Source organism: Dromiciops gliroides, chromosome 2, assembly GCF_019393635.1.
Source record: "Dromiciops gliroides isolate mDroGli1 chromosome 2, mDroGli1.pri, whole genome shotgun sequence".
Lineage (NCBI taxonomy): Eukaryota > Metazoa > Chordata > Mammalia > Microbiotheria > Microbiotheriidae > Dromiciops > Dromiciops gliroides.
The window spans coordinates 224,186,319-224,258,407 of record NC_057862.1 but is presented as its reverse complement, the minus strand read 5'-3'; the positions used below and the strand labels follow the sequence as shown (position 1 = coordinate 224,258,407).

The following is a 72,089-nucleotide window of genomic DNA, read 5'->3' as shown; positions in this document are numbered from 1 at the left end:
CAGCTGAAAACACAAAAGCTCTGAAGCCCTGGCTTGATTAAAAATCCAATTTTCATCTACAGTACAAAATTAAATCCTAATGAATTATGTCCTCTCTGGGCAAAGTGAAACAAAATAATTCCAAATCAAAAGCTAAGATGCATTGGCTTAGTGATCTACATGGTTCTTTCCTTCTGCTTGAAAGGTATAGAATTCTGTGCCATGACTTGACCAACTGGCCATCAAACCACCTCAGCTCTCTGATTAAATATATACATATATACACACACATGCATATATATACACACACATACATACATGTGCATGTGTATATATACATATAAATACATAGATATATACATATATGTGTGTGTATATACATACACACATATACACACATAGATATATACATACATATACATATACTTATATATACATATACATATATATATGTAATTGGGATAAAGGGGGTTCGTCATGAAATAACCAAAGTTATCAAGACTGACAAGCTTCATCTATTTCTTCCCTCCTTGTTTTCTGACCTTTGTCACCTATTTTGTTTACGTTTACACTATGGATTTCAGCATTGAACAGGACCTTAGCCATCATCTATTGACACCTCCTCATTATAAAGATGTGCCAGAGTGTTGAAAGGAATTTAACATATTTATACAGGAAGAAAATAGGAGAATTAGGGTTCAAATCTAGGCCTTTTGGTTCTAATCTGGATATCTTTTCACCTAAATATTTAGAACTCATATTCTTTGGTTTTAGGTTATATTTGGATTTCTAATGCAATATTATGTGTTCTTGATTCATTTTTTTCTATTATTAGATCTCGTGTAGAGAAAACTAAGAATAAGTTCCTTTAGAGCTCAGGCTTTAAGATAACTGTAATGATAAAGCAGTCATTCAAGAAGCATAGATGCCCTTTACAATCTGTGAAGGCAGTTCATTGTGCATTTTTGTTTTGTACAATTCAATTCAACATGAATTTATTAAATGCAAAATATATGCAAGTGTATTAGACACTGATTATGGAGGAAGAGTTTGTGGGGTAGGAGAAGGGGCAATACCCAAAGTAGAGAATACCTGCATTCATGCCCATAGTTGAACAAATCATGCACTTGAGCTTAGGTTTTTATGAATCTACAGCAAAGCAATTTGGCCTCCAAGCCCATCATTCAGTTGACATTCCTTGCACCAAGGTTACTAATTAGATCTTATCTGCTAAGTACAATGGGATTTTCCTTGCTAGTTGCCTTCTCTGCAGATTTTGACACTATGAGCCATTCCCTATTTTGACTTGACTATCCAATTGGTTGCCAAATTTTGTTGATTATAATTCAAAATATCTTTCATCTCTCCCTTTCTCTTTATTCAAAAGGACATTGCCCTAGTTGTTTTTCATCCTTCATTCTCAAAGAGGATTAAAGACATCATGAAGGTTATGTCTTGACTTGTGAGTGAATTCAATATGGTGGGACACAGCTGCACAAGTTGTCAACCTCAGTCTCACCTCTAGTCATCAAATTCTAGTGGCAAGACAGAGGTTAAGATGACTGGCCATTGCCCTAGTAGTGCTCAAATTCAATAACTTAGAATGCTACCTTTCTTATTGGACTTGTATAAGATAGATCCCAAAACTATCATTTCATTGATGTAGAAAATACTGTCCATCAAGGAAGGTTGGACTATTTTCTATAATTTATGAATTTAGAAAGTTGTGTAAATTCCTGAGAAGTTAAGTTAAATGTCCATGGTGCCAGTTGATATAAGAAGAGAGATTTAAGCCCAGGTCTTACTGGTCTTAAAACGCAGTTCTTCAGGTTCTACTTCAGGTTTTCTACAATATCAAATAAACTTCTCTTCCATGGAAGTTCACTCCAGCCTTGGACTTTACATACGAACAGCATCTTCTACCCCTACAGCTCTTCCCTCCAGTTGACTAGCTCTCCCCAGAACCTCTATTTTAAGGAAGACTGTGCCATCAAAGCAAAACTTGGGCATGTCCTACCAAGCTTGGAAGATTTGGCCTAAATGTTGACTCTATGCCTTCTGTCTGAGTACCAGTCTCATCATGTTCAAAGAGGCCACCTGAGGTTTATTTTAAGCACAGCATGATGATAAGAAGTACAGGAATTAATGTTTTCCTATTCTTCTCTAGGCTGCTTCTGCAACTCTCCTTCAGGACTTTTAAATAATAAGGATTTGGTAGAGCTGAGAAATATTTTTGGACAATAAGGAAAAAGCAATAGAAAATTAAAAAAAATGATACATGAATTAGAAAGAGGGAATTAAGGAGGTAGAAGGTTTTGAGTCATGGGATAGGTTAAGTTGCTCAAGGCATCTACCCATCACAGTCCCAAGATGAGAAAGGATAGGGACAATTGGTTTTCTTTCCAAATACTGTGGAGCAGAGAGTGCATAGAGGGCAGCAAAGAGAATGTATAAGATAAATACCCAGTGATTGGTTCCATGAGGGCCTGATTGAAGTCTCACACCTGCTGCTTTATCTAAAGATGACAGAAAATGACGTGAAACCAGAAGATATCATGTTCTTAGCGGGTGACCAAGACTTGGTAGAATTATCCTGAAAGGCACCCAGGGAGTAAGAAGTCTGAAGAAGGCTTGAAGTTTGGTTGTGTTTTCTTTTTCCCCAGAGGGAACAGAGAAGTAAGGATCAGATTATTATGCCTACCTGATATTAGTAATAAGGTGAAAAGTCTTCTAAACCCAATCCATAAAGAGAAAGGGATAGAAACCCCACCTTCCCAGGCACATACATCACAAAAGTAGAACTAGGCACTGGAACACATGCCTTGTTCCCTTGGTGTTAACACCAGCCAAGTAATTTTCTAGGAATTGATTAATATAATGATTCTAAGGAAGAATCCAAAGAAGGCTAAAGTCAAAGTGGCAATATTTTGGGTTTTTCATCCCATTGATGACAATATGATTCAATGATCTGTAATTTTTATACTATTTGTGATAGGATAAATATAGGAAGATAGAACATTTATTTTATTTTATTTAGTTTTTATATTTTGTTGTTTTTATTCAATACAAAATTTAATATGCATTTACTATGTGCTGGCATTCTGCCAAGTACTGGATATATAAATACAAACAAAGATGTCTCTACTTTCAAGATTGTACATTCTAATAGAAGACAACATATAAAGAGAATTTGAAACTGGTTGTGTATGTGTTTCTGGAAAGGTGGTTGTGAATAATGGTTCAAGGCTATGGATGAGGAGATAGAGAGTTCAAGAGAAAGAGTTGAGCTAGGAGTGAAGTGAGCATAGTTAGAGCACCTTGAGAAATTCAAGTCCTGGACAGAAACTCACCAATCAGAAGAGTAGACCCCTTGGTAAAATTATAAGACTGGGGTCAAGGATGCTGGAGAGGAGGAAATGAAGCTCATGACTTCTCTACAGTTTAGTGACTAGCCTTTAAAAAACTTCTGGGGTCAAAGAAATGAAATTATGGTTAACATAATTGTTGCTTTTTTGAATTTGGTTATGATGGTCTTCAGACAGATGACGTATATTCAGAGTCCAGGCCAGTACTTGAAATCCTTCAAGTTTGGTAAAGACATACCTAAGTTTGTATCTGATGGAACAGGCTTCAAGAACACAGAGTCACCTACATGCCATGTGGAAGCATCACAGTAGGGCCCATCAGTGGTGTACTTGAATTAATAGATCATTTTTTATGGTATGGGTTTCACTGAGAGATTAACTACATCTATGTTGCTAGTTCATTTAACTGGATGGATATTAATATAAGATATGTAAGTCCAGAAACAGGGTTTAAAAATCATAGAAGGGGGCAGCTAGGTGGCACAGTGGATAAAGCACCAGCACTGGATTCAAGAGGACCTGAGTTCAAATCCGACCTCAGACACTTGACACTTACTAGCTGTGTGACTTTGGGCAAGTCACTTAACCCTCATTGTACCCCCCTAAAAAACAATCATAGAATCATAGAGGATTGGATTTAATTTGAAATATTTTCCCCAATCACAAATACTTTGATAATAAATTTAAATTAAATTATTTAGTTGCCCATTTTTCATAAATTACACAGAAGAAAAATAGTATCATAGCTCTTTGACATTAGGGGAAAGTGAGATAAAAAGAGGCTGAATGACTAACAATTTAGTTCTAGTGAAAGAACAATGCAATTCAAAATTAATTAAGGCAATACAGTGTAGAGGTGACTTTGGCATCAGGACAACCTGGGTTTAAATCTTACTTCTGATGCCTACTGGCTAAGTGACCTTGGGAAGTCACTTAACCTCTCAGTATCCCCAGGCAACACTGCACTAAAATAAATTACAAACTCAGTGCTGATTAGTATTAATAGAAATAATATCCTCATTGAAAGTTCCCTATGCCCCATGGTCTGTTGGTAAATGTTTAACAACCAGCTTTTGAGGGGTGGGGGTGGGGTAGCAGGAAGAAAAAATATATCCACAACACACTTTTTTGGTTTAGTCTGTATTATTAACATTTTCTCCAAGATTTTCTTCAGTCTAGCCAATCAACAGAACAATAAATCAAGCCTTTATTTTCAGTGTTTGCTGATTTCTCAAGTGTAAATGATCTCATAGAAAATTTAGCAATTAGTTCTTCCCTGGTAAAAGGTGAATGGAACACCCTCCTGCCTATGCCAATGAAATCACAGGTCTGGCCCCAAATTAAACACAAAACAAAACAAAAAACAGCATGGTCTGGCACTTGTTAGACTATTTTTTGAGATGACTTCCAATATAGATTTTATGATTCACTTAGGGGAGCAAGAAAGAAAATACTTTTCTTCTGTCCAAGTACTTTTTCCCTGGATGATGGTGGCTCAAATGACTTGTTTTGTTCCTTTTCTACTTCCTTAAAACTACTTTTTGACTACTTCTGAGGAGGTTTAAAGGTCAGGTAATTCCATCCTTTAATCCTTTCTTTCAGATGAGTTCTTAGGAGTAAGACACATCTGAGAAAATGGTGCGGGGAACTCTGCTATTTCTAAAAAGGCCAGGTATATGGTATCCTGGATCAGTAATTAGTCTTGCCAGCATTATAGAGTAAAGCTCCCCAACAAGGTTACCCTTTGTTACATCTGTGTCCAGAAAAGAGATGTTTTCATCTCAAGGAATTTTGATTTACTCAAGCTTGTTTCTTGTTCTCTGGAGTACATCTTCACTGAACTCACATTCCTACTGGTATTTTAAATCCATCAGATGCTAGATTAGATTTGTCAAATAATCCAAGAAACCTTGAGTTGTTTTCCTGTAATATTGTTTATTTTTATTAATATATTATGTAGCAAACATTTGTTGAATATGTACTATGTACCAGACACTGTGTTAGGGAAAGGGAAAAGTGATAGGGAAAGAACATTTATTAAGTGCCTAGAAAGAGCCAGTAATTATTGTTGGTCAGTCATTTTCAGTTAGGTTAGACTCTTCATGGCTGCGTTAGGGGTTTTCTTGGATGAGAACTGGAGGTATTTGCCATTTCTTTCTCCAAGTCATTTTACAGATAAGATATCTGAGGAAAACAAGGTTAAGTGACTTGCCCAGGGTCACACAGGTAGTAAGTGTCTGAGGTCACATTTGAACTCAGGAAGGTGAGTCTTTCTGACTCCACGACTAGTAGTCTATTCACACTGTCCCCTACCTGCTGGTAGGAGCTAGACACTGTGTTAAACACTTTCCAAATATCTCAGCAGATCCTCACAAGTCTTGGAGTCAAATGGAATTATTATCCCCATTTTACCCTTGAGGCAACTGAGGCAGACAGAGGTTAAGTGACTTGTCTAGGGTTACAAAGCTATTAAGTATCTGAAGTTACATTTGAACTCAGAACTTCCTGACATCATTGCTGAAACTAACTAACTAAGGAGACAAAAACAAAAGTAAAGGAGTCTCTATCTCAAGGAGTTTATGTTATAGTGGAGGAGACAATGTGTATGTAAGTATTTATATGTTTGTATATATTTATATATGTATGTGTATATATGTATTTATATATGGGTGTATATATGCGTGTGAAGGAAACAGAGACAGAAAGACAGACAGACAGTTATGATAATATGGGGGGGGAGGCATCAGGAGATGGGGATATCACCAAAGGCCACATACAGATTGTAGCAGTTGACCTGAGTCTTGAAGGAAACCAGAGATTTTAAGAGGAAGAGATAAGGAGGAAGTGCATAGGAAACATAGGCATAGGAAACAGCCAGTATAAACACAGGGATATGGAAGATGGAGTGTTAGGTATGATTAAAAGTAAGATAGCTTAGTTTGAATGAGCTATAGTTCACATGAAGGGAAAGAATGTGAAACAAGTCTGGAAATGTAACTTGAGTCAAATTATGAAATGCTTTAAATACTAGTGTTTATATTTGATCCTAGAGATACTAGGGATTCACTGAATTTTATTGAGTAGGAGAGTGACATAATCAGACCTTCACAGAGTACCCAGAAATAATGACTAAGCTACTAGTTCCTTTCTCTGGCTCTCAAAGATATAGTTGTCTCTGCTCCTTTGTAGGGACCTCTTCTAGGTTGGTGATTCCATTACTGGATCATGCTGGTGGGTTCTCACCTGTTCTCTCTCTCTTTCATCATTCCTTTCCAGGTTGTATTCTTTACTCTCTGCATGCCCCAGGTTTCTCTTGACCCAGAAGCTAAATTCAGTTCAGACTCCACACATTAGAAGTATCCTCTGCCCCTGCGGCTTTCCCTCTGAATGGATGATTCTTCCCAGAACCTTTGTCATAAGGAGACCCAGTCTTCTCGACTTTGTCTATAATGTACATTTATTTCTTCCATGTCACCCCCTTTTAGCTCCCTTTTCTGTATTGTTTGCCCATTAGACTACAAGTTATTTGAACGTGGAGCTTTTTTTCTGCTTATATTTGTATTCCCAGCACTTAGCACAATATCTGTTGCATAACAGGTTATTAATAAATGCCTCTTGACTTGACAGGTCCCTTCCATGGTCTCCAGCTCTCTCACATATGTGCATCATTGTCCCTGTAGTACCCACTAGAATCTAAGGGAGTTTCTCCAAGAGATGAAAACAACCTGGCTATCACTTTTACCAAGGCTGCGGTAACCCCCTACAAGTGGACTGTAATCACTCACTCCCACTGCCCACATTCTAACTGGTTCCTTCTTTTAAAAAAAAATATTTATAATCTCAAATCCAAAGTTTATCCTTCTCCTTCCCCCTCCCTGAGGCATTAAGCAAATATGAATTATACATGTGAAATTGTGTAAAACATTACCATATTAATCACTTTGAACAAAACTACTTGAATAAAAGAAAAAAATGAAAGTTAAAAAATAGCATGGGGGCAGCTAGGTGGTGCAGTGGATAGAGCACCGACGCTGGAGTCAGGAGTACCTGAGTTCAAATCCAGCCTCAGACATTTAACACTTACTAGCTGTGTGACCCTGGGCAAGTCACTTAACCCCAATTGCCTCACTAAAAAAACAAAAACAAAACAAAACAAAATAGCATGTTTCAGTCTCTGTTTGATCAATAACGTTTTTTTCTTTAATTGTTATTGATATAGTATGCTTCATCATTATATTATTATTATATTATGCTTCATCATTAGTGCTTTGGGATTGTCTTAGATCATTGTATTGTTGAAAATAGTTGTTATTCACAGTTCTTCATCAAGAAATACTGCTGTCTCTGTGCATAACATTCTCTTGGTTCTTCTCTTCACTATACATCAGTTCATCCAAGTCTTTCCAGGCCTTTCTGAAATCGTCCTGCTTGTCATTCCTTATAGCACAATAATATTCTATCACATCCTATACCACAGCTTGTTTATCCATTCCTCAATTGATGAACATTCTTTTGACTTTCAATTCTTAGCCACAACAAAAGGAGCTGCTAGAAATATATTTATACAGATCGTTTTTGTTGTTGTTGGTGGTGGTTTTTTTAATCTTTCTGTGTGTGAGTTGGGGGGGGTGTCTTTGGGATATAAACCTAGCAGTGGTATTGCTGGAACAAAGGGTATACACAATTTTATAGCCTTTTGGGCATAATTCCAAATTGCTCTTCAGAATGGTTGGATCTTTTCACAACTTCACCAACAGTGTATTAGCATCCTAGTTTTCCCACATCCCCTATAACATCCAATATTTTCCTTTTCTTAACTGGTTACTTCTTAAATCATACTATCTATAACTTCTTTTTTAAAATTTTTAAAATATTTATTTATTTTGGGTGAGGCAATGAGGGTTAAGTGACTTGCCCAGTGTCACACAGCTAGTAAGTATCAAGTATCTGAGGTCAGATTTGAACTCAGGTCCTCCTGAATCCAGGGCCAGTGCTTTATCCACTGTGCCACCTAGCTGCCCTTTTTAATTTAATTTAATTTAATTTTTTTGTATCTATAACGTCTTCAATGGCTGTCACTTAATTCTCTGATGGTTCTTACCCCTTGAAGCTTTATGTGAATATGACAATGACATCACATTGCAATATTCATTGATAATCATCTACAAGTGAGCAGATGGATAGTATTTCCAATAACATAGATGGATTACTACTTTTAGTGACTTGCCATGTATTTGTTGACACACTCTTCTTCATTTGATATCAATTAAAGGAAATGGGAATATTTAATCAGAAGTCAAGATTCAGGAAGAGTAAGAGGAGAGTAATATCCATCTTCAAGTATTTGAAGACCCATCACATGGAGGAAGGGTTAAACATATTCGGTTCTGTTTGGCCCTAAAGGGCAGAATTGGGAGTAAGGGGTGGGATATACAAAAATACCTATTTTAGACTTTATGTTAACTGGAGTGTAGGGAGGAAACACTTAACAATTGAAACCATCCAAAAGTGAAATGAACTATAGAGAAGATGGGCGCCACTTCATTGGAAATCTTCAAGGAGAGGATATATGGACACTCTTGAGGATTCCTGCATGGATGGGCTAAACTAAATTATATGGTCACTGAACTCCAGTCCAGCTCTTAAATTTTGTCATTCTGTAATATCACGAGAAAAAGCCTTGCTGTATTTCAGTACTTACCATAATCTTCCTTCCTTGACAGTCTGATGATATTTGGATTTTCAAAGTAAATTCTTCAAATTCTCTTAAGATAAAACTTTAAATTCTCCTCCTTTTTCACCAGATGCAATGTCATTACTTTCATTATGCTATATTTAAGGATACAACATCTCCTCATACATTTCACATATAGATCTTTAGATTCCCTTCCTCCAATCCCTAACCAGTTCCATTAGTTAAACCTAAAGAATGTTTTCTCAGCCAGGCTAAGATATCAGCATAGTAAAGATGGGTCTGTTGAAGGCATTATCATCTTGTGGTATTTATCCCCATGATGGCCACATTATGCACAGGTGTTCTCTGGCCTGCTTTCCCTTTTAAAAATATATTCCACAGGAAGAAGCACATATTTATCACCTCAGAGGGAAAAGAAGTAGAATAACACCTTGCATACTTAACTTGCATAAGGCAGACAGAATTCTGAGCACTCAGGTGGAAAAGAAAATGCAATCCATTTTAACAAAGAAACCAAGAAATTGAGAAGACTGAGCTATACAAACCAAAGTCACAGACCAGAAATTTCTTACTGGGAGAGATCTTAGAGGTCAATTAGTGCAGCGCCCTCATTTTGGATGAGAAATAGGACCAGAGAGGCAAAGTGTTTCACCTTGGGTTGTATAGCTAATGAGCAGTAAGAGTGGGAGATATAGTATAAAGTTGGAAGAATAGTGATTTTTGCTAAGGTGAAGTAATCATTTCTCTGTGTTGCCAAGCCCTAAAATGTGCTTAAATCCCTAAAGTAAAATATGGCTGGTCTGACCATCTTGCCCAAATTTAGGAAATAGGTAGTTCTTCATTTGCTAAGGTTTCACAAGAGCTTGCTTTCTGGAAGCCTGCAATGTCCCTTGTTCCAAAGAAAGGGAAACATAGTGAAGAAGACAGATGACGAACCAAGAGAATTAGAAAATTAGAAGCTGCTTCATTGATTCCATGCCATATAAAAGGAAAAGGGGCTACGTAGTCAGCCTGGCATAAGAGATTTAATTTAAAACAGTTGATCTTTCTACAAATCACAACCACTTTGAAGGGTAAGGATTTCTGGGAATGTAAATATTTTGGGGCATAAGAAAAACTAAAATAAACCGTCCCTCACTCTATTCATTGTATCCACTCACAGATATTGAGGCAAAACACTTACTTTGAGCCTTCTATCTTGGCCCTGGGCAGTCCCATATCTGTTATTCTTCTGGTTAAGGATCCACTTTCCACTGCCCTTTTCCACCATGGCAGTGAGTTGTAAGTCATCACTCTTAAATTGTCACATGACATATTGTCAAGACACAAGGCACTGAATTGCTGAGTCTATAGGATGAAACTACTTCCAAGAATAAGCACAATGATTATGATCAATCAATTAATAAGTTTTACTTAAGTATCTCTATATGTTCCTGGCACTGTGCTCTGCCTAGGAGATGCCAAGACAAACATAAACCACTTAATGCCTACAAGAAGTTTATATTCTGTTGGAGGAAATACACTATGCATAATTTAATTATAAACAATATAATTTCAAGGAGAGATATTAGCAGCATGGAAACTAATAATAATGAAATTATAGCTTATTGTCACTTTTTCTCCTAATTCCTTTCCTTATAACAACTTTCTGAGGTAGGTGGTCCAATGCTTTTATCATTCTCATTTTATCAATGAGAATTTTGAGCACAGGGAAAAGAACTCAATTAAATTGTCCATGTTCTCCCAGCAAAGAAATGGTGGTGTGAGTATAAGAATCCAAGTTTTGTAACTTTGGAACTGCTATTCTTTTCATTACATCATGTTGCCTCTTGAGATTAGGGATTCATGCATCAAAGTAATAAAAAAGTGACCCAACAGACTTTTTTTTTCAGAAGGGAAGGGATGAAGTTGACATAATGTGAAGCCCATATTTTCATGTGTTATAGTTCAGGACTTAATCAATCATTAACTAACCAGGCTCTATTAGGTAGTAACATATATCAAGTATTGTGCTAAGGAATGGGATACAAAGGTACAATAACTAAATTAGTCTCCGCCTGCCAAGGAGTTTTTGCTCTATCACATAGAAACAACAACATAAACATTGTGGTGTTGCCAAAAGAATATTGCATTGGAGATGAGGTCTAATTTTGACTCTGCCACTAATTAATTGTGTAACTTTGAAAAAGTCACCTTAATCTATTAGGTTTCATTTGTTCTGCTGCAACTGGAGGAGAATGGATTAGATCCAGTTCTCTAAGGTCTCTTTCATCTCTGAAAGTCTATTATTCTATCATTTTAAACCACATTCTAGCTTTAACATTCTATGATTCAGGTCTCTTCTGGCTCTAAAATGTTATTATGTAGTGGCAGTGGGAAAAAATAATAACTCACATTTATAGAGCACCTTAAGGTTTGTAAGAACTTTCCTCACAACAACCCTGTGGGGCTGGAAGTATAAGTATTATTTCATTTTTACAAATGGGAAAACTGAGATTGAGAGCCTCTAAGTGGCATTAAATTTAGTGGGCCCTGTGGTTAAATCTATTTCCTAGCTAATAAGTTCCAGAATCAGGATCTGAACCCAGGCATCCTTAGGTGATCAAGGTACAGTGGACAAAGTATTTAGCTTTGGAGTCAAAGGACACAGATTCAAATTCCCTCTCTGATACTTATAACTTTATAACCTTGGTCAAGTCACAAATTTCTCAACTTTAAAATGAGAGATTTGTTTATGTGACCTGGAAAGGCTTTTTCAGTTCTAAATCTATGATCCTATGCCCTGAGAAGTTGTGTTTTTGTTTTATTTTTGGTTTGGTTTGGTTTGGTTTCCATGATTCCATCATACCTTTAAGAAGATAAGTGGAATATAATTATATTAAGTATTTAATATCAATAGTATATCATAATTACAGTTTGAAAAAAATCTCATCAACTACTTGAACACAGTAACCTATTTACAATACCTTGAGTGTCTTTAATAGCTGATTTTAAGGCACTTCTCCTAAAGTATCTCATTGAATCATTAAAACAACCCTGTGAAGAAGAGGCAGCTATTGTTCTCCTTTTACTGATGAAGAAACTTAGCATCAAATAAGTTGTGATTTATCCAGGATCATGAATAATTGTCTCATTATCTTGTCTCCTGACCAAAAGTCCAGAATTTCACAGGATCAAGGAACAGGAAAAGAAGAACTTATGTTTCAATTATTTTCTGTGAATCATTCTGCCCAACATAACCTCACCAGAAAAGAGGATCCATTGTTATTTCCTTGTCCCAAATCCTCTGATTTCAGCAGAATCACCAATATGCTGTATCAATACTAAATTCAAAGAAAGACTATGGAGTGTGGGACTTTTCAATAAGCTGCAATAAAGCTTTGTCAAACAATATGTACTCATGCTCACAGCACACTTTCATTTGGATGACTCTCCTGAGGCTGCTACTTCTGTTGTGAGCTTACTGCAGACTTCTGGCTCCCAAATGAACCAAAGTCCATTCTCCTTTATGACACCCAATTCCATACTATAGAGTATATAACCCAGCCAAGTCCTCAACCCCCCACACAGGCCCTGAAAGGGAAGAATAAGAACACTGCTGTAACACCAACCTAGTACACAAGGAAAAGTCATGATTGAAACCGGCATTCCCATGCTGCTAATAACATGGTCTTTACAAGACCTGTAACCATATGCAATGTGCCTATGGGGATGAGACAAGAATCAACTGGGAAAACAACAAGGGGCCAAATGAAAAGATGATGCTTTCTGCATAAATTTTGCATAAGGCAAAGGAATCAAGTCCTGTTTTGGAGCAGGGAATCCTTTCACTAGCACATAAAATTACCACACATGTTACTGCCTTGAAGTAGAACAATGATGCTATTCAATTACTTTGATACCAAGGCTTTTGTAGAAACCAAACCAGTGGCCACAAAATTTAATTATAGCAGAGGGAGAAATAAGTAAGGGAAGCTGGGATCTGGTCAGGATGGTAAGACTAGTAAAACATAGTGTGATGTGTGTCATAGACAAACAATTGATGGGAAGGAAAAACAGACTGATTGAATGATTGAATGAAAACAATTGCTGTGGTTTATGTGGCCTGACTGCAGAAGAACAATCTGAGAATAATACAACTGGAAAAAGACCTTGGAGGTCAACTAGATCTCATTTTATAGATGAAGAAACTGAGTTCCAGAGGGAGAGTGTCTTGCCTATGATCATACCTGTAAGTAAATGAGAGATCTAGAGTTTGAACTTGTTATTTTTATGATTACAAATCAATTGCTCTTATCATTGCACCACCTTGAGCATAGCAAGAATCCCCTCCTTGCCCTTTTCTAATTTATGTGAGGTTAGGAATGAGAGTGGGTTTGTAACTATTGAAGAAAAGTAACAAAGCTGTGTTGCTCCAGAAAACGCTACATACTGAATCATGATCATTTTACTGTACTCCATAGTAAAGGTCATTCTATCCTGTTTTCAGAAAGTCCTAATGATCCACGGGGATCAAAAATTGAGTTCATTAAAAACATCAGCTAGGTGGTGCAGTGGATAAGACACTGGCCTTGGATTCAGGAGTACCTGAGTTCCAATCTGGCTTCAGACACTTAACACTTACTAGCTGTGTGACGCTGGGCAGGTCACTTAGCCCCCATTGCCCTGCAAAAAAAATAAAAAAATAAAAAAAAACCCAACATCTAATCAAATACAAGACTCTAATTCATTTAAATTTCTTTATTATTTACTTATGTCCTCAATTTATACTATGGTATCTATGTAAGCATACACAAAGTCATACTTCAGTGCCTCATCATAGTATATAAGAGATATTATTATTTTATTTTATTTTTTTAGTGAGGCAATATTGGAGTTAAGTGACTTGCCCGGGGTCACACAGCTAGTAAGTGTTAAGTGTCTGAGGCCAGATTTGAACTCAGGTACTCTTGACTTCAGGGCTGGTGCTCTATCCACTGTGCCACCTAGCTGCCCCGAGATATTATTTTCTTGAAGGCCTTGACAGTGAAACACAAGCACTAGTAGTTTAATCATGCTGGAAATTCTTCACATATGAGTCTTGCAGAAATCTGCTAGATCCCCAATGGCCAGAATATCTAAATCCAAAAGGCTAGCCATTGGGTGATGAAATTGTTGACCATGGAAACCTAAACAATAAAGAAAAAAACACAATGACACAGTTGATTTAATGGCTTTTGGTTTCTGCACCGATGAAAACAGAAAGGTTAAAAAAATGATAATAGGAAATGCTAAGGAATCACACATTTTAGATAATTCATAGAATTGAACTAATGGATGGTACTCTAAATGTGATATCTTCCCTTCTCCATGCCCATTTTCATGCAAGATCATTAAAGACAAAGAATCGTTTTTCTTCTTCTTCTTCTTCTTCTTCTTCTTCTTCTTCTTCTTCTTCTTCTTCTTCTTCTTTTTCTTCTTCTTCTTCTTCTTTTTCTTCTTCTTCTTCTTCTTCTTTTTCTTCTTCTTCTTCTTCTTCTTCTTCTTCTTCTTCTTCTTCTTCTTCTTCTTCTTCTCTTTCTTCTCCTTCTTTTCCTCCTCCTCCTCCTCCTCCTCCTCCTCCTCTCTCTCTCTCTCTCTCTCTCTCTCTCTCTTCTCTGTTCTCAAGATATAGCAGATACATTGCTCAGAGCAATACAAGTCTTGAATCTATGAAATTGGTAGTTTGAATTAAATTGACTAAACGTAAAAATTCTTAATGGCTTCAAAATGGCACTCACAAATATATTGATAAAAAGGAATTATCATAAACATTAACTTCTTCGTTTTTATTTCTTGCTAATGAAAATCAATGGAAATATACTTTGGAAACTGTGAACATTGGAAAAGTTACTTAAAATCTACTTTAAAGTATTCTATTTAAGGGTTTCGTGTAGCATCACCCTATCATTTTATATTTTAATATGTTTTCAGAGATATTTTTTAAAATCCATATGAGGACAACTTTAGATACATACCACAAATTATGGTATATTTTTTTCATTTTTATCATCATTTTCAATACAATTGTTTATTAAGATTTCTCTTCAAACAACTCATTCAGTATGTCAGTACTTATTCTCTCTTTACAAATGTGTTTTCTGTGCATATTCCCTTTATAATTTTTTTAAATTATTAAATTTTATTTGTGATATATAATTATATTTTATAGGTATATCAAACAGATAAAATATACACACATATGTGACAAATAAAATGTAAATTTTCTACATTATTACATTTAAACATATCTAAATATATTCTAATACATATAACAGTATTTTAATTCCTTAAATAACTGCTTTATAAATAACAAATACATATCAATTTATATAAATAATTTATATGAAAATTTTATTTAAATATAATTACTATATAAATACCTAAATAACTCATAAATGTACCACATATATATATATACATACATATACACACTGTATATATGTGTGCATGTGTATAAATTCATATATATCTCCTGTACACTTCTCATCACACCCTCCCCCACCTTTCCAGATTAAACATTTTTATTTATATTTTTCTATTCCAATCTCTATCCCTCCCTTGCCCCCTTACCTTCCTCCTCCTCAAGGTGTTAAATAATCTGACATGTGTTATACATATATGATTCTAGAAAACATCACCATATTTGCCACTTAATGAAAGAATGTGAAAAATAGCATGCCATAATCTGTTACATCAATATTAGTTCTTTCTGTGGAGTTGGATAGTATGTTTCATCAATATTCCTTTGGTATTACTTGGATCATTGCATTGCTGATAATAGTCAAGTCATTCACAGTTCTTCATCAAACAATTTTTCTGTCTCTGTATAAAATATTCTCTGGCTGAATTCCCTTATAAATTGTGATTTATTGAATTATGGTCTCTAAAGAAAATGTTTATTGTTTATACTTTTTAGTATTTGCTTAAGATTCTTAAATGCTCTGGCATAATATCATTATTCTTAAAGACATCACATACATGAGAAATATGTGTAGTATCAAATATCTTCATTCAGAAGTCATCATAAACAGATAAAGTCTATTTTTTCCAACACCCTGTCTTGTTTCAAACTGTCTTTAAAAAAAATTTCTTCCTCATTGGATTTATTCAGTTCTGAGAAGTGGATTATTAAAGCCTTTCATATTGTATTTTTTTGCATCCATTTAACTTGTTTTAACCTTAAGAATAATTCATTTAGTACTTAAATTTAATAATGATTTGGGGGTTATATATGGTGACTTTTAGCTTAAATTTTCTCTGTCTCTGATGTGAGATCATGATGGTAATTCTTGTCCTATTTTTTTATAATTATTTATTCATTTTTCCACATATTTATCTATTTGTTAATTAATTCATTTACTTTATCTTTCCTTTCTCAAATCAAATAAGAGTTTGATAACCAATAACTATAACATCATTGATTATCTCTTTTTCAGTTATTTTAATTTGCTATGTCTCTTTTCGAGAAATATTTTCATTTCACTAAGTTTTCTTTTCTTTTTTATTTTCTTCCCCTGCTCTTTCTAGGCTAAATAAAAAAATTTATTTAGTGGTAAAAATAAACAGGTTGAACAGGGTTCTTCAAAATGGTTATCAATGCCAGTGGAAATGCTCTGTAATCTGAACCTATTCCTAACTTGTCCTTTATCTTTACATTTGTCAATGTTATGGCATATTCCCTTTGAGTTTCAACTGTCTCTGAATAATATCCACACCAATACCCACCCCACCCACCTGTACCCCCTGGCAGAATTCCAGCCACTTTCTAAAGCTCCTTGGTACTATGTCCTATCAAGAAGCTTACACATAAAATGTACAATATTTCTCCCTAGCAAATTTAATTGCAGTACTCTCTGACTTGTCCACTCCGTCCTCTGTGAAATTGCTTTGGTTTGAGAGGAGAGGTAATGAAACTTACTTCTCACACAATAGCAGAAAAGGAGAATACTATAAGGTCAGAATGCAATGTACATTGTCACACATGGTCACAATACAGAAAAGGTTCTTATGCTTTAGGGCATCATGGGCTTCTCTGGCTTTTCTGGTTTTTAAATAATTGAAAATTGATGGTAATACTAAATGTCAGAGAGGTTAGTGAAAATAAAAATGCATTTTTTCTTCTCTATCTAAATATATAGCCTCACTCAAATCTATCCGTGGAGGACATGGGGGAAGAGTAGAGGGAAGACATTATTTTCCCCCACTCACAATCACAGAATTAACTATGATACTCTTGGTGGAGTTGTGAACTGATCCAACTATTCTGGAGAGCAATTTAAAACTATGCCTGAAGAGCTATAAAATTGTGTATATCTATTGATCCAATAGTACCACAGTACCACTAGGACTGTATGCCAAAGAGATAAATTAAAAAAAGGGAAGCAGGGGAGGCAGGTTCTATTTGTACAAAAATATTTATAGGAGCTCTTTTTGTGGTGGCAAAGAATTGGAAATTAAGGGGGTATCCATCAATTGGGGAATGGCCCAACAAGTTGTGGTAAATAATTGTGATGGAATAATATTTTGCTATAAGAAATGATGAGAAGGATGATTTCAGAAAAAAACTTGGAAAAATGTACATGACTGAAAAGAACCAGGAAAACATTTTACACAACAGCAATATTGTACAATGATTAACTGTGAATGAGAGCTATTCTTGGCAATACGATTATCTAAGACAATTCCAAAGGATTCATTATGAAAAATGATATCCACTTCCAGAGAAAAAATTGATGGAATCTAAATGCAGATGGAAGCATACTATTTTTCACTTAATTTTTTTTTCTTTGTCTTCTTTCACAACATAACCAATATGGAAATGTGTTTTGCAAGATTGCACATGCATAACCTATATCAAACTGCTTATCATCTCAAGGAGGGGATGGAAAGAGGGAAAGAGAGAATTTGAAACTCCATATTTCTTAAAGGAATGTTAAAAATGTTATTTCCATTTAATTGTGAGAAAAATAAAATATTATAAAAAATAATTTACTATGATATAAAGATAAAATGCATCAATAAAATTGAATTCTTTAAAAGAACAAGTTCTTATCAAAAGGCCAGACAAGGGGCAGCTAGGTGGCTCAGTGGATAGAGCACCAGCCCTGGAGTCAGGAGTACTTGAGTTCAAATCCAGCCTCAGACACTTAATACTTACTAGCTGTGTGACCCTGGGCAAGTTACCTAAACCCAATTGCCTCACCAAAAAAAAAAAAAAAAAAGCCAGACAAAAAGCATTTAATAAAGGCTTACAATGCACCAGATATTATGCTATGAATATGATATCCTAATAAGGCAGACACATGGAGTGATTTTAGTGATCTTATAACGTCTATTGATGTAGTTGTGTATATTGGTATGTTGGTATTCTTCTGCATTTGTTCATATAAATCATCCTAGATTTCTCTGAATTTCCTGTAAGTTATCTCTTATTACATAATAACAGTAACTGTACTCACATTGCAATGTCATTTTTATCCATTTCTTAATTGATGTGTATTTATTTTCAGTTCTTTTCTACAACAAATAATACAACTATAAATATTTTAGTTTTGTCTTTTACTTCCTTGATTTAAAAGCCCACTGCTGGAGTTTCTGGGACAATGGGTATGAGAAATTTAGTAATTTTTTTTTCACAATTCCAAAGTGTTATACTGATTATCATAACAGACCTCAGTTCCTTTAAAGTATGTCTACCTTCATGTAGTCTTTCAACAGTGACTCTTGATTTTTTGTTGTCTTTCCCAAGTGGTATTGTTCTAAGATATTTAATGTTTAATTTTCTTAACATGGAGCATATTATCCCATGGACCTTTGGAGAGTTTGTAATTATTTTTTGAAAATTCTTCACAACCTTTGACTATGTTCTAATGAATGAATCTTTGGGCGGTATATTTTTATCAAGTCACTAAATATCCTGAATATCAGACTGTATTAGTAAAAAAAAAAAAGATGCATTTTCTCACTCTCTACTATCTATTCTTGTTCTGTCATCATTAATTTATTTCTTAACAAACATGATCATAGTCTTAACTCTTATGATAAACAAATCAGTAGAAAGTAAGGAAGACCCTTATTATGTTGGGTGGATCTCTTGTGGAAAATTAGGAGAAAGCCACAGGTAAAAGAAACCACAGAAGGATGGAAATGGATGGGTTATTAGGGAATACAAACATCATTAAGATCATAGATGTATTTGCATATTTTCATTACCAAGTGAGGATTCTCAGAGAAATACAGCATTTAGAAAAGTGAGTTTTAGCTACATCAAGAAAAGGCGGGGGTGGACTCAAGAGTAGAATCTGTTTTTGTAATATTTGTGGTATAATAAAATTGCTTAATATCACCTTTATAGTTTTCTTAAAGTTTGTTGAAATTCAATATTGTTAAAAATGATTTGAAGTATAGATTTAAATAATTTAAATATTTAATTTAATTTAAACCTTCATTTTAAAGGTATAAGAACTATGCTGCCACCCCCCCCCCCATGCCTAATGGTAACTGTGGAGTGATTCCCATCCTCAAACCCACTTATTTCATAGCATCAGGTTTTCACATCTTTAGGGATTATGGTAAGAAATGCAAATACACAGTCACAAAGCCCACAACCCCTTCAAGCTCCCAGAGAGCAAATTAATCCATATTCTGGTTCCAACTAAAGAGAGAGCAGAGCTGGCTTATGCGTTTACCAATTTAAAAATGTGCTAGAGGTTCATAGTAACAAAAGCTGAATGCGGTATTTTAGACTGTGAGAGAGATCGAGAGCAAGCTCTATTTCCAATTATAAGTATAATAGGTAAACTCACCATGAGGACAACAACCTACTTAATCTAGTCTAGGTAATAACAGCCAATTAAGTTTGCATTAAGAAATGATTTCCAGTATTGAGGATGGGAGGACTTTTAATTATGAATTGTTTAAAAATATTAAAGAAAGATGTTGAATCAAAGCCTTCAAGTATTAGCTTTCATGTGTGCTAACTGGTTCTGATCTTTCAAATACCATCTCCTATTCTTAAATATCAAATCAATGAGACATGGACTCAAATTGTTGTGTTAATTTGGATCTTGGAGATTAGCATTATGTGCTTATATTATTTCTTCCCAGAGCTGGTTCATTATTTCTGATTAATTTTAATTAAGCCAACAAATGGCCTTTTATCTCTACTTTTCCAGTAGCTATTCTAAGCTGTCTAACATTTGTTTGAATTTAGTTTTAATAAATACCTCATGCTTAACCCCTACAGCAGCAGCTTGAACCAGTGTGTTTGTAATGAAGATGTAGTGTAGAAATGAAGGGGGAACTAGGACATTGGATAAAGCATCTTAAGTTTGTAATGTCTAAAGGTGCCTGCTTGAAATTTAGAATTCCAAAGGCATCTCCAGTGAAAAGATGAATAAACAACAGGCAATTTTAATAATGAAGATCACAGGCAAAGTTCCTCAAATTAGTCACTGGATTCCAATTGTCACTAATTTTACAGTAACATGTCTTGGTATGGCCATTTTCAAATATCCATATCAGATTTTAATAGTTGATTATTCATTTTCTGAGGTCACATCTTCATTCATCCAGACAGTCATTCAATAAGCAGTAATAACTTACTATATGCTAAGAATTGTGATAAGCAGCTATCTGGCTCAGTGTATAGATTGCTGGACCTGGACTCTGGAAGATATGAGTTTAAATCTGTCCTCGCGTACTAGCTATGAGAACCTGGGCAAGTCATGTAACCTCTATCTGCCTCAGTTCCTCAACTGTAAAATGGGGGTAATGGCAGTACCTACCTCACAAGGTTGTTGTGATGATCAACTAAAATATTTTTTAAAAAATGCTTAGCACATGACACATTAAGGTGCCACATGAATGCTCATTCTCCTTATAGCCTTGGGAATACAAATATAAGCAGAAAAAATAACTTCTTTCAACAAGCTTACCTGCTTTTTTGTCATTGTTTTTAGTTTTTTTTTCTTTTACTTTCCAATTACATATAAAGATTGTTTTCAATATTCATTTTTGTAATATTTTGAGTTCCAAATTTTTCCCCTTCTCTTTCTTCCCTCCTTGCTCCCCAAGACTGCTAGCAATCAGATATAGGTTATTTGTATACAATTATGCTATACATATTTCTATATTAATTATGAACAAGCTTATATACTAGTTGGGGAAAATAACACATAAAAGGAAGCTAAAAGGAGGAGAGGTGAAAAGATGATGATAGAAAAAGTCTTGGAGAATGTCAGGATTGCATCCTTGATAGGAACAAATCTATGACTGGCCTAGGAGAACCCTAAAATGGAAGGTCTGAAAGGAAACATTCAATCAGAGGGAGAGAGACTCCAAGGGTTGAAGGTACTTCTAATATCATCAAGGATGTTTTGTTCTTGAACCCCAGAAAGTTGGTCCCTTCATAATCTTAATGTTATACCACATATTGTTTTAAACAGGGCTTCTTAAACTTCTTAAACTTTTCCCACTTGCCACCCCTTTTCCCTCAAGAAATTTTTATACAACCCAGGGTAAATAGGTATATAAATCAAATGTTTTCTGTCAAATTTTTTGTGACCCCCCACATCCAGGTATGTAACCCCATATGGGTTCACAACCTACAGTTTAAGAAACTTTGATTTAAAAGAACCCTTGAAAAGGCAGGAAATTTTCCAATCTAATTTAAACATTTATTAAGCACTTACTAGATGCTGGTTGTACTAAGACAAACTAAAAACACAGCCTCCCCTCAAGTTTACATTTTGAAGTTGTGCAAAGTATGTATGCCCTTGTTCCCAATGCAGAGTTAGACTGATTCATTAGTTTTTGAGTGTTGGATTTCTTCCTGGATTTTCTGTGCAATAGTTATGATTGCTCACTTCTTTCAATTTAATAATTAATTAATCAGCTAAGAAAGACAGATGAGTTTTGCAATAATCCCAGGTATGATGATAGTTATATTGAGGGCAAGGGTGAGGGGAGAGGAAGCAGATGGAAAATATGTTGTAGAAGTAGATTTTAGGTATTTGGGAGTGAGGGGAGGAGTCAGTGACTACTCTAAGTTGGTAAACCTGAGTTTAAACCCCTCAAATAAGGTTGTCTGAGTATTCCAGTCCTCCTCATAATTCCATTGCCCTCATAATCTGGATGAAATAATTTTTGGATTTAGTTCTGTTCTATCTTGTAAATTGTTCCTCCATAATTGTAATAGTCATGACTCTAACTAGACAGCACCTTGAGAGTGAAAGCTATGTCTTATGCCTTTCCTTTATAACATCCAACATCATACATTGCCTTCTGATTAATTACATAAAGACTATGTGTTCCAATCTAATATCCAATAAAATTTGATAAGTGCCTATTATGTGTACAGGCACTGTGCTAAATGTTGGGAATATAATTAATAAAAAGGACAGTCCCTGCCCTCAAGGAGCTTGCAATCTAATGGGAGGAGAAACACAAAAATTAGGCAGGAGGTGTCAAGAGGAGAGGGAGCAAAATTTAGATTATTGATTGATCAATAATTAAGAGTAGTCAAGCATTGGAAACAGTAATTACAAATTAGATTTAGATTTAATTGTATAGGTCTTAGTAGTAGATTTTGTAAGAGTTTAACTTCTATATTCCTCTGGGCTACATCCTAGACTCAATCTGTCTCACTCAGAAAGGAGAGGTGGGGAGTTGGTGGTAGAGGTGAGTCGACCTAGTTATGAGATGTTTTGTCTAACACCAGGACACTCTGGTATAGGGAGCTGCCTGACGTGGGACTTTGCAGGGGAAGTTGTTCAACTCTGGGTTTTCCCCATTACCATGGTTCCTGGAGATCCCCTTTACTGAGTTGGTAGAAATGTAAGCCTGCCCTTCACCTCTGACTCTAGATCAACTAGAGTCTTAGTTTAGTTTTCATCACAGAAATATTTTTGGCACTTCATATAATCTATCTTTTCACTGAATAAAACAAAGTTGCTCTGGCTGTTAGAGATATCCTTGACTACTGGGAAATTGAATCTCAATTTATTGATAATTGATAATTTTGCAAATAAATTGATTTTTCCTCAGTTCCTCTTTATCACAGATCAACTACACCAGGGAGTATCTTTTTCTTTCGAAATGAAGCCAGATAGAACAGCAAATACAAAGTGGAATGGGCTGAGAGTTCAGTTTCTGCCCTGTCTGAAGGAAGGCATTGGGAGAAGTTTGGTATTCTGCCCTCCATCCCACCAAAATCAGTGAGGGGAGGAGTTGAGGAAGCTTTGAGTAGCAGCAAAGCAATGAGATTAGAAGTGATGAATTTATTTTGGGAAAGGCATCTTTGTTCTTTGAAGTTGAAACCAGGCAGACTAGCAGATGAAAAGTGAAGTTTGCCAGATTGAGAATACCTCAAAATTCCTGGTTTTGAGATTCAGAATAGGAAAGATGAAGAAGCTCACTGAGAATGATCTCCAGAGTGTATGGAAGTAGACGTGAACAATAAAGCCAAGTATTAAAATTGCTACTATGGAGAATGCAAAGAAGAGCCAATTAGGAAAGAATGAAAGGTTTTCCTTCAGGTAGTGGGGACCCATTTGAGATTAGATGTCAAATTAGACCTGAACCAAATCCTTGTGTGACACTCCTATTCTTCTTTAAGTCCTATATTCACTCACCCTTGTCCTTTGTAATGAAACTGCCCCTAAATTTTGACATCAATACCTCATCACTGCTTGGCAGTGAAATTGGGGTCTCAACATTTATTCAAGGAGAAGAAAATTTTGGGTAGGTTCTGCAAAAGCTAAAAATAATGTGAACAAAGTGGTAGTAAAGGGCACTATATCTTTATTTGAGGCACTAACTACATTAGTGAGTTCATCAGTAGAAAGGTGTCTATCTGCTAATTGAGTCGGTTTTTTGGGTTTGTTTTCTTTTGCTGTTTTTTAATCCATAGAAAACTTTCTTCATGGTGCGTAGGGTACTATTTACATCAAAGGAGGAAATACACACATTGATCTAATCATGGCTCCTTGAAGTACTCACATATAATTTTACTATTAAAAAAATAGTATAGCTGTATTGCCAAAAAGATCAATTTATAATCAATATTTTTAACTTATATTTGAATATGCTGGTGGAAAGAGGAAGAGGGTCTGGGATAGAGATGAAGAATACATATCAAGACTTAAGATCTGAGAGTATTATTTGAATAATTTATACAGATTTTAGATGAGTGTCACTATTATTAAGAAGCCTTATTTAATTAATACAGCACAATACAATTTTGAGTTTGTTGGGTTTAAACTCCAAAAATATGAAAGAGCATACTTAGTTAGAGGGGAAACAAAAACAAAAAACAAATATTTTGATAGCTTTCTTTTAGCAAAGCCAGTAGAATATGCCCCTTCCTTAGTACAGAACAATTGAATAGAATACAAATATCTTCTATCTATTATTCTTCCTCAATAACTCCATCCCATTCTTTCACCACCTTTATATACAACTAATTCTGGCTACATGTAATTAATATTTATAAAATCCATAAAAAATGTACCTAAAACTTTTGGCAGTTAATTAGCAGAATGAATTGACTACTGGAGTCCTTAATCATTTCTAGGTGGGTTCCTCATCTGTCTGTTTAGCTTGTGACTCCATGCAGCTATGCTCCCACACTTCTTATGTCATGTCAAGTCTTGTCTGGTTCTTTAAAAGAGGACATTAGAATGTCCATGGTCATGATTCAAATGAATAAATATGCTTTCCCATATAATAAATTTGGGTCATGAACTCTGAAGTGATGTACATGCTGTCAGAATCTCTAGTTCTTAATGGATATAAAACGATTAAATGTTAGGCCATTTATTTTTCTATCTCATCTATGCTGCTGAATAGTAAGTAATATATTCCTTATCTTTTAACATTTCTTGCAGGCAACTTTTACAATTCATACACATTTAACAGCCTACTAAACTATTATTCACAGTACCCTTGAATGTAGTTCAAGTTTCCCAGTCTGCCTGCCCAGCAACTATTCATTTTCTTGAACATGTCTGAGCTTGTTTGGATTTCTGCAGATAATTTCCATGGAAGTTAAAGTGAGTTCTTTTTAAGATCCAATATAGATAATCATACAATATTTTATGGGAAATTAATTTCTCATTTAATGTGTTTGATGGAACCTGATGGCACATTGTGGGCATTGTACCAAGGCCGATAATACACAGCAATCAGACTCAAAGACTGGCACTCAAGAACCTCAGATTCCTGGATTGGTATAGTTTGTGAGTGATTAGTGTTAATGTGAAAAATCTCATGTGGGGGCAGAGATATATGGATGTAAATGGCCAAATCCTTCTCAATTACCCATCTTATATTTATTCTGCCCAAACATGTTGCATTACAAACTGTATAAGCTTAAGATCAAACCATAAGAAATATCAAGTTTGTTTCATTATTCATGTTATTGTATTTCTTTTTCCATACAGAATATGATAATTACACTAGCATCATTTTCTGGATCTTGGTCCAGTCAGCCTGAGGAAAATCAAGATTTAACAATGCTAGGAATTTTCTATATGTGTGAGTGTAAGAGAAGAAAGTCAATTCAAGTTCTTGATATTTTGCTCAGAAAAAAACATAAAATATTTCTTTTACTTTTCTATATTTTCTCTAGTAGTTGTTTTTATTAATAATTATAATTGCTACAATGAATAAATCAGAGTTTATAGGAGAAAGATATTGAGCATCATAAAGGAGGAGGAGTTTGAGCTAGGCCTTAAAAAAGGAACATTTGGGAGTAGTAACAAAAATGTAGTATTTGATGTGGTGTCATTATGGAGAAAATAGTTTCTTGTCTATAAAATACATTTTTGGTTCGTTTTTAATATGACACAAAGACCTGTGCATCTAGTCTTCTATTAAAAACAATTCATCTTTCTGATTCTGATTCAGATGCAGATTTCTCTAAATAATATTTTGGAATTTAAAAATCTCTAAAAAAATTTTGGAACAAATTTAATTGACAATTAAAGATCTATTTTCTACTTATATAAGAACTTTTGAAGTTAAGTTGATATTCTAGATTGGGCTACTTTTGCTTTACACTCCTCAACTAACATGCAATTAACCAATAATAATAACCAATTCCACCAAAAAATCATTTGGACCATTTAAAAAAAATTAAAATACTTTATTTACAGATTTGAGTTCCAGGTTTTATCCCTCCTTCCCTATCTTACCCCCTTGCTGATGTGGTAGGTAATGATATATAGATTATACATGTGCAATTATGTAAAATATTACCATATTAGTCATTTTGTATAAGAAAACTTGAACAAAAAAAATGAAAGTGAAAAAAGAAAGAATTATATTTGCCCTACAGGTCATCACCAACAAGATCAAAGACTAGATTTTTTTTTAATCCTTATCACCTCTCAAATCTCTCTCAACAATAGGAATTATGCACCAGAGGTAAAACTGCTTCCATAGTCTAGGGACACCAAAACCCTAATGAGGTAATGCCCCAATGAAATAACAGCAGAGAACATTTATGATTTCTAATCACTATGTCATTCACTCAGCACTCTTTCCCTCAATATCTACCACATATTGATGGCTGCACAAGCCAACTTTATTCTGCTTCTACCCTCCTATTGCCTTGGAAAACCAAAAGTTAGAAGCTTGTCCTAGATGAGACAACAGCATGGTAGTGCTCTGTATTTCAATAGAGCTCAGTCAGAAAACTTAGGAACAGAGAGGTAGCTGAGGCAATGTGATTTTGTGGCACTCCACTACAGGCAGACTGGGTCTGTTCCCCAAAAGCACTTAGGGCAGAGATCAAGGATGGTGAAGCTTGGGAGGTTTGAGGCCCGACCCACAGCAAAGGAGAGAGAGAGGGAGATAGAGAGTGAGAGTGCATAGTGGCATAATATAAGGGAGGGGAAAAGTAAAATGATCAAAGATCTAAGGAGAAAGAAAATTCAATTAAGCTTTTGAGCAACAAAGAAGATATTAATTGGAAAATGGACTATGATGGGCAGCTAGGTGGCACAGTTGATAAGCACTGGTCCTGGATTCAGGAGGACCTGAGTTCAAATCTGACCTCAGACACTTGACCGTTACTAGCTGTGTGACCCTGGGCAAGTCAATTAACCTTCATTGCCCGGCAAAAACAAACAAACAAAACAAAAACAAAAACAAAAACAAAAACAAAAAACAAAAACAAAAACAAACAAAAAAGAAATTATTTGGGGCAGCTAGGTAGCACAGTGGATAAGCACTGGTCCTGGAGTCAGGAGGACCTGAGTTCAAATCCGGCCTCAGACACTTAACACTTACTAGCTGTGTGACCCAGGGCAAATCACTTAACCCCAATTGCCACACAAAAAAAAAAAAAAAAAAAAAAGAAAAGAAAAAGAAAACGGACTATGACTGCCAGATTATCTGAATCCAGACATACTGACAAAGGAAAATGAATCAACATCTAATAATTGAGGCAGAGGATGATGTGTATTCCAATGAGGACATGGAATCACAGAAGTCTGTCCCTGAATGGTTTAAAAGGGAAATACAAATTGAAAGTAAAATTTGTGGCAGAATAGAAAAAAAAAAACAAAAAAACAAATCCACAGTGGAATTTCCTACCTAATAAATAAAAGAAAGAATACCTGATAAGGAATTGAAATACACAAAAGTGAAGGATAATCTAGAAAGAGAAAAGCAAAAAAAAAAAATAGTAACAGCAAAAGAAAGCATTATCTCTATACACAAAAAAACATATTGATCTCAAAGAGAGGATGCTATGAAAAAAACTTAATTGTAAGCTCCATTCCAAAGCCCATTGGTATGGCACGCTCTCCATATTGGTGGAGATGAATTCCCTCCTCTACCTGAGGGGTGAGGCAGAGTTGGGAGAATGGAAGTGGAGATATCTTCAGTCTTCTTCAAGTGCTCTTCAAGTCACTGAATCTTTTTGGACTTTGAGAACTTCCAGCTTCCAGAAAGAAGATGGAAGATATCAATCCCACTTCAGGTTGTTAAAAAAATTAAAAAATGATTAAAAAGACTTGAAAGAAAAGAGAAGGACTGACTGAGAGTCTCCATCCTGTCTCTGTCCCACTGTTGCTACACTGAAGGCTTTGAGAAACTTTCCCTTGGTTGAGATCCACAAATCTCCCTCTCTTAGTTGAAATGAATTTCCTCAATTTCAATAGGAATTTCCTTCACTTTATATTGTTTGGTATAGCCTCTTATTTATACCTTCGTTGCTTTCAGTTTTAGCTATGATTTGAATAAATAAATTTTGTGTCTAATATATATATATGTCTATTCATCAGGAAACTGATATTTGATGGGAAGAGTCATACCTTTGATATAGAAGTTGGGGTCCTACTCCACCTAAGTAATAAAACAGCAGTCAAAGGTCAGTTTGAACCAGAAAACCATATCCTCTAAACTAACAATATTTAATGAAACAGATAGATATAATTTTAGTCTGATAGCACTTCTCTCTGAGGAGAGCAGAGTGGCAGACTCTAGCCCCTGTTTTCCTGTTTCCCATCCTGGTAAAAATTAAAGTCTCTCTTGGAGAAGAGTGGGGGAAGAAGAGACTAGAAATACCTATTCAGCCTCCCTTCAAGCCACAGAGCAACACCCCCATGCTACCTGTAGTGTGCAGGGCCTTACAATTCATGGAGTCACTCTATATAAGGATTATAAATGTATTAGAAGAACATGACAATTAAAAAAAAAAACAAAACTCAACAACATAATTCAAGAAGTAATACAAGAAAATTATTTAGACCTTCTGAATGCAAAATGAAAACAAAACAAAAAATATACAAATGCACCTGAAGAATTGATTTCATGACAAATGAGCAAAAAAAAAATAATCATGAATAGAGGAAAGGTTATTTATGTATGTAATTAGGTAGTTTATTTTTTTTAAATCAAGTAGAAATATGTTTTCCTCCTCTTTTTCTATGGGCAAAGCACAACAGAAAAAGTGGGTCAAGTTGGAAGTTCTACAAGGCAGTAACATATTGTGGTGTTCGTTTTTTTTTTTTTTTTTTTAAGAAAAATCTCAAAGTAACTTAAAAACTTTCATCTTATGAGAGATATCTAAAGAAGGACTAACTAATCATGAATGTAATGAATCAAAGAGTAGAAGTCTATAATAGATGGGGAGGAAAAAAATGAGGAGAAAGAGAAATTAATAATTTTTTAGAAAGAGTAGCATGAGAAAATAATGGGGTTCTGGGGGACCCAGAGAACCTTGCCTGACCTTTCTTAAGGCCAGCCCAGAGTCAGAAGAATTTCAAAGGAAATGCAGATTGACCTTTTTGCCTACCTAAAGGAAGTTAAACTCACCTAAAATCATACCTACCTGAAAGCCTTTCCCCTCAGAGGGTCTGTCCTCTGGACACTGAACTCAGCAGGTACTGCTAATGGACCACCCTCAAGTCCAGTAAACCAATATATTTGAACCATACTAGCCAATTAGCTTGAAGCAGTGTGGTCCTCTGGACCACAGGAAGTTTATACTCTCTCACACACTGTCTTGGCCTGGGGACTCTGAAAAGCAGCCACACAGCCCACTCTCACTTCTTTCTGAATTTTCTGAGCCACGTGCTCTCTTTTTACTAATGTTTAATATGCTTTAATAAATGCTTAGTACTCAAAACTGATGCTATAGCCTCTAATTTCTAAGTAACAATATATTAGAAACTCCAGCTAAGTTCCCTAAAACTTCAGACAGAGATAGGCACCTCCACATTATTTCAAACAACACAAGTAATAAATGAAGTTTTTGATTTTTTTTTCCAAAAAGCTAATGAACAAAAGAAGTTGAAGGGGAGAATCATGAAAAAATTATATAGATAGATAGATAGATAGATAGATAGATAGATAGATAGATAGATAGATAGATAGATAGATAGATAGATATACATATATCTATCTATCTATACACACATATATGTATATGTGTATGTATGTATGTATGTATTATGTGCTAGATGAAGCTAAAAAAGCAGTAGTTGCAATCAATCTATATAACTCCCCCTGCAATAAATCTTGAGTTTGGGAGTGTTATCCAATGTCAAAGATCTGTTTTTGTGTGATTTTTACTTTTAAAATTAGTTATTTATGTATTTGTTCATGTTCTTGTATATTTATTTTTTCTGCCTCCATTCACATTTCCCATCACAATTGTTATCTCTCTATATTTATCCATTCACTGAAACAATGGTTGAGTAGCTTATACAAAGAAAGGATATGCTTACTGAGTATGTACTTAGTACCTCATTTGATAGGCATATTTTGAACTTTGTTAGTATTTTATTACCTGACTTAGCTGAAAGTGTTACACCTTATTGGTAAGAGAGTTCTCTGTTAGAAATATGGTTATAGCTTTGAAAAAGACAAAGGAAACACACATTCACATTTGCTAGTTGTTTTGAGTTCAGATGACTTTTTAAATGTGTGCTTAGAAGGATTTACAAAGTGCCAAATCCCGAAATGATAAGAACAATAGTTTCATGGTCTCCCACACATCTTATATCAAGATCCCAGCCCAGAAGTTATAGGTATTTTCCTTCAGGCACCTGGGTTAACACTTAATTATCTCCTCATTGAAGAGAATGGGAAGGTTATCATGATAACTGATGGGAAAAGTCAACTGAAAGAATTAATTCAGTGAAAAGCAGGCTTGTAGGCTTCAGACTTCTTCCAGTGAATGCGACTGTTGACTTGGTAACTTAGATCTTCATTTCCATGGAGGTTAGCAACTTATTTACTTCAGAGTGCCAGTAGCAGGGTTAAGACAAGAAGCACTGGAATTTAAGAATATCTTAAAGGGCCACATTGCATCAATTAACACAGTACATTTATATTTTCAATCTACAAGGTAAAGAATATTAGGGAAATATTAAATTCTTTACAGCAAAAAAAAAATGATAATAAAGTTTTGCATCAGTTGCAGTCCCTTGTCTTTCTGGCACTAATCAAAAATGACAGAACCATATTATGCTACTGAATGCCAAAACTAGGGAGAAGGAGAAAATAAAGGTAAAGAAAAGTGGTAGGGATAAAAAGAGTGGGGAAATAAAAATAGAAAGAAGATATGAAGAGAGAAATTGGAAAACAGGAAAGGTCACAAGTGATAGAATAACTACTACCAACCATATTACCATAAACTGTGAATACTTGTTATAAATTTAAGTATAAAACTCATATTTTATTCCCTAACTCACCTAGTTTGCATCTCAGCTATCTCCTAATTAGTCATGTATGAGTTTAACAAAACATCACACCTAAACAAATTGTTCAGGTCAATAAATTTTTGCAGGGTGATTTATATTTAGGGAGACAATTTGGTATACTGAAAAGAGAAGTGGATTTGGAATCAGAGGAATGTGGTTTCAAAACCACCACTAGAACCCTAGCTATGTTAACTTGGTACCTACAGCTTCTCTGGGCTTTAACTTTCTCTGAAAAGGTTGTAGGTATGAAAAAGAGGTTGAACCTAAATGTCCTCTCTAGTTCTTTCTGCCTTTAAAGTTTTATGATTTGAATGAAGATTCAAACACCAAAGTCTTTCTAAAGTTAGGTATGGGGATATGTGTTTTAAGAAATCAAGAAAGGTTCAAGAAATAATTGTAATCAACAAACATTGATTAAGAACTTAGTTTCTGCCAGCTACTGTACTGGAATTCTACTAAAAATCAAGTGGAATATTACTTGAATAAAAGCATTCTTCCCATGATAGCACTTACTCCCCTTCCTCCCCCTACCTTAAAAAAATATCTCCAAAATGTTTTTATTCAAAATGCTTGTAAACATGTTTTAGGATTACATAATTAGAATCAATCAAACAATCAACAACTATTTACTAAATGCCTACCATGTAAAAATGCTGTGCTAAATGTTTGGGGATAAAAATACAAAAATGAAGAGTCACTGGCCTCAGAGTGCTTATAGTCCAACAGTGAAGGTAAAAGATAAAAGTATATAGTGGCTCATAAATATAGTAAGTCTGTGGACTTAAGTTTCTCTATTCATACTCCCTAGCAAGTTAATTTCCCTTAGTAAGATTATATTTCCTGCTTTGGTCTGGATGTACCATTGAGGTGGTTTTGGGGTATATGGGATGTACAGGGTGGAATAGTCTCTTTTGTGTAAGGGCTTGCTAAACCCTTTTTGGGGCTGCTCATCCACCTTTGGTGTCAAACTGTCCCATGTTTCTACTCTGTGGCTTCAAGAAGCTGTAACATGAAAATCAGCCAAACACTGGTAAAAACTGTCATGGGGTGCAGAGCACCCCAGAATTTCTCTGGGGCTCACTGAGGAATCTTCTCCTTGAGAAACTAAACCAGAGGACAGATAATGCCTAGAGAGATAAAGTGAACCAAATTGGACTGAGGTAGCTTCGGATTCCTACCCTTCATTCTAGTCTCCCTTACCCTAGGGAGATAAATTTGGGTGTGCCTTCATTCTAGTCTCCCTTACCCTGGGGAGATAAATTTGGGTGTGGCTGCGGCCTTTGTGTCCTCCCTCAGGAAAGGAACTTTTCACAGTCAGATGGTCCACCCCCATCAGTCCTCTATAAAAGTACCTTCCAGTCTCCTGTTCCAGGAGATTTGGTATCTCTGAGTCATGTGCTTTATGCCTATCTCCCCATGAGAAGTCCAAGGATTTCTTTCATGGTTTCCCTCCCCCCACCCTTCCCTTCCCTTGCTCCTAAATAAACTACTACCTTATTCTAACTACTTTTGTTTGCAAGATGGTGTAATTCTTTAAAGAGGAATTCCTAAGAACCCCAAACCCTGACTAACCCGTACCCCATTTCCCCCCATATCAAAACCATCTTAGCAAATGTCCTTGAACAGGTTGAAAGTAACTGATAGGCCTCAAATCCATCAGTGACGTATGAAGATGTGCACCCCAAGTAAGTGAAAACTTTCCCTAGCAGAATGGGCAGGTGTGACAATTTGTTCCAGTACCATGAAAGTATCTGAAGCAGGCATTGTGGAGCACTTAGAGCTTGATCAGACAAGGTCATCTACTGCATCCTGGGCCATTGCCCATTGTCCTGACTTTTGTCTTGTCAATGGACTTCAATGACTCAGTAAGCAAGAATCAAGCTACTGACTTTGTATAACTCTGTATCACTTAAATTCAACTCAGACACAAGTCAAGACAATACCCTTTTATGTCATTGGTCCTCTTCAAAAACTAAGAGCAAACAACAACTATTGAGAGGTTGAAGGGTGTATTCCTAATTTTATTGGCTTGACCTCCCTTTCTAGTATTTGTTCCTCAATATTAAGCACCAGTGATTGGCGACTCAGTATCATTAACTCATTAACATCAATTAGGTTTTACAAAGGGATATTTTTTAAGAAGATAATAGCAAGAAGGAGTATATAATTTCCATCCCCCTTCCCATTTCCCTCTTTATCATCTTAGTCCCTGGGAAGAGTGGGCTCCAATTTAAATCAGTTGCTACACAGCATTCATCCTCACTAAGTTCATTTCCTAATGCAGCACAACTGATGGACAAGTTGCTCTCTCTTAACTATTTTCAATACACTGTTACTCTGAGTCAAACACTTCATTCAGTGTTTGCTTCACTCTTCACCAGGCTTGACTGCCAGCACATTATTACATGGACTTATGTCCTGGACCTTTGTCATCCTTCTCTGACCTTTAGACACTGGTAAAGTTGCAGTCTAGTCTGTTCTATCGCCAATACTCCTTCATCTAAAGTGGAAAATAGAAATACAGGGACAGAAGCATCAGGGGCTGTATGCTGATAGCTACATGTTATCAAAGGCAAAGTCCATCACTGAAGTTAGGTTTCTTTTTCCTCCCCAAAGCTTACAATAGTCCTTGCCTCTTCACTCAGGCATGAAAGAGAACAAGGTGAGTCACTGGGAACTTTTGTATGCAGGTTCAGTTCTTGCTGAAAAGCTGCATGAAATGCCTCTTTACCATCTGTTAAATGGTCTTGAAGCAATCATTAAGTACTATGGGGAAGAATGCATCAAGTCAAATTCAATACACATCTTTATACAGGAGTTGGGTTCTCAGTGCCTATTCCTGTTACAAAAAATATAAATATATACTGTGAGATTTAAAATTGGATATTAGATCATAAATTTCCCCTCTTTAACCTTTCCCTTAATTTATCTCCCAGACTAGTAAATGGAAGAAGCTTCTGGTTTTCTAGTTAGAGCTTTTATTGTATGGTAGTCACAAGGTGATGTTGATTAGAAGGATAGGAAAGTAGAAACACAATACAAATCATCTTAAGTCTAAACTTAGTCTATATTTCGTATAAAACTCACCAAAAACCGAAGGCCACCTTTGGGGAGAGAGAGACCGCGTCAAGCGCGTGCTGCTGCTAACCGCGAGCCGGGCCCAGTCGAACTCTCATCAGCATCAGCCTGTGTAGTGCAGTCAGGAGACTAGCAGAGCAGGAAAAAAACTCCCACTTCCGTTCTCTCCTTGCCTTTTAAGCTCGCACCCCGGAAGTGGAGTGCTAGCAGGCAGTCTGACGTGGGCAGCAGGCGGACTGGCGTGCGTAGCTCATGCCATTGGTCTCCTACCCGAAAGGGTGGTCCTTCAAAAACTGGCGTCTTTCAGTTATCCTAACCGACTGTTAAAAACTTTCATTTTTTTTACCACAATACACATGAGGTAATGAGAGTATCTTGGGGTGAAAGGTGTTAGTACCTAGGAAAATTAGGAAAGATATCTTGTTGAAGCTGATAGTGTAGCTGAGTTTTGAAAAAAAAAAACAACAGCATTCTAAAAGGCAGATGTGAAAAGGAGAGCATCCTAAACATCGGAATAGTCAGTGCACAGAAGTATTCAATGTAGGGTCATGTTAGAAGAGCAACAAAAAAGAAAAGCTAGCTGGAACACAGTGTAGAAAGGCAGAATGATCTACCTATAAGAATATTAATAATTTAGAACTTAAAGGGACCTTCATGGTTATTTGCTAAAATCCCTACATTTTAGAGATGAAGAAAGGTCCACAGATGTAAAGTGACATGTCTGATATCACATAGGTATTAAGTGGCAGAACCAGGATTTGAACCTGTCATGGGGTGCAGAGCACCCAAAAATTTCTCTGGGGCACATCAAGATATCTTCTCCTTGAGAAACTAAACCAGAGGACAGATAAGGCCTAGAGAGATAAGCGGAACCAAATCAGACTGAGCTAGTTTCGTATTCCCACCCTTCATTCTGGTCTCCCTTGGGTGTGGCTGCGGCCTTTGTGTTCTGAAGAGGGATCTGTAGCCACCCCTCACCCAATTCCTCTAGTCACTACCAGTGGGGAATGGTCCTCCACTCCTCACCCAATTCCCCCAGCTACCACCAGTGGGGGATGGTCCTCCCTCACTAAAGGAACTTTTCACAAGCAGATGGTCCACCCCCATCAGTCCTCTATAAAAGGACCTTCCATTCTCCTGTTCGAGGAGATTGGTACCTCTCAGCCACATGCTTGTGCCTATCTCCCCATGAAAAGTCCAAGGATTTCTTTCATGGTTTTCTGTCCCTCCCCCCTTCCTTCCCTTGCTCCTAAATAAACTACCACCTTATTCTAACTACTTTTTGTGTGCAAGAGGGTGTAATTCTTCAAAGAGGAATTCCTAAGAACTCCAACCCCTAACCCCAACCCGTACCCCATTTCCACCCATTACAAATCCAGGTCCTTTGACTCCAAATACTGGATTATCTCTGCAATAGCAGGATTTAGAGAGTAGATGCAAGAATGGGAAAGGAAAAGCTATTCCTCTAAAAGAATTATTTGTCAATAACTAGATAGAAGATGAGAATGATAATGATGATATAGATAGAGAGATGATAAAGAAGTCTAGGTAAATATAAATTAACAAGTAAATCCTAAGGAGTAAATTGAAGCACATAGCATTATCTGGGTTACTTATGTTAAAAAATTTAGGAAGGTTATATTGAACCCAGTTTTTTGTTTTGTTTTGTTTTTTTTACTCTGATCCCAAAAGTCTATTTCTACTACTCCACAGTGTCTCTTGATAGATTGATACATTCTGGTCATAAATTCAGAAGCTCTATGTGTTTGTATGGAGAAAATAAGAGGCCATTGGTAAAAATAAGCATGGAAACATTTGAGAAAACTTTGACCATGGATGTAATAAATGTTAAGTAATGAAATATTAGGTGCATCTTTATCCAGGTGTAGGTTTGAAGTAAAAGGTTTGTCTAAAGCTAATTTTCCTCATTGATTCTTTACAACGTGGAATATTCTTTCCTGTCTTCTTGTGAAACACAGCTCTAGGGTCTTTCCTCCTTATGGTAAATTCTGAAGAAATACAACCTCCCATCGGCACTTGGAAAAGTTGTAAATGCTGCACAGTGGTTTAGGAAATGGAACAATTGCAACACAGATGATTTGTTTCTCAAGAGATTTATTCACGAATGGACACTGCTGTTTGTCCAGTGGTGACAAGCCCGGGCAGAGAGCTCCTCCTCACCTTCTCCAGGGAGCTTATTTTATTGAAACGTTTACAATTGCAGTGCTGGGCATTTCCTACAGATTAATGATCACCTGGGAGGAGTTGCACTTTGGTCCATTAACTCCAGCCAGTCATTAATTCCCATGAAATGTTCTGCACTGAGGTTGTTATTGCTATTATGAGCTGAAAATGAAAAGAATATGTAGTAGGTGGATTGATGCTCCTCAGTTGTACCCCTCCCCATACACAAATGGTGCAAATTCAATTTGTAAGCATAAAGTATTTCAAGAACATGAATTCCCCAAATAACACTCGGTCATATTGTTAAAGCCTTATCTTTAGTATCCTGTTTTCCTCACATCTAAGCACTGATGATCTTCAAATAGTGGTAGGTTAAATGCCAGATCTAAGAGCTGAAGACCTCCAACTGAATTATAAGGCATTGACCTAAGAAATGTCAGCCTGATGATTATGACTATAGCAACTAACAACAGATTTCAAATATCTTATTCTATTCTATTCTCACAGGCTGTCACAGTCACAGGTTTCATTATAATACAGAAACTATTTAAACTTGTTCAGTTCAATCAAAGGTAGCTAATTGCAAATGAATAACTAACTTTCTTAAAGTGTATTTATTTTATATAGAATATCGATATGAGAAATACATTGATATAACCATGGTTTCTTTCTCATTCCACTGCTTGAGAAGTACTCCTAATCATTTATGCTATCTCTTGTCCTTTCTGACTCCAATCAGTCCTCCATACAACTACTAAAATGAAATTCCTAAGGCACAGGTCTGGACTTGTCACTTCTCTGTTTAGTAAAGTACAGTGAATTCTTGTTACTTCTACCATCCAATAAATACCAGCTCTGCAGTTTGGCTTTTAAAGACTGTCACAATCTGCTTCCAACTTATCCTTCCAAGCTTACCACACGTTATTCCTCTTCATGCATCTTGCAGTCCAGGCAAACTCCCCTTCTCACTGTTCTTCACAAATGACATTTCATTCACTTTCCCTTGTTTTTGCAGAAGCTGTTTTTACCCCCTGCCTAGAATGCATTACCACCTTATGCAAACTTCTTAGAATCCATTTATCTCTTCAAAAATGAAGCCAAACATCAACTCTTAATAGTTTTTCTTTATTTCCTCAGATACAACTGCCCTCAACACCATTTAAAAAATTGTGTATTTTTAAATATTTTAATTAAAATCAATAATTTAATATTTCACTCCACTTAGAGAAATTTAAGCTCCTTGATGACTGTATCATCTTGGTCTTTGTATCTTAAGAACCTGGCCCATTGACTGGCAGGTGTTAACTTTAATACATGATTCAATCGATTAATCAATGACTTATCATATAAAGTAAAGTGGAGAAACCCTTCTCTAATGGTTATTCTTGGCACCAGTGAACATACCACTCTTGGCCTCAATTGCTTCAAACCATTTTTTCCCCCACCATCAGGAATTTGGTTCATAGGATCCTAGATTTGAAACTGGAAGAGACTTAGAGGACATCTAAACCCACCACTAAAGTTGTTCTTGGAAAAAAAAAAAAACCTTGAGATTTAAAGAGACTGTGACTTTTTCAAAGTTATACAAATAGTAAATTATAGCAAAGCTGGGAATCAAACTGTGCTTTTTTGACCATGCCCCCTCCTTCACCAATTTTGTTTCTTTTTTCCCCCCAAAACCATACAATGGTAACTTATTGTCTATTAAACAAAATCCAAAGACTTTAGCTAACATACAAATATCCTCATAGACAAGTGCCTCCCTACCATTTTAGCCTTATATAAAACTGTTTGCCTTCATATATACTAAAATAATAGTGGATAAAAGATCCACTTGGAATCAGGAAGACCTTTATTTAAATCTTGCCTCTAAGACTCATAATAGCTATGTGATGGTGGCTAAGATATTTAACTTCCCAATGCCCCAGCTGATGTTCTAAGATAAAGATTCTTAACTTTTTTGTGGGTCATATGGTAAAGTCTATGAATTTTAGATGAGAATAATTGTTTGTTGTTCACATTCATAAATGAGGAAAATGCTCAATTTCAGTTATATACTAGGAAAAATAAAGCTCTATGCACATATGCACATGTATGTGTAAATACATGTATATATGTATGTATATGCACACACATACATATTTTTTTCTCATCCTGGTTCATGGACCCAGTGAAATTTATCCATAGATTCCTTGGGGTTCCGTGGACACAAGGCTAAGAACCTTGCTCCAAGAGAGTTTGCAGGTATCAATATGCATCATTGGAGAGAGTTTGCCTATAGAGTATTCTATTTACTGATTAATTCACAAATCATGGCAGAAATATAATAGTAATAACAATGCAATGGAGAACTTTGCCATTTCCCATTAATATTTGTCTTGTTAGCAACCTTTTGTGAATTATTCTTGGAGTAGTGTTCACAACCATAATAATATGTTAATAAGAGATGTATCTTGGAAAGCTGTTTAATGTTCTTCCAACCATCAGAACATGAGAGGTGTACCTTACTCGATTTTATCCTATATAATATCTGAAATCTAGTAGTGAACCAAGACATTAGCATACTTAGCTTCTAGGAAAAGAAATTTATTATCCTTCAATATATAGAAAAGGAGGAAGACTGAATAATTAAAAACAAACACACACCTTCCTGAGAACAGATTTTGTTCATTAAACATAGATCAGTAGAATCCCTGTAGCTATGGCTGCACATTACTGAATCAGCACTGGCCATGAATAGGAGAGGACCAATCTCACTCAAATCCAGGAAGTCTATTACCCAAGTGATTCTCTTAAAGAAGTACAGGGAAAAATTAACTTGTTCCAAAATATGACCCTATTAGCATCTTGAATAACCTGGAAATCCTATAGTAATGATTTGGAGATTAGACTTTTGTATTTAAGAGACCTTTGTAAAAACAAAAAATAGATTGATTTTCAGGATGACACATTAACCTATCATCAGTCACTAATGTAATATTGGGGATTAGTTTATCTGAAAGCTTTCCAAGGTAACACTACCAGAGCATGAATAGGAGCCTATTTATGGGAAGAGGTTGGAAAGAAAGTTCTAAAGTGTTATTTGGTCTCTGAAGGTGTGTGAAGGAGGAACAGAAGGAGGAATTCTGGGCACCTGGGGAGGGAGTACCTATAAGAGGGAGAATGAGTGAAAGGAGAAGTAGAACAGATAATAAAAGAGAAACTGCTTATTTCAAAGTTTTGCCTCAGGCTTGTCACTGCCATAAAGCCCTCATTCTTCACCAATATGCAAACAGGGCCAATTGCCACTATTTATATGGATTCATGCCCATCTAACAACTGAGCCTCTTCTTCTTGGGGTAGGGAGAGATCTGGAATGAATATATAATAGCTTTTACTTTCAGTTAGGCAATGGGGTTCTTTGTACTTCTGGTGGAAATTGTTATTTTTTCCCTATGTTTAAAAATCATTTTGATGTTGTTAGCACAAAGTTTCTTTTTTTCTTGTGACCACTGTTTATTTTGGGCTTCAGGACTAGCTGAAGTCCCAATCCCCTGCTCCAGGGCCCACCCAGAAAGAGGAGGTGGAGGCCTGAAGCAGGTGGGAAATGAGAAAAGACACTAGATACAGTGGGGTTTGTGTGGGATTTGTGATGGCAACTGGTTGGCTTATTAAAGCATGTAACATGTATTTGCATGTGTGCTAGGTACACCTGGAGGCAGTAGCATATGGTTCGCATGTTATAGGATGTGGCATGTTTATAGGGATGCAGATGGGTAGCGTGTTGGAGGATGAGTATTTCCAAGGATCCTGGGAAGCATGTGGCTAGCATGTTATAGCCTGTGACTGACATGTTTACAGGGCTGCTAAGGGGTGGGGGTGGAAGTGGCTACAGCAGATTAGAGTATGAGTGTTTCCAAAGATGTTGGGAAGGGGCTTGGGGGGGGGGGAGTGAGGGGGTGAATGTGGTTGGCACATTCCAGAGCTGGGAGGTAGGGATGGGGACTAAGGCCACCTTGGTGGTAGCCATGTTTGGGGGCATACAAGGAACAATGTCAGTATTTGTTGAAGTCTGTGCCAGAGGGTTCCCAAGCTGGGGCTTGAGAAAAACAGAACTGCTGGGGGCTCAAGGGGAAGTGCCAACTTCCTGGCAGTGTCTCTCCTGGGGAGAAAGGGGATGATCAGTCAGTTGGGCAGACATGTCAGTCTCAGGAGTACAAGGTCAGCTGCAGCCACTCTTGGAAGTTCAGACAGATCTGCCCGCTGCCATCTTTTTCCAGAGACTTGAAGGCACGAAACATGGAGTCAAGACGCACGAGGCAACAGATGAAGTCGTTGAAGTCTAAACTCCCCTCATCGTCAGAGTATCGACGAACTATCACTTGGTACAGCTCCGGGTTGAGCTGGAAACCTGCAGTCACAAAGGCGGCAGGAAGCTCCTGGAGGCCGATGGTCCGCGAGAGGTCTTTGACATACTCTTTGTAGATGGCCTGCCACTTCTTTACGTTTTTCCACAAATACTTAAACTCCTCAAAGCCAAGTTTTCCGCTGGTCTCGCTGTCCATGACGGCCACCATGCTCCGACAGGTGTGGATTCCCAAACAGTCGGTCTTCAGATCAGAGTGTTGAGTCATTGCCTGATTCAAGATGTCCATGAGTTCTGAGGCGCTGATTTCCATTTTGTCTCCCGACAGCTCCGCAAACTGCTTCCTGAACTGTCGGATCTCATCGCTTTCATTGGCCTCAGCGTTGGAGACATGAGATAGAGGGGGCGGGGGCTCTGGGTTATAACTGATTGCAACTGCACTAATGCCACAGACGACCCGGCCTGTTCTGCCCGTGGTGCCCCCCGCCTTGCCGTGTCCGCGGCCGCAGCCCTTCCCACGCACTAGTGAATTTACCAGGAACATGGCGATGTCCACGGGAACCCTGGTCTTTGCCTCCGCCTCAGTTTCCACGGCTGCGGCCTGGCCTCCTGTGCTCGGTGCTCAGGGCAGTTTCAAATACAACGATCTAATTCTGGAACGTGATTCTCACTGTTCTTCTCAGTCTCCTTTGCTAAATCATCATCTACATCATGTCCCCTAACTGAATGAGTAGTCCAAGGTGCAGACGCATAAAAATTGACCCAAGAGACAGGGTCAAGGGAAGAAAACAAACAAACAAACAAAAAACAAAAGAAAACAATTAAAAAATATACTTTAAAAAACAACCAGAAGATACAGAGAGACAGAGAAGAGAGACTAAGCTGGAGAAAAAGACAGTCAGCTCAACAGTGCCCAATGCACTGGGAGACATATTTAGACGGCACAGTGATTAGAGTGCTGGTTCTGGAGTCAAAAAGTCCTGAGTTTAATTCAAGATTCAGATACTTTCTAGCTGTGTGACTTTGGGCAAGTTCCTCTGTTTGCCTGTTTTCTCATTTATCACAAATGGGGATAACAATAGCACCTATCTGGTAAGTGTTTTGAGACTTATATAAGATAATATTGGTAACATGTTTATGTGACACTTGGCTCATAGCAGGTGATATATAAATGCTAGCTATTATTATTTGTTAGTGGTACATGCTGAAAACAGTCCAGAAAGCTAAAGACTGACAAAAAAAAGCTATTTGATTTGGCAATGAAGAGAACATTATCTTAAATTTTTATACTGCCCACAGTCCCTAGCATGCTTGGCAAAATGCTATTCACAAAATAAGTACACAGCAACATTTATTTAATAAATTGTCTATATCCTCATCAGTGACAGGTATCAAAATCTACTATAGTTTATTTGCTGGCCTCTGAGTATACAAAAAGGTACAAGGTAGCCCCTGCCTTCATGGGACATAGTCCTTTTTTTGGCAGGGCAATGAGGGTTAAGTGACTTGCCCAGAGTAAATGTCAAGTGTCTGAGGTCTGATTTGAACTCAGGTCCTCCTGAATCCAGGGCTAGTGCTTTATCCACTGTACCACATAGCTGCCCCTTCATGGGACATATTCTTGTTGAGAAGTTAGATCAGCTATGTAAACTGAATAAACAGCATTATAGACAATTATGAACTCAATGTTAAGTGACTGCTCTAGGCATTGAAGCAAGAGAATGAACCAAGTCAGATCAGTATGTTTAATCTTATAAAATGATAGCAGAACATAAAGTACAGCTGAGCCATTTGTTGTAGTTTGTTCTTACTATGGGACTGAGAGCATACACTGAAAGATGATTGGAAGCAAGTCTTGAAAAAAAATTGATTGCACAAAGATGCTTCATGCATAAAAGCAAGACTCTAATTTCTATTTCATAACAGATAGTTTCTATATAAACAATGATATGCTGATACTGAGATAAGTTCATTCCCAACAAGATATTTATGCTATACTGTAATGTCCTTAAATCCTAGAATGGGAAGAGACCTACGAATTCATCTTGTCCCTGACACTTAAATCTTCTCTACAACATTCATGACAATAATAGAATGTCACACCTACAAACTATTTATTGAAATGTTTGAATTGTCCATCAGAACATACAATCTGACATCCAAATGAAATGCAGTCTGAACATTGTTTGTTTTAAGGTCACCTCAGTTTACTAAAAGATTTGTTAAGATTAGTTTGGGAATAAAAAAGAAACCTCCTAAATTTAATCCATCAATAAATTATGAATGTATAGTCAGAAAATAGCTCCCCCCCCCCTACCGCCCGAGTCCTACTTCCTATTTGACTTTGAGTTAAGTCACTTTATGGTTTGGTTTTGTTTTGTTTTGTTTTGTTTTGTTTTAGTGAGGCAATTGGGGTTAAGTGACTTGCCCAGGGTCACACAGCTAATAAGTGTTAAGTGTCTGAGGCCGGATTTGAACTCAGGTACTCCTGACTCCAGGGCCAGTGTTCTATCCACTGCGCCATCTAGCTGCCCCCAAGTTAAGTCACTTTAACAGTTCATTCCCTTACCAGACATGCATTTTCCACCTTTGTTCCCTCCTCTGTAAAATACGGGAATTGCACTAGGTGGTCTCTGAGGTTCTTTCCAAAGGCAGGGCTTTGATCCTTTGAGATTGTACTCTGTAGCTAGTTCTTTAACAGGAACTATAGAATTCCTGAAAGAAGCATAAGATCTGGACAACTGCCCTCCAAAGAAGCTTCCAGTCTACTTAGGCAAACAAACCTCAAACCATTGAAATGATTAGAGAACTAACACTATAGACTAAGAATTGTGATATTGAAAATAACAATAAATATAGTGCCCCCAGTAAGTCTTTATCCTCATCTTTAGTTGCTAGTTTTCAATATCACCACCAATGCCTTTACACTTAGTAAGAGGAAGTTTTTGCTTCATACCAAACAAACTCTAAACAGAACTTGCATCTTCCAAACTTAACCACCATCCCCAAATTCGTTCTCCATATTTCTTGATAATCTTTTGGTTAAACAGTATGAATTGTCATAAAAAAAAAAACAGTTAAACTGGCTGGGGGGAGTTTTAATTTTCTTTCTGAATTCTTGGAATAGAGTAATATGCAGACATTCCTTGTGTCTCCCCTATTCTGCCCCACCCCCGCCACACCACACACACATACCTCTTTGAAAATGTCTCCCCACTGAATGGGGATATAATTGTGTGTAAATTAATACTTTGATTTGGAACAAAACTCCACTTGCTCTATGTCAAGCTCAAGTCCCAACACCGGGGTTTATAAAAAAGTACCCCCCTGCCAGGCCGGGAGTCATACTATCCAGATGAACAAACATTGCTGTCTAGGGGGAACTGGTTGTTGGGAACTGAAAGCAGACTGCATAACACAGATGGTTAGATTACTGTCCAAGAAGAGGGACAATTGTCCATTGATACTGCCCCAGTAGTCTACAGAGCCTAATGTTGTTTGTTTAAACTGTACCCAGAGGCTTAGACGATGAGTGTATATTTATACATTTTAAATAATTAGACTGAACAATGTTCCCAAAGTGAGGCTAGAAATACTGTACCATACCCCAGCTCATCCCAAGTTTCTGATTTCCACCCTCTTTCTCTTTCTAAAGCCAGGCAATAGTGGGGATTTGGGGAAAAGCTGAGCTAAGGACCTACCAATTAAAATGGTTCCTATTCTCAGAGTAAGGAAGAAAGGTTTAAAGGGATGAAAGTGAGACATTTCCTTTTATTCATAGAATTCCAGAATGTTAGAGCTGAAAGAGATCTTAAAGAATATACAATCCAAATTCCTACATTTTATAAATGTGGAAACTGAAGCCCAGATGCATAAGTAGCATAAGATGGAGAGGGAGGAAACCTACTTAGTGGCAAAGGTGGGACAAGAAATTTTCTGAGAGTCCATATAAATAACTGGTAATTCAAATTCAATTATCTTTTTCTACAAGCCCTAATATAGAACATCAACACTGTTGACTTTCTTAATAATCACTAATATGTATATAGTACTTAAATATTTCTAAGTGTTTTTCATATATTATTATTTTGGCTTCTCACAGTCCTGTGAATTAGGAGCTATAGGTATAATTAGCCCCATTTTACAAATTAATTAATGAGAAGCTAATAGAAAATAAGTGATTTGGCCAGAATCACAAAGCTAATAAATGTCAGAGACAGGATCCAGGCACAGTTTTCTGTCCACAGAACTATATTGCATCTTGAACGTGTGTTTCCATAGTGATTTTTTAGAAGGAGGGTACCTGTGAAGGGAATATTTTATTTCTTCTTTTTTTTAATTTTCCATGCAAGATAATTCCTACTGGTCATAGTTTTACCAACTTTGTTTTAAAAATGGGAATAGACTTTAAATGGGAATTCTTTCTGTTGCCCCTTATACAAGTCATTAAAGGGGGAAAAATGTCAATCTCTCAAGCACCATTTCACTGTGCCTTTCTCAGATGTTTAAATAGCCTATCAATAATGATGATCATAGAATTTTATCTAATATGAAACAATTAGGAAAGAAACAAGATTCCTTAGCTTGATTTCCATCTGTCTTTTTATTCTTTCCCCCTAAAGCAATGGGACAGGGAATACTGTGTATGATACTGTATTTATAATATTAGGGGTTTACTGTCTATCATGTTATGAAGAAAAAAATAAGTCTAAACCATAGGGGTAGAAGGATGAGACCCAAGATTTCTCACCAGCATGGGAGGTTGTATCCATAGAGATGCTATGACTAGGTACAAAGGTAAGAATGGTGTGTTAAATGTAGTAAATGTTAAATAAATGTTTTGGTTTTTAAAACCTTTTCTAAACATCTATTTTAAAATTTTGAGTTCCAAATTCTTTCCCTTCATCCCTTCCCCCACCCACTGAGAAGGCAAGAAATATAATACCCATTATACATGTGAAGTCATGATAAAAATATTTCATATTGGTTTTCTCATGTATGTTTGTTGTCTGAATGACTGAATAACTGAATGAATGAATCTTCTTTAATATGAGAACATTTATGGTTATAGTAATTCACTACAAAAGAAAGAAAGAAGGAAGACAGGAAGGAAGGAAAAGAAAGAAAGGAAGATAGAAACAAAAGAAGGAAGGAAGGAAGGAAAGAAGGAAGGAAGGAAGGAAGGAAGGAAGGAAGGAAGGAAGGAAGGAAGGAAGGAAGGAAGGAAGGAAGGAAGGAAGGAAGGAAGGAAGGAAGGAAGGAAGGAAGGAAAATGTTGGAAGGGCTGTCACCAAGAAGAGGGATTAGATTAGCTCTGTTTTACCTCAGAAGACAAAGTGAGGAGCAATGAGTGGTTAGGACAAAGAGTCAAAATCATGCTAGATCTATCTATCTATCTATCTATCTATCTATCTATCTATCTATCTATCTATCTATCTATCTATCTATCTATCTATCTATCTATCTATCTATTCTAATAATAAATGCTATCTAAAAGTGGAGTGGGTTGCTATTTGAGGTAGTGGATTCCATCTCACTGGAGATTTCAGGCAAGTATTAGAGAAATATTTGTCCAAAATAATGTAGAGAGGGAAACTATTTTTCAAGTATGATTTCATCAGTTGGTGACTTTGAAGACCCTTCTTACTCTGAGAGTCTATGATTTTGGAAAACATCCATCTATATACAATAAAATTCACATTCTGTTCTTGTCTTAATGGCATGATTATCCATTCATATGAACTCGAGTATCTTTCACAGTATTAAAATAAAATCTTTATTATTCAGGAATGGGAAGACAGGATGAAGGGAGGAGAGTATCTTTTCTAGAATAATTCTTGAAATTTTATTCTAGAGATTCTATGTTATCTTAAACAAAGGTGCTGAAAATAATCTATTTCTGGAAAACAGTAACCCTCTACTTTTATAATCTTCCCATATAGTCTTTCTTTAAAAGTTTAGTGTGTTCATTTTTAAAAATTAAAATATGTTTTCTACCCAACTTCAAATAATGTCATCAACATTCTAGATGAAAAGCAAAAGGCTGAAAACTTCTGTTAGAGAGGGATTTCTTTTTAAAGATTAAAGTTACCTTAGAAATGATCCAGGCCATCCTTTTAACAGAGAAGAAAATGCCACAGAGGGAAAATGTCCTGCAAAATGGCATGTCTGAGTTAGTGAAAGGGCTGGGACCAGAAATAATTTTCCTAATCCCACTGGTACACAAAACCACTCTGAAACCCAGGTTATTCAACTTTCTCATGTACTTAATTTTTTTTTTTGGGGGGGGTGCTGTGGGGTAGAATGGAAGTCTGGACCTATGATTTCATCAGTGTAAAGAATCCTTCAAAAAGAGACTCTTTACATGGATGCAGACGAACAACTCATTTTTAGCAAAATCTCAGAAAAAAGATTAAATAATTTGTCCATGATCATGAAACTAGAGGCCAGATATTAAGCCAGGTCTTCCTGATTCCAAGCCCAACATTTTCTTGTCTAGTCCTTATTGGCTATCATCAAGAAATGTAGCAAATTAAAATACCTAGAGGACTAAATTATGTTTAAATATGACCTGCCCAAAATACATAAATAATACTTTAATGGTGAAAGTAAAAACTTATAATTTCTGTAAATCCAAACAAATTCTATGAACACAACCATCCTGAAAGTGATGTGAAATCAAATGGTATTCAAATAGATACTTGTCGAGTTGAGTTAAATATGAATTGAGACATAACCACAGAAAACCAAAGGATTTTGTGTCTCTTTGAATAACAGTCTTTATAGACCTACAATTTTCTTCATATCTATTCTTTGTGTTTTCAACCAGTATGTCACACACTTTAGAAAGCAAATCTTCAAATACTTCTGTTTCATCTTACATTTTATCCAATATATGCAAAGACTTTATGTATTGCGACAAAATAAAATGAAAATCATTCTGGTTAAACACATCTTTAATTCTGCTGGAGTCCAGGGGAATCCCTTTGTTCTGAAATGTTCCAAAATAATTTTACCATTCCTTTCTTATCACCTAAAACTATCGTTCTGTTTAACTAAATACACTTAGATATTTAAAGGTGGAGACCCCTCATTGTTAATTGTTTCTAGGTAATTAATTATATCTTATTAGTAATCTATGCAAAAGAAAACAAATGAAAAACAAGGTCTCTCAGAGAGAGAAGATATTTCTAACCCTAAATCTAGATGCCTTTTGACTGGCCAAAAATTTATAGGAGAATTAAAAATTTATATGTATCATAACATAAAATAATGTAACAAAACAAAGATGCAAATAAATAAGCAAACCTACAAATATATAAACAAAAAAAGAAAACAAATGAATGAATAAACACATAAATGGATGAATGGATCAATAGATATGTAAACAAAAAATAAGTGAATAAATAAATAGATTGACATAAATAAAGGCGATTGAAATTGTTTATATAAAGGCTTGAGAGAGGACTTCCAAGAATTTGCAAGAACCCTAGTAAAAAACTAATATCAGACTTGTTCTGAAGTGCTGTTCAGCTACTTACTAAGAAAGTGAGAAGTGAAAAGAGGGAAAACTAGTAACAAACAACATAAGAATGAATAAATTGACTAAAATTCAATGGGGGAAAACCAGCAGTCATAGCAATCTGTTTCCCTCTGGCATTTTATTCAACTTTGTCTCTTACTGCTTAGTTATACATTCTTTGGCTGACAGCATTTATATTTATTTGTTAGTTCAAGCCTGGGAAAACACACATATAAAAGGATGCAGTAAGGTCCCACATAAAGGGAATTTGGGCATTGTAATTATTGTGTGTTTTGTTTTTTTCATACTGATGCATTATTATGAAATGAGTCCATTTATTGTCCTAGGTCATTAAACAGATATGAGTAGTCAATGTCAGTACTGAAATTCAGAACTTTATAACATCTCACATATGTCTTTGTGTATACAGTAATAAAACATCTCTCTCTGGTAGTTAGAGCTCTTTCATAAAACCAGGTGGTTGTTTGTCGATAATCCAGTCACTGTTTGTTAGCTTCAAGCAAATTATAGGCTATTTTCAGTCTTTACTATAGTACTTGTACCAGGGCATTGGTAAAATTAAAAGCTTAAGCATAAATGTGAATACGTCCAGCATATAGTAAAAAGCTCCAAATGGAAAGCTGGTATTTTTAAAAGGAAATTGTTAAAAGGAAAAAAAAAAAGTTAAATATTTGAATGAAAACTGTTTAAAGAAAGAGATGCAACTGAGCCAAACAAGAAAATGAACTCAGAATCTTCTGATTATTCAGTACCTACAATTACTATCCTCAAGCTCTCTTTTAAACCTGCATTCTCACTTTCAGTTGGCACTTATCTACCAAATTACCAGGGAGAGAGAATTTTAACTCAAGTCTTCCTGATCCCAAGTGCAGAATTCTTCCTACTCAGCCAGCAAGTTGCCTCTTAGCCAGACTCCCAACTCAGTGTTATCCTCAATTTCTCACTCCCACTCAACTGCATATCCAATCAATTGCCTTCACAATGTATCTTGTATATATCTCTTCTTCCCCTTTTGCACATTCACTACCTTCAGCCCCATTTCAACTCTGACACTGTCACCACTATGAGGCAGGCCTTAACTACTTGTCAGCTGGACTATCTCTATATCAGCCTACACAATAGTTTCTCTGCCTCAATTCTCTCTCCAATCCACTTCAAACTCTACTCAGCTGTTAGTCTTCCTAAAGCTTAGGTCTGATCATTTCACCCCCTAGTCAGTAAATTCCTCATTATTTCCTGGAGCAAATATAAAAATCTCTTTGGCTTTTAAAGCCCTTCATCAAATGCTGCCTTCCTACCTTTCTGGGCTTCATATGCCTTACTCTCCTTTGAGTATTTTGTGATCCAGTGGCACCTTCCTTGCTATTACTTGCACATGCTCTATTTCCTGACTTGGGAAGGTTTTCACTGGCTCTTCCCTATTGTCATCTCCCCCTCCCTACTTCCTTGTTTTCCTTCAAATCTTAGCTCAAGTCTCAACTTCTGCAAGAAGCCTCTCCCAGTCCAGTGTCTTCCTCTGAGACTGCTCCCATTTTATCTTGTGTACATCTTGTTTGTACATAGCTGTTTCCCAACTAGACTGTCAACTCCTTAAGAACATGGATTTTTTTAAAAAATGCTATTCTTTTATTTTGTTTTTCCCTTTCTATTCATCCCCAAGGTTTAGCTCATTGCTTAGTATACAGCAAGCACTTAATAAATATTAGTTGACTGATAGTTAAGATCCTTATGACCTTTCACTAATGCAATAACATTGTACTTAAAATCAAAGATAAGGAAATAGGAAAATAGAAATACAGAGAAATGCTCTTAACTCTAAACTTAACCTTTTTGTGTTTGGCCCTTGTGGTGGTGGTCCGTGTTAGCCATCTCTGGTGGCGTGAGCAACTGTAAACTTTCAGGTTTGGTGAGTTAATTATGGAAAACCCTAAAATCTTTTGAACTAGCTTAATTGGAAAGAGTCTGGGTATCCCATAGGTTAAGTTTAGAGTTAAGAGCACTTCTCTGTATTTCTATTTTCCTATTTCCTTATCTTTGATTTTTATTGTTTCACCTTTGTTGTCTAATTAATTCCCAAGTAACAAAATCTGATCCTTTGGTGAACTAAAGCTTAAAGGCTCCCTTCTTATTGGTCTGGGAAAAATATCTAAAACGGGCAGTTCAGAGGGGAGGGTGAACCTAAAAGGTCCCTCATATATCTGGGACCCCAATATTAAGGCGAGTCATTTAAATGACTCTCCATCTATCAAATTTTTGCCCTCACATACCTTTGCAGCCTCTCTAGAATAGTGTCCCTTTCTTTCCTCTGACAATGCTACCACTCTATTGCAAACCCTCACTACCCCACACCTGGATTATTGTAATCCTGCTGGTGGGTCAGACTGCCTTTCCCCTCTTGAGTCCATCCTGCATTCTGCCATCTAAACTGATTTTCTAAAGCATGGATTATATATTATGTCATTCCTATACTCAATAAACTGTAGTTTCTCACTATCACCTCCAGGATCGATTTCAGAATCCTGTTTGGCCTTCAAAGCCCTTCTTAACTTAGCCACTCCCATCAACTCTATAGATTTTTCTTTGTTTCTTTTTGTTTTTGTTTTTGTTTTTGTTTTGCGGGGCAATGAGGATTAAGTGACTTGCCCACGGTCACACAGCTAATGTGTGTCAAGTGTCTGAGGCCACATTTGAAATCATGTCCTCCTGAATCCAGGGCTGGTGCTTTATCTGCTTTGCCACCTTGCTGCTCTCTCTATAGTCTTCTTCTACCATACATATATACCTTCTCCCCAACACATACTCTTTAATATAGTCATAATGGCCTTGCTGTTCCTGGACAAAGACACTCCTATCAACTTCAGGCTTTTTCTCTAGTTGCCTTCCTTTTTCTCTCCACCTATTGGTTTCTTTTGTTTTCTTCAAGTCAACCAAAACCCTGCTTTTGACAGAAAGTTTTTACCAACCTCTGTTAATTCTAGTATTTTCCCTCTCAATTATCTCCTATTTATCCTTTATATAGCTTGTTTATAGATAATCGTTTCCTTGTTGTATCCCTCATTAGACTGTGAGCTAATCAAGGGTTAAGGTCTGTCTTTTGCTCTTGTCACTTTTTAACTTGAGTGCTTAGTACAGTGTTTGGTACATGGTAGGCATTTAATAAATGCCTGCTGACTGCTGATCTTCAGGCATGACACTACATCTCCCACCTCCATGCTTTTGTACTTGCTTATTCCAAAATTGAAATACTCTGCCCCTTCACCTTTACCTCTTAGTTTCCATACATTCCTTTAAGACAAATCAAATTCAATTTTTTTGCAGGTATTTTTCTTCTCCAATCTGCCCACTACTTGTAGCTCTCCCATTTCTCTTAAGATTACTTCCCATTTACTCTGTACCTAAATTATCTTTATCTCTGTGCTTTTTTGAGGGTCAGGACTGATTTTTTGGTTATTTGTTTATTTGCCTTTTTGGTATCCTACTTTCATATAGGTTATCATCTAATTTGTATCAGAAACCAGTCCCCCATATTACTTGCTTGCCCAGGGATTTTATATCTTCCATTTTAAAAGCTTTAATGTGGGAAATTTCACTATCTCCCAAGACAGTCATTACATCTCTGGACAACTTTAATTGTTAGGAAGTCATTCCTCACCGTAAACCTAAATTTGTTTCTTTGCAACTCCCACTCAGTGATCCTGGTTTTGCCTTTTAGTATCAAAGCAACAATTTGTAGTCTTCTTTCCTGTCTTCTCTTATTTAGATTGTAACTGGAGCCCAACAAGGGCTCTAGGCTTTTATCAGATTTCAATTTACATACAGGCTATTGTATGATTTTTTTTTTATTGTTTGATTTAAGAAACAAGAAGGACCAATAATTTTTCCCTAAAAACATCTAATTCCTGAAATTGTATTCTTAACACCTAGTTCCTTTGTCCTTTGGAAAATGCAAAGACTTTCCATTTATAGGACATTTTAAGGTTTACGTGTTTTTTTTTTCTTAAACAAATTCTGAAAGTTAGAGAAGTCCTTTTTTTAAAATTGAATGTGTGTCATTATCCAAATTTTAAAGGTCAGTAATATCAAGCATAGAGATATTGAATGAGCACAACTAGTAAATATCTTATCTGGGAGTCTAATTCAGTTCTTTTTAATTCAAGTTGCTGAGATCTCCCCCCCATTCCATGGTGGACCACTTGCCAATAACATATTTTATCATGTTTTTCTATGCTTGGTTTTAAGAAAGAATTATTATACCATTTTTGTAGGGCAAAAGGGACCCCATGAGAACAACAAAGATGAAGGACCTTATTTCATAGTTCCATATTTAGTGTAAGAGAATTTGAAAAGGCTAGCATTTGTTATTTCGATGATGATGATGACGATGATGATAAGTGTAATTTATATGGCACTTACTATGTGCTAAGCACTTTGAAATGATCTCATTTAGTCCTCACAACAACTCCTGGAGGCAGGTGCTGTTATTATCCCAATTTGACAGATATAGAAACTGAGTCAAACAAGGTTAAGTGACTTGCTCAGAATCATTTAGCTAATAAGTGACTGGATTTAAGCTCAGTGCTTTAACAGGACTGAGAAAAGGGAGAACTCTCCTTCAATGTAATTAACAATTAAATTAGGTCTTCCTGTTTTTTTTCCCAGGTGATTGGCTAGTGCATTGGAAAGAGAGCCTTGATGACTTTTATGTAGCTTAGAACAGATAAAACTATTGAAAGAAGAGCTAATGTGTTTGAGCTGCTCAGAATCCTGCAACAACATTGGATTGCATAATAGTAGATCTTTTAAACTCAATTGGATACATGAAATGTTCTAGGAAAACCCTAAAGATAGAAAGAAAAGAATGATTTGATTTTCTACTTTATGTTGCTCATGTTCCTCTATCATTATAAGTATTATCATTACTGACATTGTTCTATTTGAAATTTGGCCATCTAGGGAGCAATAAATCTTTGATTTGGGCAGATTCTTTGGAAAGAGACATAAAGAATTTTAGGGCATTTATTGGGACAAGCATAAAGTGAAAACCATCTTAAAATACTGAAGAAAAGTTATGTTACTAAGCTGGGGGGGTGTGGTAAGGAGGAACAAAAATGGGCCCCAGGAAGGCAGAGAAACATCATAAATCATACAAGATAGCTGTGCGCTTTTATCCCTGGATCCAGATGGTCCTCTCAAAGAATAACAATGTGTAACAATTTCAGCATTATTTTACACAGCAACAGGAGTGGGACTGAAGGGCCTGGGAATTCCTTAGACTTGCCAAATAACATCAGTTATGAATCCCTCCCCCTCCCTCTCACACTCCTCCCCAAAAAAGAGAAAACAAAAAAAAAAAAAGAAAAAAGAAAGAAAAGAAAGGAAAAGAGTAGAAAAGAAAATACCACATGTTTAAGGATCAAGAAATTATGTCAAGAAGAATTCACATTTTGAGGTTCTGAACTCAACAACATTGATTTTGTTCTATTCCCCAGCATTTTATTAATCCAGTAATCTTTGTAACAGTCTTCCCAACTAGATTGTGAGCTCCACAAAGGCAGGGAACTTATTTGCATATATTCATACAACTTAGCAATAGTCATTATTTGTTGTAAAACAACAGCAGGAATAAAAATATTAAGAAGTAGGAGGACTTGGTTGAAAGGGAATGAGTTCAGTTTTGGACATATTGAGTTTAAGATGTCGCTGGGATATCCATGGTGAAATGTTCAATTGGTAGTTGGAGAGACTAGAGATGGAGTGAGATTAAATAACTAAATCAAAGAATAATCAGTATAAACATAGTAACTGAATCTATGGGAATTTATGATATCATTAGGATATATATTATAGAGGGATAAGATAAGATGTTCTAGGACAAAGTTTTGTGAGACACCCACAGTTAGTTGGCATGTCCTGGATGAAGATCTAGGAAACAAAACTGAGAAAGAGCAGTATGATAAGTATGAGAACCAGGAGAGAGAGTAGTTTCTCTCTCTCTCTCTCTCTCTCTCTCTCTCTCTCTCTCTCTCTCTCTCTCTCTCTCTCTCTCTCTCTTTCTCACACACACACACACACACACACACACACACACAAACACACACACATGCAGCAAAACAAAAAGAAAGAAAAAATAGAAGAGAAAGATTGATAATGTAAAAATGTTCAACATGGTCAAGAAACATGAAGGTTGAGAAAAATATTAGATTTAGCAATTAAGAGATCACTAGTAGGGGCAGCTAGGTGGCGCAGTGGATAGAACACCAGCCATGGAGTCAGGAGTGCCTGAGTTCAAATCCAGCTTCAGACACTTAACACTTACTAGCTGTGTGACCCTGGGCAAGTCACTTAACCCCAATTGCCTCACAAAAAAAAAAAAGAAAAAAAAAGAGATCACTAGTTTCTTTGGGAAAAGCAGTCTTAATTGGATGAAGAAGTAAAAAAAAATCAAGTTGTAGCGTTAAGAAGAGAGTGATAGGAAGGGAAGCAGAGGCACATATAGAAGGCCTCAGGTTTAATGACATATGGGAGGAGAGATATGGAATGATAGCTAGAGGGGATGGAAAAGTTTAGTGAGAGGTTTTGTTTTGTTTTTGAGATGGGTATGTTTGTAGGTTGTAGGGAAATTTCCACTAGACTAAGTGAGATGGAAGATTAGTGAGATAGTATGAGTTGGTAGAGATAAAATGTGCTGGAGAAGACAAGATAGAAAAGATCACTTTGTGGTTTTTGTTTTTTGTGTTGTTGTAGGAAAATGAGTGTTAAGTGACTTGCCTAGGGTCACACAGCTAGTAAGTGTCAAGTGTCTGAGACTGGATTTGAACTCAAGTCCATCTGAATCCAGGACTGATGCTGTATCCACTGCACCACCTAGCTGTCCCCAAAAGATGACTTTAAAAAGAGAAAAGCCATCACTTGATGTGAGGCAGAGGTGAAAGATATGATAGCAGTCAAAAGCATCTTGGTGAATAAGATAAGGAAGGGATAAAAGGAAACTTTTGGTTAATGACCCCATTTTTTTAAGTAAAGTTTCTTGATGAAAGAGGGAGCAGTACCCATGGGAAGCTTGAGGAGGGAGGAAAAGGCTTAGCAAAACCACTTTGTTGAGTGGGAAAGTGACTCTATTAAGGATGTTCAATAGGATTTCCCTTGCCACTCTGAGAGCCCAGTTGTGATTATGTTATATTTATTTGATGCAGTCCAGTCAGTCTAGTTTTGTGCTTGTCCTACAGCTTCATTTAATAGCACAGAAGAAAAACAAAGGTAGCAGATGGTGGGAATAATTCACAGCTGAGGCTCGGCAGGGCAAGATCAGTGATAGAATAATGAAAGGGGGAATGGCAGAATTAAGATGATTTACCAAGAGCTCAAGAAGCAGACGTGAGGAAGAGTAGTATAGAAGTGTTGACCTGGGAAACAACTAAGGGATGGAGATATTGGAGATAATAGTGAGGGTGGGGAATGGAGTTTGGAATTGAAAGGCAGAGGGAGAAGAAAATAGACAACAGATTGTCCCCAAATAAGAGAATTTCACAGTTCATAAACATGGAAATGGAACACTTGTGGGTAAAGAAAGATAAGAACAAAAATATAACCATCTCTGTATGTAGCTGTGGTGGGATGAAAGAATAGATGATGGGCAATGAGTAAATTGAAGAAATGGGAGGTTATGGTGTTTTATAAGAATATTAATATGTATGTTGAAATACCCTAGTATGAGAAGTGGTTGGGAAGGAGAGAAAAAACCGTGAGTCCAGAATTGAAAATATTGAGGAAAACAAGAGAGTATCTGGGGGATTGGTGGATAAAAGCTAACATAATTTTGATCAAGTAGTAAGTGTGGACTGAATGAATCTCAAAGAAGGAGAAGTTCTGCTTGATGGAAGCAGAATAAGAGCTTAGTGACATTGGGAGTAAAGGTTACTCAAAGTCTTCCATCTATACCAGTAAATTAGGGTCAGGGTGGCCAGGGAAACTATCATCAGGAGGGAACCAGGTTTCAGTAAGTTCATAAAGATGGGAGAAGCAAGAAAAGGAAAGGTTTAAGATGAAAGCAAATTTGTTATCTATGTAGCAGGCACTTCAAAGAGCACAGTGAGAGAAGCATAGGTAGTTTTTGGAAAAGGATTAGAATGGGGGAAATGGGAATAATGCAATGGGGGACAGAGAACAGAACTGAAGAATGTCAGCTGAGGGTTCAGAATCACTGATATGGAAAAGCTATGACTGGATATGAGTTGGTTAGTCATTGAAGAATGAGTTCATAGAGTTTATGAACATACCTTGGGTTCTGGTGTCAGGGTGGAGGTCTCTTAGGGTCTTAGGCATTAGTATGAAGCTGGAAAGAAGGTACATGGAAAGGTTATGGTTTTTAACATGAAAAAATCATATGAGGATCTATTTTAGATTTATAAATACTGATATATGTTTACTATTGCTCACTCTTGCCATGTTCAGATGCATTGAGTTGTTGAGCAAGCAAGCCATTAACCACTAATGTACTAATAGGGTGAGGGCTAGGGAAATGTATGTTTATTAAAGACTATATTTGGATGAAAACCCAAGGTAAGCATAACAAGTTTCTTAAAGTTCCAGGTCCAAACGCAATAACATTCACACATTCACTGTAGAAAAAGGTTTATAGCTTTAATTTTTTAAAAAACCTTTTTTCTTTGTCTTTTTTTCTAGTATATTTCTCTTTCTGGACACTGAAAAAGTCTATTCAGGATTTGAGCTGAGCACATAGCTGGTATTTGGAAAGTGTTGGCTCTAAATGGTAATGTATCACTCTTAAATGATTCCACATTTATTCCCTTAGGACCAACTTGTTGCAGTGTGCTGGAGGCTTTAGGCTTAATATTAGTATTGCATATTATCAGCACTGCCTGTTACCTGTTTCTTTTTATAACCTGCCTTGATTTTTTTTCATTTTCCCCCTCTAAGCACTAGTCTCACAATTTACCCTGAATACTCTGTTTACTTTTCAAAATCATTTTCTTAAAATTCAACTTTAATAAGAACTCACTGTTATGGAGGCCAACTCTTGCTTCCTCCTCCACACAATCATCTTTTACCAGAAATTTCTGTGGTGAAATCAGATGATTTTGAATGTTACTTTAGTGAGTTACTAGGGGTAGTTAACTGTAAAATTTCTAAAATTCTTCTGAGGGTATGTTAGTGGTGAGAAAAACAACATTCAAGAGGGTTGCTCAGACCTGATACCCATGCACTAACAACTGAGGAAGATAGAGCCATTAAGAGGATTATAGAATTTAGATCTAAAAGGGAATTTAGAAGCTATATGGTAAAATCTCCCATTTTAGAGATTAAGATTCTGATGTTCAGAGGACTAAAATTCCTTGCTCCAAATTACATAAATAGTGAATTTGTACCAGAACCGCTATTCATAAGTAGTATGGCATAGTGAAGAGGCCACTGGATTTGAACACTGGTAAAACTATATTCAAATCAACTTTAGAAAATTACTGGCTTTGAGATCCAGGCCAAGTTATTTAATTGTGGGGGTGGGGGGTGGGGGTGGGGGTCTTCCAGTTTCCTGAAATGTAACATGAAGAGGCTGGACTTAATGGCCTCTTAGGTCCTTTTAGTTCCAAATTTATAATACTTATGGCTTGGTCAAGTTCTTAGCATCTATCAGCCTCAATTTCTTTACCTTCAAAAGAAGGATAGTAATTCTGGCATCATGTGAAAAGGTTGTTATGAGATAACACTTTGTAAATCTTTGTGCTATAGAATTGTTCACTATTATTCCATTAGGCTGATTTCAATTTTTCTCCTTTAGTTTATATGAATAGCTCTGTAATGAATGGAATGATGCCACCTACTGGAGAATTGCTGTGGGAAAGCTCCGCCATGAGAAAAATGCCTCAGAGGGCAAGGCCATGTGACTTTTCCTTGGCGTCAGGAAATGACATTTGCTCATGGGTGCTGTCTATCAAGGCTACCAGCCAATCAACTTGAGGAGCCTCCTATTTTCTGGGAGGAGACAGGAAGGAGGAAAGAGAGCCTGCGCAGAGAGCTCTCATTCTTTTTGGGTTCCGGACTTGATGGTGGTGGTGGTGGAAAGATAGGAATGCCAGGCTGTTGGAATTCTGTTCTCAATCTTTTTCTTTCTATTTTTCAATAAACCCTTAAAAACCTAAACTTGTTTTATCAGTGATTTTAGTCAGTTTCCCCCAAAAGTGGGGGAACAGATTAGAATCCACATTTAGAATCTTAAATTACACAGTTCTCTTCTAAGGAATGCACAGTAGTTTATATATACATATATATATATATACACACATATCATTACAAAGATGAAAAAAATAAAAAGATGTTACACAGAAGTTAAAAAAATATCATCATCAACATTTCCTTGACTTACATAGAGTTATTCTACCTCTAATAATAGTTCCAATCTAAATCAAATTTAAGAACAAACTACAATTACTCCTATGGGACATCAATTTAAAAATGCAATTTAGAATTTAACTCTCATTTTCTATTCCCATAATGATCCCCATGACATTTTTTTTTAACAAAACTAACTCCTCAATTTTTCAACCACTCTATTTTAGCCCACTCATTTTTCTTGTTCAGGTATCATGGCCTAATGTATATTCTTTACTTTTGAACAAGTACCTTAGATTTTGAGCTCCTTGAAAGATGAGACTGTGCTGTGTTTCTTTGTATGATCTGCACTTAGCATTAGTACCTGACAAATAGAAAACACGTAATAGACTGACATATGCCTTACTAAATGTTCACATAAGAATCTACATATATTCAGATAGAAGAGCGATTACTTATAATTGGGGTATGTATGCAAGTACTCTTTTGTATAAGTCGCATTATGCTGATTCAAGAGTCTATCATAATGAAACTAGAGTAAAGACATTCCTCCAACGAAAGTTGTTGGAAACCCACAATGGTGTAATGGTAATTTTTAAAAATTTATTTTATTAATTCTTATTATTCGGGAAGTCAGGGTTGTTTCTCCTATTTAGGAGGATATTGAGCTGGCTAAAGCCTGTCCCATAAAATGTGAAAATTTTCTTAAGGCCTCAAACATTAGATAAGGAGACAGCTGGAGCAGCTAGGTGGCGCAGTGGATAGAGCAATGGCCCTGGATTCAGGAGGACCTGAGTTCAAATCTGGCCTCAGACACTTAACACTTACTAGCTGTGTTACCCTGGGCAAGTCACTTGACCCCAATTGTCTCACCCAAAATTAATTAATTCATTAATTTAATTAAATAAAAGGAGATCGCTGAAGAATATCAACGATCCCCAACTTCTTGGTTACATGTATATCCCTCCTCCCCCAATCAACCTATTTGTAAACACTCTATATGTAGCTTAAAATGTAACCTAACTTACTTTATCTATACTTTAACTAGATATGTTTCCTAAGGAGATATATAATATTATGACTATTTAATTAAGTTTGATAAACTTTTAGGACCTTGAAGGAAGCATATGATTATGGATCTGTCTTTTATTTAACTATTATAGCCTAAAAGGAATATACAAAATCATGTATAAAAGAATATATCCCTGTCACTCTGACTTAATTTTGTCTGTAAGAGGTCTTACTAGAATCCTAATCTTGGTTCAGGATCATTCATTCATTAATCCATTTACTTATTTATTTATTCATTCATTTGCATATGAGATTGACACCTGTACTTAATTAAGCATAGTAAAACCTAGATTTCTACCTCTATAATTTCTGTGTTGTAGTTTATATATTTCAGCAGTACTTGCCTACTACATGAACTAAAACAAGAAAATATTCTTCCTATAACTATGGTAAGTTGAGAAGTGAAAACACCCAGTCTGAGCCCAGCAGTCCTCACTACATAGCAACATAGATATAGGGGCACTTAAGTATTAGTGCCCTTTCCTAAGATACCATAGAGGGCCCTGAGGTTCAACATTTTGACTCTTAAAGATACAGGGGTAAGGAATATCTCTTGAAAGTAGTGTTAATTGACTCAGATTGAGACCATGAAAGGATGGTCTCACACCCAAAAAATCAGCTAGTGGTAGAACCCTCCCCTGCCTTAGCACAAAACTATAATTTATGAAACAAGGCTGGAGATATCATTAAATACAAGAAAACACCAACCATTATCAAAATCATTATATGTCAAGAGATTTCTATATTAAAAACCTAGAAGGAGATAGTATATTCATAAAAACTGTGAAAAGAGACTCACATAAAAATAGATTTTTCCATAGGACTATATGAGTACTTAGAAGATATAAAGTTAAGAAGTAAAAAAAATAAAATTTTCTATACCATTCAACTTTATTTAATACAATGTAATTCAGATTCTGAGCTCTCCCTGGTTTGGAGTACATTCATTTACTCAATGTCCTGTTTCAGGTCTAACAATCTACATGATGGCCAAAAGTCTTAGGGCAATTTTAAGCTACTAAAATATAAAACTGTCCTAAGACTTTTGTGACAGTATGTATATCATTCCATGTCACAAAAGCAGAGGTTATATGATTTTTAAAAAAATGAGGTAACTTAATTTTGCAATTCTACTACTAATTTACCACTGGCATAGGAGTCTAATTGAAATGTCTCTCATGAACTGAGCTACTCAGTCTAGGTAAATGCTATGGAATGTTAGAATGGCCTGAACTACCCTAGGGTTCAGTTTTTATGTCAAGTGCTGTCAATCTATCAGCTTAAAGTTAGATTCGACTAAAAAGAAAAAATATAATCAACTTGCATGTCTTAAAACATAATAATGTATCCAGGGAACCTAAATATGTCCCCAAAGGTTTCTTTGTCACTGAATTACACATTTGTTAATTAATTTTCATTATGAAAAGATTAGAGACCATTATTTCATTAGTCCTTTCATACAAACACAGGGATCTATGATCTGCTTGTTTTAAATTGGCAAAGTAAGTAATTATGTGTTATATAATGATATGTTTAGTCCTTCCCAAATGAACCAAAGTAACAGTTTCCCTCCCTCCTTCCCCAAAAAAGCACTTTAAGTGACTTCTTTTTTTCTGAACAATATGTATAATGGATTGCTTCATTTATCCTGTTTATTCTATAAATTTGCTACAATCTTAATATTCTAATATACTCAATCTATACTATAATATAGATTTTTTTCACCTAGGACAAAAACTGAGTCTTGTTAGAAGTGTGTGGGCTTTATAATGGATGCAGTCATTGCAGGAGAGGGTCCCCATTTTCATAGAGTTTAGGAAACATATCAGGAAAGGGGTGAACTAGAGCTCTGGGCTAGGCCTGACTCAAGGCAATCTCCAGGTAATTTAGGTTCAACACTGGGGCAGGGGATGGAATATATGCAGGTCATTCAGTAATTAACAAAAGTAGATTTACTTACTCATAGTAGGAGAATATTTAATAAGGAAAGGTATTGAAGATGCCTTGAATTGAGTAGGCAAGTTCAGGTCCCTTGCTTTATTTGTCTTCATTTTGTACCTTCTAAGTTTCAGAGGAGGCATATTCCACTCCTGAGAAAGTTCAACTAATTTTCAACATCACAAAGTTAATAAATATCAGAGGTCAGATTTGAATCTGGGAGTTCCTGCCTCTAAACCTAGCATTCTACACCAGCAGTTTCCAACACATGAGGGTCACTCAGCCAGCCCTACGTAAGGATGCTGCTCACTGTCAATTTACTTAGAAAAACCACATATTACTATTTTCTATGTTTTATTAAATTTTTATTTATTCTGTTAAATGTTTCCCAATTGCATTTTAATCTGGTTCAGGCCATACTTGAAAGTGTTATGCCTCACAAACCCCACCAGTAAGCCATATGCATGTTTGACACCTTTGTTCTACATACTCTACATAACAAATATCTGTTGTTGTTCAATTAACAACTCACATTTCTATGCTTCTAGAGAACTTATAAAATGTTTCACTTATAATGACCTTTTAAGCATGGTAGGAAAAAAAAAGCATGATGCACTTAAATTCAGAAAACCTAGGTTTAAATCACAATTCTTTTATTTGATATTTATGTGACTTTGAGTAAATTATTTTGACCCTTGTGGGTCTCAATGTCGTCATCTGTAAAATGAGTAGGTTGGAGAATCTGATCTCTATAAATTCTTTTCTAAAGCAAAATCTGTCAGGCTACATGGGAAAGTAATTGAAGCATTGTTACATTTTACAGGTAGGGAAACTGAGACCAAAAACATTAAATACCTGATTACTCACAGTCTGATCTCTAGCAAAACAATATTTGAATCTAGACAGAGACAGAGATAGACAGAAGCAGAGAGACAGAGAAGGTTAGAAAGACATAGGGAGAAAGGGAGACAGACAGAGATAGATCTGTGAAGGTTTTCCTTATTTCTATATTCTATTTTACTTTTAAAAATTCAAATTGTTTTCTATTTGAATAATAAAATGCATTTGATATATGCAGAAAATATCTGGCTTGAAAAACCTACAAAATGATATAATTTGAATGCATATATTGAGAGTTAGCAATACATATAAATATTAAAATAATGGGAGGTAACATTTAAATTGTAATCAAAGAGCATAAGGATGAATTTTTTAAAGGCAGAGTAACAAAATATTGGATAATGAATATACCTTCATAAGATATCATCAAATGGCAACATGATTATATTGCTGCAATAAATCTCACTCAATGTCAACTTAATTTTTCAATGAGTACTAAGTGATAGCTCAAAGAACAGCTTCCCTGATAGCCTAATTTACTTGATAGCAAAGGAAGGCATATTTTAAAATTAGTTTTATGCATATTGTAAATAGTGTGTTACTGTATTTCAGGTCCAGCAGCCCTCTGGACACAACAATCCTGCCTGCTGAAGGACTACTTACAGGATCAAGGTAACTTGATAACAGGGAAAATAAATAAAACTGTATGTTTCTAATTGCTTTTCAATATATTTGGTTTTGGTCAAGTGGAGTGTATATATGGGGAGGGGGTGATTTAGAAGGAGAACCTCCTTCTGTGGAATGTGATATTGACTGTTCTTATTCTTCCTTGTAAGTCATATATGCATGCATGCATTTTCAGTGAAATCACTGCCCATCAAGTTTTATTAAGTCTCTTATTCATACATTTGGGATTCTGTCTTTAGCTTACTTCACTCCAGAACGTGCCCAAGGACCAAACACGGATGGACTCCTGACATCTTTATTGGGTACTTCCTGATTGCAATCAAGAACTATTTACCTTTCTTCAAATTGATATGGTTGCTATTAACCTGATTCCTCCAACTATACTTTCCATAGCATCCCTCTCCCCATAACCTATTCCAAATATGCCTCAGATTTTTATCTTCCTGGCAATTTCTAGATGTTTCTCCTGAGTTATTGTGGTATTTATCTGTGTAGATAAGCCTAATTGAAAGACTGACTTCCTCCTTCATACTGATACCCCAAGGTTAATTCTGAAACCTAGGTGATTGAAGAGTTCTTCTACATGCCCTAATAGGAAAGAAAGTCCAAATGTGTAATTGGTTTTTAATCTTCCCTCACTCAGATCCTGGAGATATATCTACTCTACCCCTCTACCCTTTTTTCCTGGTCTGGATATAATTCTAAATATTGAAAACACACATCAGGTGTTGGCAAACCATAGCCTGCTTATTTGGCTTATTTTTGTCTGTCCTTTGAGCTACCCACTTTTAACTTTGGCCTAAAAACAAGTCATGGGGCACAATTGCCAATCCTTGATCCACCAAGTTTCTGTAGTATATAATTCCTTGTTAATCCAATATATTTACAAGTCAAGAAAAAATTATTTAGCTCCTACTATGTGTAAGGAATGTACCTTAATTTTACTCTCTTGTGTATCTGCCAACACAGAATGAGGTCAGAGAATCAAAGAAGTTAAAAATTAAAAGGGACAAAAGCAGCTATATAGTCCAAAGTATGTATATGTGTGTATATATATATATATATATATATAAATGTAATTTCCACTATCAATTACCTAATAAAAGGTAATGTAGCTTCTGCTTAGAGATCTTCAAGGAGGACCTTCAAATCAAATCATTTTAGACCTTTTTCCAATTGGTGTGTCAGAAGGACTATAAAATTAGAGAGCTCATATGGGTAACATTCTAATCAGTCAGTGTTGTTCATTAGGTACCTAATGTGAACCAGTTTTAGAGGTAATGATAGCTATCTAGTTAGATGATAGATGATAGATGGATAGATAGATAGACCGACAGACAAACAGATAGATAAGAGATAGATAGATGATAGAACATTTATTAGGCATTAATATGTGCCAGACATTGTGCTAATTATTGGGACTACACTTAGAAGTACACATTTATCTGGTACTATGCAGAGTATTTTCCTGATTAGGTAGCCCAAGTTTCATTATCATCATCTTACCAATAAGTAAAATGAGAGAGGCTAAATGGCTGAATCAGGGGATTTACAGGTTCTAAAATGTCAAAGCTTGGCCTTGAACCCTGTTCTTCTGACTGACCAGTTTTATTTCTATTGTACTATACTGATTTTTCCAATAATACACAGATAACAGAGAAGAGTGGAACCAAGGGTCAGCTTAAAACAATTGTGCACTTACATTTCCAGTTCTGTTTTAGTCAGGTCTTTGCTCTAATGGAGCTTCATTATCTGGTTTAAGGATGATTGAATTTCTAGTCTCTCAGACAATGCTCTATTCAAATGGAAATGTGAAATGTAAACTACATTTCAAAGCTAAAATACAAATAAATTTTGGATTATCCAATAATCGATAGTTGTTTATTTTTAAACTCTCCTCTATATTAGTACAAAAATATGAGTTGATTTTGTATTGGTCCATTTCTATACAGTGTATCACCTTTTACTATTTCTATTTAAATAGTATTATTAGGGAATTACAGTCTTAGAATATATATATATATATATATATATATATATATATATATTGAATTGAACTGTCCAATCTCAAAACTCTGTTAGGAAGTGTTGCTACAAACTCCATTAGAGCAAGGTGTTGCCATGAAACAGCAGGAAAAAAAATAAACCAAAAATCTAAAATCTAAAAACAAATAGTTTTGGATCCTCTGTGAAAACTTAAAGTCAAATTGGGAGGAAGATATGAATGAAGTAGTAGACTTTTAGAACATTCCTCAAAAGACTTGAATGAAGACAAAACTATCTGTAAAGGAATGGCTTCTATCTCATCCAAATGCATAAAAAATGTCTCCTTACTGAAAACAGAATTCTAGGCTCTTCCATTCTTGCATCTTTTTAGACTCTTGAATAGTGCACTGCATTCAATGGGTGCTAAATAAAATTTGTTAAATAACCATTAAAAACCTCCACAAAACTCCAGTGCAATGAGAGGAAATTCAATTGAAACTTAATTAAGGACAACTGATAAGATCCATGTAGAAATAATTTTCTTTCTTTTCTTTCTTTCTTTCTTTCTTTCTTTCTTTCTTTCTTTCTTTCTTTCTTTCTTTCTTTCTTTCTTTCTTTCTTTCTTTCTTTCTTTTTTGGTAAATAACTTATGAGTATTATAGAAAATAGCAGATGCCTTTGGAATGCACTTTCATTTATATATGTATAGATACGTATACACACACACATATATATGTATATATCTTTCTAAAGGGATGAAGTTCCTCTTGGGATATCAATGATTCTAGTGTCATCACTCAATAAGTCTTAGTAAGAGCTTCCAGTTTCAATAATTAAATAAAAAAGCACAATCCAAATTGAATGATAAAAGATTTTCTGTCCTTAGATTAGAAAATAGTCATATGTATTTTGAAAAGTAAGGCAGTGCCAGAAGCAACATGAGGGCATAAATTTTCTGGCTTTCAAGTACTACATTTGGGTAATGAAACTATAGTATTTCTTTAGAGAAGGTAAAGTCTTTTTAGAATATATCACCTTTAGATACTACCTGGATGGTTTTGAAGTAAAGAAAGTAAGAAGTATTTTCTTCAATTTGGCATGTTATAGGGATGCAATTTTTTGTGATTTCTGTAAGTCTTGGTTTTAGAGTTGTTGCAGCATGCTATTGTGTGAAAATCTGAGCTCAATGTAAGTTTTAGCATTTTTTATACTGATTAGCGTATTGACTGCCCCTATAAATATAATTAAAACATGCTTTAAAAAACGTTCAATATTCACGACTAAAATTACAATCATTATAAAGTTACCACTGCCCAGAAGGTGAAAAGGACATACATGATTGTCATTACATGTTTTTCCCACAGAATGAGACAGAAAAATTTCAAAAGCATAAATAAGCCAGAGTTTATTATTATTCCAAGAACAAAATATTATACCATTCCCACATCATCACTAAAAAATTCCAATTCAACAACTCTCAATTTGATGACTTACACATCTGACAACAACTGTCTCAATTTGTTGACTTACACATTTGACATTAACATTGTACCATATTGACTTCTACAGCAATGCATAGAAGTAGTATTTAAAATTTCCAGACCTGCCACCCATTCCCATAGAGATTTCAGACCTGAAAATTTTGTTGAAGTATATATAAATACATAAAAACCAAATATTAGACTGAAACATTTGTTAATGCTTCTGATTCAATGGGATTTTTCTTAATACGAGGCAAATAATGGGAATGATGATCCACATGGCCTATTTTATGAATTTATTGATTCATTCCACAACCTTCCCTTCTCCCCTTAAATATAAGCTCTTTGGATGCAGAAAATTATTTCTTTTTCTTTCTTTCTTTCTTTCTTTCTTTCTTTCTTTCTTTCTTTCTTTCTTTCTTTCTTTCTTTCTTTCTTTCTTTCTTTCTTTCTTCCTTTCTTTTTTCAGGGCAATAAGGGTTTTTTTAGTGAGGCAATTGGGGTTAATTGACTTGCCCAGGGTCACACAGCTAGTAAGTGCTAGGCACTGTGCTAGGTGCTGGGGGAAGAAAGATGAAGGGGGCAGCTTGGTGGTGCAGTGGATAAGCCTAGCACATGGCAGATGCTTTAAAAATGCTTGTTGATTGATTGCATAATTAAGTACCTACAATGTACCTAAGTCTGGATTAGATGCTGGAGATTCAAAGGCTAAAAATTAGAGGATTGTAAAACAATGTAATTAATTGATTCATACTTTTTCTGGTCATGTCAAATGTTTTAATTTTTTCCAATCATGTAAATTTTTTTTTATGAGATATTTTATTTTTTCCGTTACATGTAAAGATAGTTCTCAACTTTTGTTTATACATGCTTTACAATTTCAGATTTTTCTCCCTCCCTCCCCTCCCTCCCCCCTCCCCTAGACAGCAGGTAATCTGATACAGGTTATATCTATATATCTCTATACATATACATACAGATATATATATATACACACACATATATATACACATAATAACATTAATCCTATTTCTGCATTAATCCTGTTACAAGAGAAAGAATCAGAGCAGTGATGCAAAACCTCAAAATAGAAAAAAAAAAACAACAGCACCCAAAACAAAAGAAATAATATGGTTCAATCAGCATCTATACTCCACAGTTCTTTCTTTCTTTTTTTTTCTTGGATTTGGAGATCCTCTTCTATCATGAGTTCCCTGGAACTCTTCTGTACCATTGCATTGGTGAGAAGAATATAGTCCATCACAGTAGGTCAACACTCAATGTTGATGATACTGTGTACAATGTTCTTCTGGTTCTGCTCATCTCACTCATCATCAGCTCACGTAAGACCCTCCAGGTTGCTCTGAACTCTTCCTGCTCATCATTTCTTACAGCACAATAGTATTCCATTGTATTCATATACCACAACTTGTCCAGCCATTCCCCAATTGATGGGCACCCCCTCAACTTCCAATTCCTTGCTACCACGTAAAGAGCAGCTATAAATATTTTTGTACATGTGGGTCCCTTTCCCCCTTCCATGATTTCTTTGGGCAAAAGACCTAAAAGTGGGATTGCTGGGTCAAAGGGTATGCACAGCTTTATCGCCCTTTGGGCATAATTCCAAATTGCTCTCCAGAATGGTTGGATCAGCTCACAGCTCCACCAACAATGCATTAGTGTTCCAATTTTCCCACAGCCTCTCCAACATTTATTATCTTCTTTTTTTGTCATTTTAGCCAATCTGATAGGTGTCAGGTGGTACCTCAGAGTTGTTTTAATTTGCATCTCTCTAATCATTAGAGATTTAGAGCATTTTTTCATATGGGAATAGATAGCTTTGGTTTCTTCATCAGAAAACTGCCTGTTCATATCCTTTGACCATTTCTCAATTGGGGAATGACTTGGATTCTTATAAATTTGATTTAATTCCCTATATATTTTAGAGATGAGGCCTTTATCAGAAGCACTGGCCTCAAAAATTGTTTCCCAGCTTTCTGCCTCCCTTCCAATTTTGGATGCATTGCTTCTGTTTGTACAAAAATTTTTTAATTTAATATAATCAAAATCATCCACTTTGCATTTTATAATATACTCTATCTCTTGTTTGGTCAAAAACTGTTTTCCTTTCCAAAGATCTGATAGGTACACTATTCCTTTCTCTCCTAATTTACCTATGGTATCACCTCTTATGTCTAAATCATGTATCCATTTTGACCTTATTTTAGTATAAGGTGTAAGATGTTGGTCTAAGCCTAATTTCTGCCATACTATCTTCCAGTTTTCCCAGCAGTTTTTGTCAAATACTGAGTTCCTATCCCAGAAGCTGGAGTCTTTGGGTTTATCAAACACTACATTACTAGTGTCATTTACTACTGCATTTCCTGAGTCTAGCCTATTCCATTGATCTACCACTCTATTTTTTAGCCAGTACCAGATAGTTTTGATGACTGCCGCTTTATAGTAAAGCTCCAGGTTTGGTACCGCTAACCCACCTTCCTGTGAATTTTTTTTCATTATTTCCCTGGATATTCTTGATTTTTTGCTTTTCCAGATGAATTTTGTTATTATTTTTTCTAGCTGTATAAAATAATTTTTAGGTAGCCTGATTGGTATGGCACTGAATAAGTAAATTAATTTAGGCAGTATTGTCATTTTTACTATATTAGCTCTGCCTATCCATGAGCAATTGATATCTTTCCAATTATTTAGATCTGATTTGATTTGTGTGAAGAGTGTTTGGTAGTTGTGTTCATAGAGTTCCTGGGTTTGTCTTGGCAAGTAGACTCCCAAGTATTTTAGATTATCTACCATTACTTTAAATGGAATTTCTCTTTCTATCTCTTGCTGCTGGACTTTGTTGGTCATGTATAGAAATGCTGATGATTTATGTGGATTTATTTTATATCCTGCTACTTTGCTAAAGTTGTTAATTGTTTCAAGTAATTTTTGACTTGATTCTCGAGGATTCCTTAAGTATACCATCATATCATCTGCAAAGAGTGATAGTTTTGTTTCCTCCTTGCCTATTCTAATTCCTTTAATTCCTTTCTTTTCTCTGATTGCTAAAGCTAACATTTCTAGAGCAATATTAAATAATAGGGGTGATAATGGACATCCCTGTTTCACCCCTGATCTTATTGGGAAGGCCTCTAATTTATCTCCATTGCATATAATACTTGCTGATGGCTTTAGGTAGATACTGTTTATTATTCTAAGGAAAGCTCCCCCTATTCCTAAACTCTCTAGTGTTTTTATTAGGAATGGGTGCTGTACTTTGTCAAAAGCTTTCTCTGCATCTATTGAGATAATCATATGATTTTGGTTGGTTTTCTTATTGATGTGGTTGATTATGTTAATAGTTTTCCTAATGTTGAACCAGCCCTGCATTCCTGGTATAAATCCCACCTGGTCATAGTGTATTATCCTGGTGATCACTTGCTGTAATCTCCTTGCTAATATCCTATTTAAGATTTTAGCATCAATATTCATTAGCGAAATTGGTCTATAATTTTCTTTCTCTGTTTTTACTTTGCCTGGTTTTGGTATCACCACCATATTTGTGTCATAAAAAGAATTTGGTAGGACTCCTTCTTCACCTATTTTTCCAAATAATTTGTATAATATTGGAATTAATTGTTCTTTAAATGTTTGTTAAAATTCACCTGTAAACCCATCTGGCCCTGGGGATTTTTTCTTAGGGAGTTCATTAATAGCTTGTTCAATTTCTTTTTCTAATATGGGTTTATTTAAGGATTTTATTTCCTCTTCAGTTAACCTGGGCAGTTTGTATTTTTGTAAATATTCATCCATTTCATTTAGATTGTCAAATTTATTGGCATACAGTTGGGCAAAATATTTCCTAATTATTGCTTTAATTTCCACTTCATTGGTGGTAACATCACCCTTTTCATTTTTGATACTGGTAATTTGGTTTTCTTCTTTCTTTTTTTTAATCAAATTAACCAATATTTTATCTATTTTATTGGTTTTTTTCATAAAACCAGCTCTTAGTTTTATTGATTAATTCTATAGTTTTTTTGCTTTCAATCTTATTGATTTCTCCTTTAATTTTCAGGATCTCTAATTTAGTGTCTAATTGGGGATTTCTAATTTGTTCTTTTTCTAGCTTTTTAAGTTGCATGCCCAATTCATTAATCTCCTCTTTCTCTTTTTTATTCATGTAAGCATTTAGAGCTATAAATTTTCCCCTAAGCACTGCTTTGGCTGCATCCCATAGATTTTGGCATGTTGTCTCATTATTGTCATTGTCTTGAATAAAGTTATTGATTGTTTCTATGATTTGTTGTTTGACCCATTCATTCTTTAGAATGAAATTATTTAGGTTCCTATTGATTTTCATTCTATTTTTCCCTGGCTCTTTCTTACATGTAATTTTTATTGCATCATGATCTGAGAAGGATGCATTTACTATTTCTGCCTTTCTACATTTGACTATGATGTTTTTGTGCCCTAATACATGGTCAATTTTTGAAAATGTGCCATGTACTGCTGAGAAAAAGGTATATTCCTTTCTTTCCCCATTCAATTTTCTCCAGACATCTATCATGTCTAACTTTTCTAGTAATCTATTCACCTCTTTCACTTCTTTCTTATTTATTTTTTGGCTAGATTTATCTAATTCTGAGAGGGGGAGATTCAGATCCCCCACTAGTATAGTATTACTGTCTAATTCCTCTTGTAACTCATTTAACTTCTCCTCTAAGAACTTGGATGCTATACCACTTGGCGCATAAATATTCAATATTGATATTACTTCATTATCTATAGTACCTTTAAGTAAAATGTAATTTCCTTCCTTATCTCTTTTAATGAGATCTATTTTTGCCTGCACTTTGTCTGAGATAAGGATTGCTACCCCTGCCTTTTTTACTTTAGCTGAGGCATAATATATTCTGCTCCAGCCTTTTACCTTTACTCTGTGTGTATCTCTCTGCTTCAAATGTGTTTCTTGTAAACAGCATATTGTAGGGTTCTGGTTTTTAATCCACTCTGCAATTCGCTTCTGTTTTATAGCAGAGTTCATCCCATTCACATTCACAGTTATTATTACTGACTGTCTATTCCCCTCCATTCTATTTACCCCCTTTGTACTTTTCCCCCCTTCTTTCACCCTATTCCTCCTCACGGACGTTTTACTTCTTACCCCTGCCTCCCCCGATCTGCCCTCCCTTTTTATCACCCCCCTCTCTTTTCTTTACCCTTTTCTCCCTTGCTTTTGTCCTCCCTTCTATCAGTCCCCCCTTTCCCTTCCCCTTTTGTTTCCCTAAAGAATGAGTTAAGTTTCTTTA

The 72,089-nt window shown here is 35.8% G+C and overlaps 1 protein-coding gene across 1 annotated transcript; it reads right to left on the bottom strand.

Moving 5' to 3' along the window:
- Positions 1-40,726: 40,726 nt before the first annotated feature.
- Positions 40,727-41,428, bottom strand: LOC122744442 (calpain small subunit 1-like). The gene has a single exon (XM_043989933.1). It carries the CDS (start codon positions 41,426-41,428, stop codon positions 40,727-40,729), a length of 702 nt encoding a protein of 233 aa, XP_043845868.1.
- Positions 41,429-72,089: the final 30,661 nt, after the last annotated feature.

Excerpts from the sequence above, each read along its gene's own strand:
- LOC122744442 (XM_043989933.1), bottom strand. The coding sequence starts at position 41,428 with ATGTTCCTGGTAAATTCACTAGTGCGTGGGAAGGGCTGCGGCCGCGGA.